Source organism: Rhinolophus sinicus, chromosome 11, assembly GCF_057876585.1.
Source record: "Rhinolophus sinicus isolate RSI-liver-muscle chromosome 11, RSI-T2T, whole genome shotgun sequence".
Classification (NCBI taxonomy): Eukaryota; Metazoa; Chordata; class Mammalia; order Chiroptera; family Rhinolophidae; genus Rhinolophus; species Rhinolophus sinicus.
The window spans coordinates 19,460,205-19,532,293 of NC_142511.1; the positions used below are offsets into that span (position 1 = coordinate 19,460,205).

General features: G+C 43.7%; 1 pseudogene across 1 annotated transcript; it reads right to left on the reverse strand.

Annotated features, from left to right (window-relative positions):
• Nucleotides 1–23,398: 23,398 nt before the first annotated feature.
• Nucleotides 23,399–40,042, reverse strand: LOC148756634 (cytochrome b5 pseudogene; annotated as a pseudogene). The gene is made up of 2 exons (XR_016022760.1): nucleotides 38,640–40,042; nucleotides 23,399–32,157 (listed from the first exon to the last, which is right to left on the reverse strand). The product of XR_016022760.1 is annotated as a cytochrome b5 pseudogene (transcript).
• Nucleotides 40,043–72,089: the final 32,047 nt, after the last annotated feature.

The window sequence follows — 72,089 nt, forward strand, 5'->3', positions numbered from 1 at the left end:
CTCAGAGGACTTCAGGCTGTCCCCAGTTATCTGGAGCAGAGGGCAGCAGACAAAGGGATGGAGCGAAGACAGGCAGGTGACCTCATGTTTCAGCCGCCTGGAGTTATTTGAACAAGTTCGGAAAGCACTTCTCCCTCCCATCGTAGAGGAATGCTGCAGAGAGATAGAAAATGGCTCAGGGCCTGAAACTGCTCAGAGCCACCCCTGAAAGCCCCTAGGGACATTTTCTTTGGGAAAATACACTGCAGCATTTTCAGGAGTAAATCGGTACAATGCAAAGTGTCCTCACTTGCTTGAAGTCCGTGGGGGAGGGGCAGAGAACAGGATGGAGGGTTCTGATTACCCCTGAAGGCAGGGAAAGGCAGGGAATCCGTTTTATTTTATTGTCACAATAAACTTCAAGGTAGGTAGGACTGTGGTAGATTTCATTTTACAAAGACACCGAGATCCCAGGAGATTATAGATACACAGTAGGGCAGCAGCAGCTGTAGCAAATTCCCTGGACACTTCAGCCCGTCCATGCTTTCACCCTTTAAAGCTTCCTTCAATCCCCTGTCCAAAGGGGGCGGGGGGGGGTACAGACAGGGGTGGAGAGAATGTGAACATGGTGATCATGCTGGGTTTTGTCCTGATGCTGCCAGCTTTCTCCAGGGCAGGGAAACAGACTGGACTCTGGGACTGGAATGACACGAGCAGCATAATCTCAGAGCACCTTCTTAGCAGGAGTTGCTGACCCATTCAGTGCCTTTACGGAATTTGGAAGAGATACCTGCTCTGGGTAAATGTAGCCCTGGGCCAAGCCTGGATTTCAGCCTCAACTTGCCCCTTTGGTTGTGTGTGTGTGTGTGTGTGTGTGTGTGTGTGTGTGTGTTTCAGGAAATAATGTGCATATCCATACATGGCTGCCCTACTGATGGGAATTCAAATATTGGCTTCAGAAGGAGACTCTTCTTCACAAAGTTTACCATTGATCTCTCTCTTCTTCCCTCCACTCTTTTAAACAGCCCCTTTAAGGAAGTACCTGCTGAAATCACCCAGACAGCGGCCTATCTGGTACTTTTGGTGGCATCCCCCCACGCCATTCTATCCAGGCCAGAAACAGAAACAAGCAGCAGAGGTTGGGGAAAACGTGCTGAGGTTGACAGTCAAGTAGGGTCCACCCCAGGCATCACCTCAGCTGGTGTCTTTAACCATCTTTGTGGTGTCTTCTGCTCTCATCCTGGTGAAACGTGGAGCATCCCCAGCCCTCCTCTGAGCCAGTAGTCATTGAGCTGTGTTGGTTAGATCTTCCACGGACATGCAACAGAATATTTATGTCCAACTTGCTTTAAAAAAAAATGTCAAAAGCTCAACTTACTTTTTGGCTTTTTCTTTGCTGCATTAGAAGAAGTCTATTTCTCTTATGGACAGGAAGGTGGCCTTCTCTTGAATAAAATACAAACATTTCCTTACTAGCAACTATGCTTCTGAATACCAAACCCTCCCTGCCCTGTGTTTATGTGTACACATGTATACACATGCCTACACATACTTATTATTTAGGACGACATTAAAATTGCACTCAGGGGTCTTATGAAAGAAAAGAATATAATAAAACTTTTGGGTGGAGGGAAACACAGGTATGTTTTGCAATAGAGACTAGGAAAGAAGGGGAACAGAAGGGGATCTAGTACCAGAAATGTGGTGGAGTGGAACAGCAAATCTGGGGTGCCAGGCAATTAGGCAAAGAGGACCCTATGGGGGTGCTGTTTGATTTTTTAGTAGGTAGGCTGGATCAGGATATTTACCAGGGTACAAAATACCTGATATTCAGTTTACATAGGGAAGCACCTCATCTGTCCCTAAAGTCCACACCAGACAACAGTCCAGTGACTTGCTCAGTCTGCAAGCCTTTCCTTTACAACCATTGAGATGCCCATGACGCTTCTCTCTGCCGAGGTCCCAGGTCGTCTGCGATAGTAGAAAGGGATCCTGAGCGGGCAGCAAAGAAGTAGGGAAGAGTTGATGTACCTGTGTGAAGGGGTTAAACTGAGCATGTGAAGGGGTTAAACTGAGCATGTGAAGGGGTTAAACTGAGCATGTGAAGGGGTTAAACCGAGCATGTGAAGGTCTTGGGAGATAACCATGTCAGCCTTGGTTGAGAGGATTATTTTTTGGTGAGATCAAATCCAATTGTAAAGGCAGGAGGGGAGGTTCCAGTTTTGAAGCACCCAACTGCAGTTTATTTTGTGAAATAAAGAATCCCTTGGTCATGAGCCAAGTTTGCTCCATGATTTAACTTAAATAAAACCCTGTAAAAATCCAAACCTCTTGGATAAGTGAATTTTCCTAAACCTAACTAGAAACCCAGCCACTCTTTCTCTCCTCCCTTAGAGGAGGAGTAATAGAAACAAGGAAGGTAGAAATGTGTCACAAAAAGCCCTCCCGTCTTCTCTCCTTTACCCACATTCAAGCTGGAATACATTTGTGCAGTTTTCAGGGACTAAACGTCTCAGAAGCAAGATTTGATGGATGCTGTTGTTAGAAAGGATCTCAAAAGTCATCTGGTCTCCCCTCCCACCTATTGTGGTGTGAGAGTCACCCCAAGATGTGCTTCTATTGTATGCAGATTATTTTGAGCTAAGGGCAATGTTAGCTGCTGGTTCAGGAGAAACTTATGCCCCACCCTTGACTACTTGGAAGAATTTGAATCAAGGGCTTTGCCTATAGTGGGAGATTATCAGAGGTAACCTCTTTGGATCTGTCTGTAGGACAGGACAGACTTCTATTTACTAAACATTTGCTTCCCCAAAGTAGCAGGATCTTGCCCGCAATGCATGGCCACCTGAGGATGAAGACCGCTGGTTCTCATCTGCTTTTGGTTCCCAAGCACCTAGAACATCATTTGACAAGTAGCAGGTACTTGCTAAGTATTGATTGTGTGTGGGAGGAACAAACTTGCCTCTACCTTCAAGGTTCTTCTGGCTGGTCCAATAATCAAATAGACACGAGACAGATTAGCAAGAGAAAAATAACCAGATGTAATACATACATAAGGGTGGGAACCCTGCATACATGCGAGTCAGAGCCTCCACATGCACGAGAAGCTCAGAGATAGAAAGGGGGACTGAGGTATATAGGACATCCTGAGCTAGGGATGAGGTAATACACCTTGGGAGCTTCTAAGGGTCACAGCAGGATGACAAGAAGAACAGACATCTAGTAAACAGAAGTTTGCCCTGCCCTATAGATAGGTCAAAAAAAGATGTCCCTGACAATGTCTTATGGGCAAGGCCCCTAATAAAAGTTCTAGGTAGTGAAAGGGAGGGGCACAAGTTTCTCTGGAACATGCAGCTACATTGCCTTTAACGCAAAGTAATCTGCGTACCTCTGATGCCCATCTTGGGGTGGCTCAGTCTGAACCCCCACAATTGAATGGCTTACTGAGTAAATACATGTATACATCCCAATGACAGTAATTAACTCCTTGACCAAAACTCTAGTTAGGTTTCCCTGAACTCTTCTCTTAATAAGGCCTTGCCTTTTGGATTTTTGTGTTTGTCTTTTCATTGTCCAGTTTTAACAAGAATTCTGCTAGAACAGTTTGACCGGAATCCTCCACCCTCAATATCTGATCGCTCTCAATATTTGATCGAGTTTCTCATAATCCACCATTCCCCAAGGTGTCTGATCACCTTGGCCTGCTTTCAGTAAGAATCCTATTAGGTAGATTTAGCCAGAGTCCCCTCTTAACCCTGACGTTTTCTCTGATGTTTTGAGTTTTGGCTTTTTGAAGCATTAAGCACATGGACCAGAGTTTGGTAACATCAGCAGCTCCTTGGACACCTCCAGGGACAGGCGGCTTACTACCTCAAAAGGTAGTATATTGTTTTTGTAGATCTCTCTGATTATTAGGAAGTTGTTTAAATTGAGTCAAAGACTGACTCCTTGCAAATATTCTCCATGTCCTGGTTCTGCTCTGTGAAGGCAGCAAAGAAGCCCATTTCTTCGTTCTCTTATTGTAGCTTTTGCTGTCATATTTTCCTGGTGCTCTTTCTTCAGCACCCAGTGGTCTTGTGCTTCTCCCGACGGAGCTGGAATATAGCCAGTTAAGTGTTCAACTCAAAGATGCTTTGCAAGGGCGATGCTCTATAGTTTAGGTCTCTCCTTTCCTCTTGGCCCTGTTCATGTTGAATAAACATGTCCTAAGCACTGTCCTTTCTCAGCTAGTTGCTATTATAGATAACTATCTAAAAGAGAAGTTATCTCTGGTGGTGATATTCTATCAGTGATGTTTATTATTTTTCTTTACATTTTCTTGTAATAATGGGAAATATTCACAACAAGAATGCCTTACTTAAATAATCAGGAAAAAAACAACTATAAAGCTATTTTCATTCTGGAAGAAAAGTATTGATAAACTAATTTATAAAAGTATTGATAAACAGTATTGACTTAGAGAAACTTTATCAAATATCTACTAAGTGCCAGGCATTGAACTAGGTAATACAGAGATGAACAACAACAACAAAAAAAACATATTCCTACAAGTAGCTCCCAGTTAATTTGCTCCAACAATTATGCCTTATGAAAGAAACTGCTCAGGTTGCTATGGGAGCACTAAGAAAGTGTACTAAAAGTAAATTGGGAAAGCATCAAAGAACTTTAAAAAACAAAAAAGGTGTTCAATAGGTAATGAGGAAGAGAGAACTAAACATGAAGAGGAACGATATGCAAGAGATTGTGGCCTTTACAAAAACCAGGGGGTGGGGAAGGCAGGGTATGAGTCAGGGAGGGCCAAGAGCGGAGACAAGAGGGAATCGAAATCATGGAGGTCTTTCTACTAGAGGGTTAGACTTTATTCTGTTTGCATGCACCCGGGGTGGGCTGGGTGAGTAAGGAGGCAGTTAGACGCTTTAAACAAAGAGAATGAATAATATTGTCCAGAGAAATAACCTGTAATGGTAGAATTTCTGACATCGTGGTTAGTAAGAAAGATTCCTCTTGGGTGAGGAAAGGGGGTGAATGGGAGGGAAACACGTGCTTTCATCTTTCAAGTAGTACCATCCCTGTAACTATTCATAGATATTCCTCCTGCTAGAGCACAGGAAACGGGTAAAGTAATTATCCAGGGCTTAACAACATGTATTCTAGAACCGGTCAACTAAATTCTAATCTCAGCTCCACTACCTATTAGCTCTGTGACTTGGCCTCTCTGTGTCTCCGTTCCCTTATTTGTAAAATGGAACAATAATAGCACCTGATGAGGCAGAAAAGGGATAATAAAAGTCGCCCTGAAGGGGGGCTGCCCAGGCCTGCATCCCCTCCCCAGAAACTGCCCAGGCTCATCCCATAGAAATAAATCTAAGATGTCTAAACCCTCATGAAAAGAAGAGATAACACCCAACTGGTTTTAACTGGTTCTTCACACATGTGCAAACTGCCAAATCCTGGCCGTTAGTTGAACTCTAGCCTAATTATAATACAATTAGAATGGAATGAACATTAAGGTTTGCCCCGGCCCCCACTCCCGTGGGTTTTTCTGTATGCATTCTGGGTAAGAGCATGTGCAGAAAGAAACTAGTTATATAACCAACATATGTCAATCAAATGACTTCAGTCAATGCGTCACATCTCCTGCCATAAGGAAATTTACCTACACTTTCCTATATGAGAAAAAGCTCACCTAAAGTTAGGTGCAGTCCTCTGCCCTGGCGCTGTCTAGGCCGGCTTCTTTCTTCTTGAATAAACTTACTTCCTAGCTCTCCTCATTTCAGGCTGAGTCTGTGAATTCTTTTCACCTTTTGCAAATGACCAGAGGTTAATTCCAATGACACAAAAGCACCTATCCTATTCGGTTTTGGGGAAGATTAAATTAATTTGCATATATATGGCTGTTTGAGCCATGCCTGGCAATTAGGAAGTAATATGTGTTTGTTATTAGGTATGTCTTATCTTCTCAGGGGTACCAGCATATACCACCTCAAAATATACCCCTTTGGCATACGAATTATTTTGAGCTAAAGGCCATTGAGAGCAAGTAGATGCAGAAAATATTATAAAATTTTCATTTTATGAAGGAAATTTCTATTTGTAGAGAAGAGGAAGAAGTGGACTCTTAAGGACTCTTCTTAATGGAGAAGGCAACAACTTCAATCTGTATCACAGACCTTATTAACCTACTCTTGTTTACCATATTTTCCTGGTCACCTTCCCATTGTTTGGCTCCCCCATCCCAGAAGCCCCTAACTGTGTTTCCTTTGTTTAGCCTAAAGTGCTATAGGTTTAACCCCAAATTCAAACCACCCCTTCGGGTTACTCACTGATGGATGTTCCCATCTGCACATGAGTAGTGCACATGTTAATAAACTTCTGCTTATTTTTTTCTTGTTAATCTGCCTTTGGCCAGTCACACTGACAAGGAAAACTTAAGATGGGTGCAAGAAAAAAATCTTTTCTCCCCTATATTTCTCATTATTTTTCTCTCTATGAGGAAGGGAAAAAGGCCTAATGGGATTTGGAGTTAGAAGCAGCATGCCTCCCTCACTAATTCATTATGTGACGTGGGCAATTTAACCTCTAACAGCACTAGTTTTCCTGTTGGAAATGCAAATGATGGTAATTCCCACCTTGTGTGGATAAAATGAGATAATGGATGCAAAAACACTTTATAAATTGTAAATTGTTGAAGACCAGCCACTAGATTAATATTATCTCATCAGTTCTCCCATAAAGAGGTTATCCCTATTTAACAGAGAAACAGAGGGCCAAAGGGGTTCAGTAATTTACCACAATTGTCCTGCAAGTTTGGGTCAGGTCCAGCCTGGGACAGGCTGCTGCACTCAGCAATTTCCCTACACTGTCAGGTCAAGTGTGCTCTGCTGGCCACATCCAGACCCAGAATCCACATAAATAAAAGCAAAATTCTAGGCCAGCTCCCTTCTGCCACTTCACTGGGTTCTAATTGCTTCTTATTTCAGAAATAGGAATAATTAAACAGAAGCTTTTTTAATAGGCTGCAGGTCAGGTTTAGGATTTTGCTGCCTTGGTCAATTTCCCCACATTTCTTAGCTAATCTGGGGGAGAGGAAACTGTCCTGAAGTCGTTCATTTGCATAAAACACACTATAATTTGTCAGTAAATGGCATTGCTTTTAAGTGCAAAGGAGCATCCTCGAGTTGACAGAGAAGACTGTCTTTGATTCTTCAAATTACTGCAACCCCTAATGTTCTGGAAATAATCTTTTCTTCTCTCCAGTTAAACCCATTTCAGAAGAAGCCCCTTTAACCTCTCTTATAAATATAGCCATTAAAATTTCTCCAATCAAGGGCAGTTATCCTTTCCCTCAAGGAGACTTATTTGAGGAACTGGTCAGATACACTGACATTCTACTATAAATGTCAAGCAGTTGAGAAACAAAGACAAATAAAACTTGCAGTATTTAGGAAGTTTACAATCTCCAAAGGAAGGTAAGGTTGCGACCTATAATAGAAAGCAGAATATGGTGTTTTAAGAGAGCTACAAAGCGCTTCATGACACAGTCTAAATGTGCTAGGGAGATTAGGAAAGAGGTGGAGAAAAGATGATTATTCAGTTGGACCTCAAAGGCGGATATGATTTCTTCACCGAGACAATTCTCCATTGTTTTCCATACCCCATATTCACCTTACAGTCTCAGTGCAGCTGCTCTACTCAATGCTTTGTCTTCCATATTTGACAGTCCCTTCTTAGTGTTAATACATTGCTTTCTCCAGGAGTTCAGTGGGAAGAATCTTTGCCATCTAAAATGAATTGTGTATCCTAATAACTATCTCCCTGTCTCCTTTGGGGCCTTTGTTCTGTTTCCTCTGTGCTTGAATTTTCCCACACTTTGGACAGATTGCTGAATGCTGAAAACAGGTGATTCCATGGGAGGTTAGAATGAGGACTGGATTGGAATCCAGGCTCTGACCCTAGCCAGCAGGGTAACCTTGGGAAGGGTATTAAACCCTGAACCTCACGCTCCTCATCTGTAAAATGACATTAATAATTATCACCTTATTATTGGGTAAGGTAGTTAGCGGATAGAAAGCAATTAGGAACTGCTCCATTAAAAATGGTTGTTTTGGGAGACAGGTCCAAGACAGTGGTATAGAAAGACCCTGAACTCACCTCCTCCCATGAACACACTGAGTATCCATATAGAGCAATTCCTCCTGAAGACTAACCACTAAGGGCAGATTGAACAGCTTCTATACAGTGAACGAGAGAGAGACCAAATAGAGAACGGCAGGAGAGACAGATGTGGTAAGCATGGGAACCCTACTACATGTGGCAACCTACCGTAGAGAGGGATATCACTTAAGGGCCCGCATCCAGACTGGCTTGTCCTGGGGCACAGCAATAAAAAGTAATTTAAAGGGCACCTAAATTATATGAAAAAAATCCATTTTCTAATCACAAGGGAACTGCTAAACAGGTGGGGAACTACAGAAAGCCTCAGGATCTGCAGGAACTCTTTGGGATCAAAGGAGTTGACCCATGCTATTGTTTACATCTCCCCCCTCCAACCCCCTTTGACAGCATGGATGGGAGCTCAGTCCAAGAGTTCTAGTGGCTGAGAAGGCTGCTGCAGTGCAGCCACTTAAAAACCTAGTATGAAAGGTCTAAAAACAAGCCTCAATAAATTCAAGAGCAAAAATAGCAAAATGAACAATAACTACCCTGTTTCCCCGAAAATAAGACCTAGTCAGACAATCAGTTCTAATGAATCTTTTGGAGGAAAAATTAATATAAGACCTGGTATATTATATTATATTATATTATATTATATTATATTATATTATATTATATTATATTATATTATATTATATTATATTATTGACCGGCTCTTATAGTAGAATAAGACTGTCTTATATTAATTTTTGCTCCAAAAGATGCATTAGAGCTGATTGTCTGGCTAGATCTTATTTTCGGGGAAACGTGGTACAATAAGTAGTTAGGTGATACACAAAACAAAAAAAACTAAAATATGACATCAAAAACATGAAACATAGGAGGGAGGGTAAACATGTGTTTTTAGAATGAGTTTTAATGCAAACACCTATCAGCTAAAAATAGACTGATTTTATATATATATATATATATATATATATATATATATATACACACACACACACACATATACACACATGCACACAGAGGGTGCCAAAAAAAAGTATACACATTTTAAGAAAGGAAAAAACTGTATGAAAATTGTAATATTCAACATATACCGATAACAAAAGATAAATACAAGTCACATTTGACTTCTGCAATTTCAAGAGGTGCTCAAAGTGGTTACCATCAGTGTAATTTTAATACAGTTTTTTCCTTTTTTAAAATGTGTATACTTTTTTTGGCTCTCTCTGTATATATGACATCTGACAATTAAGTTTGCGAACTCATCCCAGAAAAAGTGCTATGTACCTCATTGCTGAATATCACTATGGTCACCTTCAAAGTACTCCCTTTGGGAAGCTATGCACCTAGTCCACCCTTCAAAGCAATTTTAGAACTCTTTTTCTGGAATGGCCATCAGAGCTGTCACCTTTGATGTCCTGAATGTCATCCAAATGTCTTCCTTTCAATATTTCCTTTATCTTTGGGTAAAGAAAGAAATCATTGGGGGCCAGAGCAGGTGAGTAGGGAGGGTGTTCCAATACAGTTATTTACTGGCTAAAAACTCCCTCACACAGCTCAGTGCTGTGTGAGCTGGTGCAGTGTTGTGATGCAAGAGCCATGAATTGTTGGCGAAAAGTTCAGGTCGTCTAACTTTTTCACTCAGCCTTTTCAACACTTCCAAATAGTAAACTTGGTTAACTGTTTGTCCAATTGGCACAAATTCATAATGAATAATCCCTCTGATATCAAAAAATGTTAGCAACATTGTTTTGACTCTTGATTTGGATTGACAGATCTTTTTTGGTCGTGGAGAATTGGCTGACTTCCATTGTGCACTTTGATACTTGGTTTCAAGGTCGTATTGGTACACCCATGTTTCATCACCAGTGATAACACGGCCGAAAACATGATCTTGCCTCTCCAAACTTCGACTCTCCTTTGCTTTTATTCATTGGTGAGCTCCTTTGAAACCATTTTTGCACACACCTTTCTCATACCAAGATTTTCAGTTAAAATTATTCTAACTGGGGCGGATGGGTGGCTCAGTTGGTTACAGCGTGAGCTCTGGTAAACAGGGTTGCCAGTTTGATTCCCACACGGGCCAGCGAGCTGGGCCCTCCACAACTAGAATGTAGTCAATGAGCTGCCGCTCAGCTCCTGGGTGGCCAGATGGCTCAGTTGGTTGGAGCGCGAGCCCTCAGCCACATGGTTGCCAGTTCGACTCCCGCAAGGGATGGTGGGCTGCGCCCCCTGCAACTAACATCGGCAACTGGAGCTGAGCTGCGCCCCACAACTAAGATTGAAAGGACAACAACTTGACTTGGAAAAGTCCCAGAAGTACACACTGTTTCCCAATAAAGTCCTGTTCCCCTATCCCAATACAATCTTCAAAAAAAAAAAAAAAAAAAAAGATTTTTCTAGCTGTTTCTCTATCAATGTTTATTTGGTCTGCTATGCTTCTCACAGTCAGCCGACAATTGTGATGCATAATTTGATGAATTTTTGCAATGTTTTCATCAGTTCTGCTCGCTACTGGCTGCCTTGGCCTCTCTTCATCAATGACAAGTTCTCTCCCTCAGAAAAATGTTTAATCCATTTGTACACTGCCATTTTCTTCATAGTATTATCCCCATAAACTTGAATTAACATGTTCCTGATTTCACTTCCACATTTGCCAAGCTTAACAAGAAATTTAATGTTTGTTCTCTGCTCTAATTCAAACTCAAACATTCTCACGACAGCACACAACAACACAATAATGAACACCACTCAGCAAGACACCACCACACATCGACATGAACACAGCTGTGAGACACTGATACACCAAGGTTATGAAACCTCACCGAGCTGTTTGTACAGAGCTGCCCAGGTAAGCGCACGGTGGCAAGTTCGCAAACTTAATTGTCAGATCTTGTAGCACTGCCATCTGACCCAGCAATTCCACTTCTGGATATTTATCTGAAGAAAATAAAAACACTAATTTAAAAAGGTTTATGCACCCCTATGTTCGTTACAGCATTATTTATGATAGTCAAGATACAGAATCCACCTAAGGATCCGTTGATATATGAATGGATAAAGAAATGACGATTAATAGATGATTAGATAAAGAAGAGATAGTACATATACACAATGGAATATTACTCAGCAATAAAAAAGTATGAAATCTTGCCACTTGTGCAAACATGGATGGGCTTAGAGTATATCATGCTGAATAAAATAAATCAGAGAAAAAGACAAATACCACACGATCTCACTTATATGTGAAACCTAAAAAAACTAACCGAATGAACAAAACAAAACAGAAATAGACTCATAGATATAGAGAACAAACTGATGGTTGCCAGAGGGGAGGGGACTGAGAAGATGGGTGAAAAAGGTGAAGGAAAATATGAGATACAAACTTCCAGTTATAAAATAAAAATTAGGTTGGTGCAAAAGTAATTGCGGTTTTTGAAATTATTTTTAACTTTTTAAACCGCAATCACTTTTGCACCAACCTACATGGGTTGTAATTCATGGGTTGTAAGGTGCAGCATAGGGAATATAGTCAATAATTTTCTAATAACTTTGTATGGTGACAGGTGGCTACTAGACTTATGTAATCACATCACAATGTACATAAATGTTGAATCACTGTGTTGTACACCTATAATATTATATGTCAACAATATAATATTATATGTCAACTATATTTTAGTATTTACAAAGTTTGCTTTCCCTTGTGGCTATAAAGCATTATTTGTATTAGGTGTATTGGGCCACTTCCTGAGTTTGTAGAATGATCTTTTTCCAGTACTTGGTGTTTAGTACGTGATAGATGATGAAGTGCTTGCCAAGTGATTAAACCTTTCATTTCCGTACGTGTGTATACGCTTTTGCTCCATTTGGAACATCAGCACCTCACTCCCCACCAGGTAGCTTGATTCACTGCTATTAATTATTTAAACAGCAGCACTGTACCCGACTCCCAGGCTAGGCAGCTTCAGCTACGGAATAGGGAAAGGAGGTGTGACAAGGGTGTGCAGACCTGCTTTCTAGAATGGCAAGTCATCATCTATACTATTGCTCAAAAATAATCACTGCGTCTTTGTGGGAGAGGTTGTACTGCCCTACGCCATTGATGGCAGGATTGACCACGTGGCTCGCTTTGCCCTGTAAAATGTTAGCAGCAGGACCTGTGTGTGAACGAGCTCTTGTCCCTCTGCGACCCCCACTAGGCATGTTCTTCCACCTGCACGGGTCCTGGTTAGAGAACATGGCACAGAGCCGTAAATGATCCACAATACACATGTGTAAGGGAAATAAACCTTTGATGCTCTAAGTTCCTGAGCTTTTGGGGTTATTTGTTACTTCACCTTATCATAACTAATACAGTGTTTACTGGTTCTTCTTCTGAGATGCTATCTATCTATCCTTTTTCTCTCACTCTGGTGATTGCATCATCTCTATGCCTTAATATTTGCCATATCTATATATCAAAACCATAGTCCTCACCATTTGGATAGTCTGCTGATACCTCAAGTTCAGCATGCACAGAACCAAACTCATTATATTCCTGCCCCCAATTCTGCTGTTCTTCCATTGTTCTGTTCTATATCCATGGACCTACAGGTCTGACAATTATGTTCACGAACTTGCCACCATGTGCTTCCATTGGCAGCACTGTACAAACAGCTCGGTAAGGTTTCATAACCTTGGTACATCAGTGTCTCACAGCTGTGCTCATGTCGACATGTGGTGGTGTCTTGCTGAGTGATGGTCATTATTGTTGTTGCGTTTTGTGTGCCGTTGAGAGAATATCTGAGCTTGAATTAGAGCAACAAACAAACATTAAATTTCTTGTTAAACTTGGCGAGAGTGGAAGTGAAATCAGGGAAATATTAGTCCAAGTTTATGGGGATAATGCCATGAAGAAAATGGCCGTGTACATATGGATTAAGCGGTTTTCTGAGGGGAGAGAACGTGACACTCACTGATGAAGAGATGTCAGGGCGGCCAGGAAGGAGCAGAACTCATGAAAACATTGCAAAAATTCGTCAAATTGTGCATCACAATCGTCAGCTGACTGGGAGAAGGAGGCAGACCAAGTAAACATTGACAGAGAAACAGAAAAATCTTACTAAAAATCTTGGCACAAGAAAGGTGTGTAAACAATGGTCCCAAAGGAGCTCACTGATGAACAAAAGCAAAGTATTGTTGAAGTTTGCCAAGACCTTTTGGAGAGGCAAGAGGATGTTTTTGGCTATGTTATCACTGGTGATGAAACATGGGTGTACCATTACGACCCTGCAACAAAGCGTCAAATTGCAAATGGAAGTCAGCCAATTGTCCACGACCAAAAAAGTTCCATCAGTCCAAATCAAGAGTAAAAATGATGTTGTTAACTTTTTTGATATCAGAGGGATTATTCATTATGAATTTGTGCCATCTGGACAAACATTAAACCAAGTTTACTGTTTGGAAGTGCTGAAAAGGCTGTGTGAAAAAGTTAGACGACCTGAACTTTTCGCCAACAGTTCATGGCTCTTGCATCACGACAATGCACCAGCTCACAGGCACTGTCTGTGGGGGAGTTTTTAGCCAGTAAACAAATCACTGTATTGGAACACCCTCCCTACTCACCTGATCTGGCCCCCAATGACTTCTTTCTTTACCCAAAGATAAAGGAAATATTGAAAGGAAGACATTTGGATGACATTCAGGACATCAAAGGTGACAGCTCTGATGGCCATTCCAGAAAGAGTTCCAAAATTGCTTTGAAGGGTGGACTAGGCACTGGCGTCAGTGCATAGCTTCCCAAGGGGAGTACTTCGAAGGTGACGGTAGTGATATTCAGCAATGAGGTAGGTAGCATTTTTTCTAGGATGAGTTTGTGAACTTAATTGTCTGACCTCATACAATCCATAATCATGATCAACATTTACTGAGCATGTCTGATGTACCACACATTGTTCTACATTCTTTACTGATGATAAAAGTTGGGCACATCTCTATTCTCCCAGGTCGTACAGCTCATAGGAGGCACAGCCGGGAACCCAAGCAATTTGATCCCAGAACCACAGAGCATAACATGTGACACCGCCTCTAGAATCACCTCTAAATCCCAGATCTAACTGAGCCCATCTCCTGTTCACCAGAATGCATTATGACCCAGTGAAGGCAGTATAGAAGAAAGTCAACCAAGATTTTGGTTTCAATGCCAGCTCTATCTCTTCATCAAGGAACTTTGCCTTTGTATAAAATGAGGAGGGTAATGAGATGTCCCTCATTGGGGATTACATGAGTAGTGAATAGAAAAAGCTAGAAAACCCTGCTATTATTAAGCCTGTTATTATTAAGATAATATTCCAGTTACTATGGATACATAACAAATTACTCTAAAACTTAGTGGCATAAAAGAACCATTTTGTTATACTCCTGGATTCCATGGGTCAGGAATTTCAACAGGGCCTTTCTTTACTCCACAATGTCTGGGGTCTCAGCTAGAAAAGTTAAAGGTTCGGGAGCTGGAATCATCTGAATACTCATCCCCCTCCCATGTGTAGTGGTTGATAACGGCTGTCGGCTGAGATCTTTACTGGGGCTGAGGGCTGAAGCCTCTGCATGTTCTGGGCTTCCTCAAATCATGGTCACTGATTCCACAGGTGAGGGGATGGAGGGAGGGAGAGAGGGAGAGACAGAGGGAAAGAGAGAGAGAGAGAGCAATGTTGAACAACTCTGTGCCCCTCTTGGATTGCGTCTTTCTGGAGTGACATTATCTTTCCATACTCTGCACACTGGCTGGGGAACAGATTGTAAGGCCTACTTGCCACGCCATAAACATCACAAATTGGGATGGATCCGTTTCTTGCCTGAAATGATCCCTCATTTTTCTGGCTCATACTGGATACAAATTTTGTTAAAAGCAGGTAATTTGCTGTGAAGCTTTGCTTTTATATAAGGGAATTTATGGTGTATCGAGCAGCAAACAGGCCCTCCAACATCATATTATGTTAATTTTTCTCCATCATATGAAGGTGATTTGACACGGCTTAATGTAATGTGACTATAGAACATCAAAGGAAAATAGGTGGGGGAAAGGGTTAGTTACTGCCCAGGCTCCTCTTCGTGAAAAGGAAGGTGTTTGCAAATGGATTGTCCTAAACCTGAGAGCTCAAGGCATCATTATGGTTCACTGGTGCCTTTTGTGCATAGCATCTCATTTATTTCGCACGCCACCATTTTGTGGGATAAGCATGCATGTCTGTCAGCCACATTTTACTAATGGGACAATGAGGACTCAAAGATCCTAAATTATTTCCCTGAAATCATGTAACTGTTAGGCTATAAAACTGGAAATCTGAAAAAACAAAGAGGGCTGTCCAGTGAATGAGCCTGGAAGCTTGGTTTGCCTGGTCCTGAGGTAGCTGGGGTCAAAAGCTCCTCTTTCCACAGAGGGAGGGGCTGTGCCAAAACTTAGCTTCCTACAGGTCCTGGGGCCCCAGGTCCCCCAGGCATTAGGCATGTGTTTCTCGGTATTCCTCTAAGAGCCGGCACCTAGGCTGAGGCTACTGGACTTTTGAACCCCAGATGTGTGTCCTCCCTTGTAAAGCTGCTCCCATGTTCACCCCACAGGACAATGAGCAAATGGAGGTGGTGGGTGCCTCTGCTGGGGGCCACCCCATGGTACATGCAGGTACACTATTGTTACTTCTCCACAGATGTAGAGAGAAGGCCAGATGTGTGCACGACCTGAAGTCCTGCCCCAGAGTTCTTTCAACCTGGCGAGGCTGGCTGGTGTTGCTAGAGCCTTGTGTTTAACAAAGACAAATCCAAATCTTCTACTTGAAATCCTCTGCTTCTTGAATTATTTGAGGCCCTCGCATTTCGTGTGGACACGTTCACTTTTATTCAACTTTAATATTTGTTAGCTAATGACCTACGCAATCTCATAGAATCCAAATGAGTCTTGGAATGTGACATAAAATACTTTCTATGTCACATGGAAATTTGTTCTTTCAGATCTGCATTTTAAGGAAGCGCCTGGAGAGAAATAGAAGTGAAATCAACTTTTTTTTTTTTTTTTTTTAACAGAACTATTCCCTATTGGCTATTGTTTTTATAAATCTAGGTAGAATTATGTTCGTGAGATCAGAATAGATAATGCTTTGGATTTGAAGAATCTGCTTGGAGCTGCGTTTGAATCATTATCCCCAAAGTGAGCCTCTGTAGACAAGCCCCAGTGGAAGCATTTCTAAGCTCGAGTCGTAACAGGAAGCTCGCTCAGCTCCCTGGGAATGATGCTGCTGGATCAATTTGGGCAAAATGAATCATTTTGAAATGACATAGACAAACTGATGTAGTACCTTCGGAAGGTTGAAACCAGGAGATTCAGGGCTGCTTGAAAATTAAATGGGCTGTTTCAGAAGGAAGTCAATTCCCATTCTCCAAGGAATTCAGATGGACAACCACTTGGCGAGGTTACATTAGAATGACCAGAAGAATTAGGTGGGGTTAGTAATAATAACAATAATGATAATATTAATAACAGCAGTAATTTTTATTTTATGAGGCTTAGTCTAGGCATAGAAAGGGGCTAACTACTCTATACACACTGTGTTACTTAATCCTTATAACAACCTCATGAGGCAGGTATTAATATCCCCATTGTGAGGATGAGAACACTGAGGTTCAGAGGTTAAATGGCGTATTCAAGCTTCAACAACACAGAAGTAGATTTAAATGCAGGTTTTTAAGATTCTAAACACACTGGTTTTTGACAGTTACACTCTTCCAGTCCTGGAGTCAATGACATGCTCTGACCCCTGCTAAAGTCTTTGCCTCTTGATTTAATATGCATGGAGTAAGTCTCCCTTCCAAGGGAAGTTCAGAGCCCTTACACTGTGTGTGGTTACTTTGGAGGTTATTGTCCTTGGAGTGGTCCCTACCTCTCTCCTAGCAGAGAGAGAGGAGCAAATGTTGGCTTAGTCGCCGGAGAGCTCAGGGCTGCCTGTACTGTGAACGGGCGGGCTGCAGGACTGGGCTGCTCCAGGCCAGTGAGAGTACAGGAAGCTCCTTTGAAGTACAGAGTGTAGTTTCTTTGGGAGAAAGTTCCCCAATGGGTGTCCATAGTACCAATGGGTTATAGGGGTGCCAAGTAATTCACCCTCTCAGTTAACAAGACAGTAGGTACTGGGATGGCCAGAGCCTAGATCCAGAAACCTGAAATGCCTTGAACCACAAACAGCCTCTTCTAATTACCCCAGTGTCATATAAACATCATTTTCTACATGTGCCTTGATGTGAAGAAGTAGGGAAACCCTTTTTAGAGCATCTTGCGTGGTGGTACCTTAGTAAGGAAAAAAAAAAACACTAGATTTTATGAATGGGGAAACTGAGCCTCAAAGGAATTACTCTGGAAGCTGTTCCCAAGTTTTATCAGGTTCTCAATCACAGTGAGAAGAAAACAAACAAACAAAAAGCAAAAACAACAGAAAGAAATGAAGAGACTCTCCACTGTCGAAGGGGAGGGAACTGCAAGTGAATGCTGTGGGGCTTTCAGACCCATGAGAGCCAAGCAGGACCTTAGCCTGTAACTTCATAATGAGGAGAGATGAATTATTGAAACATCAGCATTTAACATGTTATTCTTACTAATAAGGTCTTTTAGCTACAATCCCAAAATACTACTGGATGTCAAGAGAAGATTCATAATGACACTTAAGTTTGCAAAGGCTCCCATTTTGAAACTGTAGCCATAACACATTACCCATGTTGTGCTGAGCTCATATTGAATTCTGACACAGGACAAATACGAGATGGTGAGAACTGGATGTCTTTTGCCCCACCTACGGAGAGGAGAAGTGTTGGGCCATATTGTTTTTGACACCGCACCTCAATTAGGCCTTAACGAATAGGTAGTACATGCCCGATGGAATCGGAGATGCTACACTGATCTGGGGAGAATTCAGCAGCGTGGTTTGAGGTTTAAGTTTGATGTTCTCCCACCAGGGACCCACCAGTCACAATAATTACATTGCTGTCTTCTCATAATATGATTTATTTATATGTTGCTTTATGAATTAATTCCCTCTAATTGCTGCTCTCTCACTGTAAATCAAGGCTCCTTGCTTTCTGTAGTACGTTGAGCTTGATCCTACAGTGCAGTAATTAGTCCAATTAGGAAGCAAGGCAGATGTGGAAAACCAATTAGTTTCAGGAATATGTCTGTGCCTATGTATCCCAAGCACTGTTCAATTGAAATTGAATAGCAACCTAATAAAACATTGTTTTATTCATAAACCATCCCCTCCTTTCAAGCTCCCATTTGTTTGTTTATCGGTTCATTGTAAGGCAGCTAGCGCCAACTTGCTTCGTGCTTGGCGAGTCTCCTTCCAGGCAGAGAGTATGTTCTCCCTGTGGTTGAAGTGAAGAGATCCTTGTTTGAGAAGGAGGCAGGGCCAGTGGTTTGGGGAAGGGGTAAGATTTTGGCATCTTCACCCTTTTTGTCGTAAATGTAACCATCATTTCATCCAGGGACTCAACACACACACACACACACACACACACACACACACACACACGTGTACATACATATACATACAAAGAAGCACACACACATGGATACATACACACATACACATACACACATATGCAGACACACATGACACACATATACATATATGGATACATGCACCCCTAGTTACAACCCCTCAGAGGAGCCCCACGCTCAGGTTCCTGTCTGAATCTAACAATCTTGATGGGATTTTTCTGCCTCTTGAGTCTGGACCTGACTCAGGGGATATCCCACTTCCTAAAGGAAGTTTATTCCATTAGGAAATCGGAATAAAATGAATAATTAATTCCATAGATCCAAAAGATAATCTATTCCCTAAAGTTCCTGAGTATTAACCCACAAGTCACCAACAAAACAAAATGGTTTAACATTGCAAACAGTTTGTGGTCTAGGTCAAGGGAAATGACGCTGATGACACCACCCAGTTACATGCAGGGACAAACCATTTCACCCACTGTAAAAAGAGGAAGAGGATTATACCATCCCTTGATTTAGAATCGGGTCACAGAGTGCGGAAAAACTCCCGTTTCTCTGGTGGGGAAGGGCTGGCCTGACTGTCACTGAAATTGCTGCTCGGTTCTCTCTGCAAAGTGGAACTTTGGAGGAGCCCTGCTGCATTTTGTCTGAGGAGTATAGATGACATAGAATCTCAGAAAGAAAGGGACATTGAAGGAGTGCAAAGGCCCCTCTATTTGACAGAAGAATCTGCAGGCCCGAGAAGGGAGCGGGTTTCTCCCCCAACATGGCAGAGCTAAAATGAACTCAAGGGTCTTTTGACACATCACGCTGTCTTCTTTGCACAGCGTTCTGTTGCCGCCCCTTTAGGAAACAAATCTCTAGTTTCTGGAACATCTATGTACAAAGAGTTATTAAAAAAATCTATCACAAAACAATCACAGTAGCTGAAAATCCCTATTCACTGCTCAATCTGATAGGTAAATTACCGAACTTTTGATTTATGTAACTCATTATTATTGCGCAGTCGCTGCAGTGATACGCTCCATTTGTCTCCTTGGTCATTATGTGGTTGGTTCTCTCTGTCCTGAAAGCAAGACCTTAATAATAACCAGCGAGGGTAACACAATTAGCAAGATGTGGCACAGTGTGTGCAGTTAGCCTTGCGTGTCTGTGTGTGTGTGTGTGTGTGTGTGTGTGTGTGTGTGTGTGTGTGTGTTGGGGGTGTGTGAGTGTTGAGAATATTCGGTGCAAGAAGAAACTAAGTCCACCTTTTGGAACCAGTGACCCCCTTCCCTCCTGACCCAGGAGAGAACAGTCCAGTCAGGGCCCCTTGGCTACACGCGGCTGTGTGGGGGGCAAGGGAGGAGGAAATAGTGTCAGTGTGCAAGAGAGACAAAGGATTGTGATAAATCATGGTGGATCTCGGAGGATGGTTGCCCTGGTGACCCAAGAGACGAGGCTGTTCATCCCAGCTCACAGAAAGTCATTATTGCTCTTCTGATTGCATCTCTCCCTTGGGAGACATTGTGACAGGGCTCGGGTTACAAATCCCCAGCTTCTCTGGAGTGTGCGATACACCAACTTAAGTTGACTGAGGGGCATTAAAATCACAACTGGAGGAGCAGAAATGCTTTCTTTGCCCTTCCCGGCCTTTCATCTATACAGATACTATTTTGGGGCATAGGGTGGGGTAAAAAAGGCAACTGTCAATCAAACCAATGTATTTTTTAAAATTCAGACTCAAATGTCTGAAAATTCAATACAATTTGATTTGACAAACACTTAGTGAAGGACCCCTGACAGTTGTAATTATTATTGATAATATAAATAAGCATATGCTGTATTAGAATTCATGAATTATTTAAAGAAGAATAATATATGATTCTTGGACTCAGAGGAGTTTCCAGTCTTCTCAGGCACGATCAGGTGACCCAGCTGCCCACAAGACAAAGCCATAGATGATGAACGGTACAAGATGTATCCAAGTGTGGTGAGGGGTACGAGAGAATGGGTGAGGGATACACAGGAAGCTTCACGAAGACAATATACGTGAGCTGTACCTCGAGGAATGGCAGGCTTTGGACAGCAGAGCAGGATGGCATTGCGGGCAGCAGGAAGAACATACGACCAAGCGGTGGGAAAGTAGCAGTCACTTTCAGGGGTAGCACGTATCTAGTTCGTCCAGAACCAGGATGGCTGTGGGCTATGAAGATGGAATCTGCCGAGTGTGGTGGGCACTGGGGACGGCGGAAGCCTCAACGATGGTGTCGGTCATATTCTTGTGACTTTTTCTAATGCAGACACCACTTCAGTAATGTAGGCCACGTGCTCTGCCAAATGATTGTTTTGGGAAATGAAAGGCATCGGTCCTTTGCAAGTGACATATTTAATTCTGTGGCCCTCACAGCTCTGCAGACGAGTCTTCAGGCACACACACCTTGGAGTCTTGTCTACAGGGGCGATACTGTATCATTTGTGAGTCCAAAGGTTTGTAAACTATTGCTGTAAGGTAGGTTTTGTAATAACAGAACAGTATAATTTTCTTTTATAAACATGTGTGGGGGGTGGATAATAGACAAAGCAGTCACCTAACATTTTTCAGGGACCCCTAGGGGCCACATTTCCCCACTGGCCTATTATTAGGAGGGAACAGAAAACCAGGACAAAGCCTCAAGGACTGTTCTCAGCATTTCCTGGAGCCCTTCCTGACTGTGCGACGAACTGCCTTTGGGGCATCTGCTTTCCCAAGCAATCAATGCAACAACACGAGTGAGAAATGAGTAACAGCAACTGCTTAGCATCCATTCTTCCCTGTAATTAATACCACGTGGCAGCGTGAACAGCCTGGAGCTGTCTGGTGGAGAAATGCTCATTCAGGGAAACCAAGCAGCAAACAAACAAACACGAAAAGGTGTGCTGGCACATAATTCTTGCAAAATGCGAAAGGGAAAGGGCTTACCTCAAAGCTGTCTATAACTGAATTACCACTGGGGCTTTATGTTTTGTCTTTTCCTCTGAAAAATCAGCTCATATATTTTCTTGCAATGGAGACAAGCACTCTCTTAATTGTTCCATTAAAAGAGGTGTTGAAATGTTACTAATTGTCAAATGCAATTAAGTGTAGCAACATGTCACAGGTAAATTAATGAGGAGCCAGGTGCTGGGGGGAGGGGGGCGCACAGCTTCAGGCTGATGGCGGTGATTGTGATACTTTTTGGAGGTGACTACTGCTTGCCTAGCCACGGAACTGAATGCATCGCATCGCGCTGGCCCCTGATTATAGCTTTTAAGAGTTTCTGACTCATTATCAGTGGCCATTTGCTGTGAGTAGTTTTTAGCTGCTCTGCCTCTCAAAACTTGACAGTGAGGCTATGAGCAGACAGTGGTGGTAACTTAAAAAGGAAAAGGTGGTGGTTGTCCTTGAGTAACCCAGTACCCAGCCCCCTCATCTGTGGAGGGTCCATCCCACGACCCCCACTGGATGCTGAAACCATAGACAGCACCAAATCCCACATACACTATGTTTTTTCTTACACCTCCATACACACCTATGATCAAGTTTAATTTATAAATTATGCACAATAAGAGATTAATAACAATAACTAACAATACAATAAAACAATTATAAAAATACACTGTAATAAAAGTTATGTGACTGTGGTCCCTCTCCCTCTTCCCCTCTCAAGACATTTATTATATTTACAGTGCTGGGTTCAAGGGACTGTGAGAGGAGGCAGAGGATGCAGACCCTTGAGAAGGCAGTGAAGGCAGTAGAAGTCACGTCTCCCAGACTGGCTGGGCCTTTCTGACATGGGGACACAGCCATAGGAGGACAATCGTGTGAGGGCCTGTGTGATTTTTCCTATAAAACAAAAGTACTTAACTTCCGTGGCTGAAAACCTTTTTAAAAGAAAGGGTTTACTGGGTCGTTGCTAACAAGGAAAAGACCAGGGCCTGGGCTGTGACGCCGAAAGCACTAGCGGCACGGTTAGTGGAGAAGGCACCATGCCCACAGTCCTGGAGTTGATGGGCTTTTTTCATACATCAAGTAGGGCTAAGAAAAATGGAAGCTGTTTTGAAAGAATTTACATTGGCTGCAGATAAGGGGGGCGGGATAAGCTTTAGTGAAGCGATTCTGGGGCAGGTGCAGAGTCTGTAAGGAAGAAGTATTTGCTCCTTTGGGTGGGTGGTGGGCCACAGTCTGGAAAGGTCCTGTGTAAGCAAGAAGCAGAGGCTCGTGGGGTGGGGTGGCACCTGGCTATTCTCTTTTAGATAATCACTGAAATAGCCACCTGGAAATTAATTCAAAGTTCCAACATACGCGGTCAGACAATTAAGTTCTTGAACTCATCCTAGAAAAAGTGCTGCATACCTCACTGCTGAATATCACTATGGTCACCTTTGAAGTACTCCCCTTGGGCAGCTATGCACCAATGCCAGTGCCTAGTCCACCCTTCAAAGCAATTTTGGAACTCTTTTTCTGGAATGGCCATCAGAGCTGTCATCATATTACCCTTGATGTCCTGAATGTCATCAAAATGTCTTCCTTTCAATATTTCCATTATCTTCGGGTAAAGAAAGAAGTCATTGGGGGCCAGGTCAGGTGAGTAGGGAGGGTGTTCCAATACAGTTATTTGTTTACTGGCTAAAAACTCCCTCACAGACAGTGCCGTGTGAGCTGGTGCACTGTCGTGATGCAAGAGCCACGAATTGTTAGTGAAAAGTTCAGGTCATCTAACTTTTTCACGCAGCCTTCTCAGCACCTCCACATAGTAGACTTGGTTAACTGTTTGTCCAGTTGGCACAAATTCCTAATGAATAATCCCTCTGATGTCAATAAAAGCTTAGCAACACCTTGCAACAAGTTCGAGGGGCAAGTTGGTTTTGCCCTTCAGTGGTTAACTGATTGACCCCTTCTCATCTCTTCCTTCCACCCTCTGGCCCACTGCTATTTAACTTAGGACACCTCAGAATTTTCTCCTGTCCTTTCCAGTACCAACAACCGATTCCCCATCCCAACGCTGTGTCCAACTATCCAATTCACTTTGGACTACATCCCTCAAGGAGATGGCCATTTGGTGGCAAGTTGACGGTATTTGGGCAGCAATAGATTCATTCCAGTGACATGTGCGTAGGGAGCATGTGCTTTTCACCCCCACACCTTTGGGCTCTGCCTGTGTAGGAACAATGGTTTTTAAAGGGGAAATCCTGCTGAAATCTTACTTTGTTGGCTTCAGGCTCCTATGCCCGGGGACCAGAAGGCAAAAAGAGAAGTCACTGCTTTACCCTGGTCAGCAGGAGAGGTAGGGCTGCTGTTGCTCATTGGAGGCAAGGAGAAGCATGCTTGGCATTTGGGGGATTCTCCTGGGCGTCTCTTGGTACTGTCTTAACCATTTTCAGTAGGTATTATGAATTTATTAAATTCACATTTGTTAAGTGGAGCACAGGATGCCAGGTGGTGAATCAGAATTCAACAACAGACTACAAGAGAAATTAAAATAGAGAAGTTTACCAGTCACAGGTCCCCAACAAAGTACACGGCATGTCTCGGGGGGCGCCACATGGAGAGGTCAAGGCAGGTTGCAGAGAGAGAAGCAGGACCTAAGCACATGCTTTTATTAAGGTTCGTGGGTGGAGTGCTTCGGGGTTCCCAGGCTAGGGCTGGATTAGTCAATTCAAAACAAAAGAGTGGGGTTTTTTGTAAGCCCCATGGGAGTCTTATCTAAAGGGGTGCATAAGGCATTAGGTGCTGGGAGGCAGGGAAGCCTGTTTATTACAAGGGCTGTTGGGGAAGTCACATCAATATCACAATATCAGGAACTTACATTTGTTTGTGACTCTGCAGGCTGCTATCCAGGGTATGTGCTTACATGGAGGGCTAGTGTCTGTTTAAGGTCCCTGCAGGCCTCTTGACCAAAAAGAAAAAAAAAAAGGATGCTAAGTCAGCAACCCTATGGAGTAGCTTGGTTAAACTCGTAACAGTGGGAGGAAATGGGCAGGTGTAGAAACCCTGGCATGAGGAGGGAACAGGGACCAAAAGCTCGAACTCCAAGGAGTCATGCCACCAAGAGCAGCAGAGGTAGTAGCTGAAAGTGAGGGAATCTCTAGGAGATAGCAGAGGAGAGAGAGAACGCTGTCAGTTGTAGTTCCCAAGCCAGCTGCAGTGGTGGAGACTGCGTAGTTCATTCCACTAGTCTTCTTCCAAGATTTCCTGCAAAGAGAGAATCATGCAGGAACTTCTCCTAGAACTTATGTGAAGAAGTGGATCCAAGCAGTGCAACAGGTGGAGTCTGGAGTCTGCTATGACGTGCTGCCCAGTCCCCCTTTCAGGAAAAGGGAACGTATTTCCCCAGCCGCTTAAGACGGCCATCAGCTCTAGCTCTTCCAGGGGATTGTCTCAGCTTGGGAAACCTGCCTCTTCCGAGCTCATGCCTCCTTCTAGCGGGGTCCCACATGCAATGACTTATCACAGGAGTATAAAGGCTCAGCCCATTCCCCTCGAGTCAGTATAACTCTGAAAGGCCCTCCAGCTCCGGAACTTCCTGTGAGGTCCCTGAGGTTTTCGTTGGGCCTGCATCACATCTTAACATCTCCTTCTGCCCAACCTTGTTTTTGTCCTCTCTTCTGCAGATATTAATTCCACGAGCAATTCTTAAACGACATCTATGTCTCAGTCTGCTTGTTGGGAACCCGTCCTGCAACACCTCTCTTGCAAATTCCACTGTTGTTACCGTAATTTGAACGCTCCTCTCTCCTCTCCACCCCTCCACGTTCTGTGCTGCCTAGAGAATTGATAGGCAAATGTTTTTCTTCACTGTTATAATTTATTGTGTGGCTACCCCTGTGTTTTCAGGCCTCGCTTATAATGCTATCACCCTAGATGCTTCCCTGATTAACCTTTCTCCATTCTGATCCATCTTCATCCTGTGGGCTCCAAGCCCCCTCCGTCTGCCATTCTGTACCCTCTATTTTTGCCTTTGTCAGCCAGTGATCTGATTGTGAGTCTGAATTTCTCCCTCCGTGGTGAACTCCTGGATGATGAGGACAGGACCATGTAATTTTCTTCTTTCCAGCCCTAGTGCCTCACATCAAGTGTGGCTCATCATAGGCTCTCCATCCGTGTTTGATGCAGAATGAAATGCATTTGGTTTTTACTGCTGTCAAAACACAGACAGGTACTCTGAGTAGAGTTATCATCGTTGTCTAATTATTCCTGGGTGTGAACCTGTATATTCAATTTAAGACAAAGTTCCCTGACATCTCAGAGGAGGGACCTTTTCATTTAAGTTACTTTTTCTCTTTCTATAGAGCTGGTGGTCTAAGGTTCTCTTCTTTCCTCTGTATGGACTTGGTAAATGCCAGTGGACCTCCTGAAACAGCCGGGCTCAGCCCCAAGTGAAACTGCAAAGCAGCAAATATTTGTTTTCAGTTACCTAGCATCTCTTTCCTGTGTTCTTTCCCTACTCCCAGCACCCCATTACCTCTGCTATTTAATTATCTTCATAAAACTGAGTTCTAGGCAAAGGACTCATTTAATCATCTATAGTTCACTGTGACTGTAAGTCAGTATGCTGTCTTTGCCTGGAGTATTTGCCTTTTTAGGCTCATTTTTTATTCTGGGGTGTGGGGGAAAGGCTCTCTAGAAAGTCTAATGAACTCTGTTTTTTTCCTTCAGAGAATCAATTTTTGTTTTAAAGTTGATGAAGTTAATTCGTAATCGGGACCCACAAAATAGAGGCTGACCCAGTGGCTGGACCACATCGGAAAGTCTGCACTTTGGGGAAATGCCTCACTGTAAAGAGATCCTAACACCAAAGGCAGTTCTTCATCTCAGCTTTGACTCACCTTCCCATAGAAAACAGGCCCTCCTGGCTTTGTAAGGAAACCCCAACCTTCTAGTCAGCCATGCCTTGCTCCCAGGTGCCTCTTGTAAAGGTTTACACAACTCACTCTTGCCCAAAGTCTCTGGGGAGCAGGGCTTCACCAATCCATGGATTGTTTCCTCTCTTTCTCTCTCTTTTTTTATTTTAAAACCCAGTTATATTTTTAAAAGCTCATGCCTACAATAAGTAAAGTACATAGTCATGGAACATTGAAATAAAGTTGATGAACCAAAAGGCACACGGCAGAAGTTCCAGAGTAGAGAGAATAGAACGGTTCTTTTTTGGTTTGTTTTGTTTCCAACATAGGAGAAAAGGGAAAGAGGTATGTCAAAATTATTTTTCAGGTGAAGGTTTCTGTCAGTTATAGCCATTAACATTGGCTTCTCTCCTGCTGGTCCAAAGCAGTCTTTTCTTTCATTGGCCTCTGAGGATGTACCTTCTGCTGTATAGAGGTGATACTTCAGGGCTATGACCTGTGCTGAGATGGCAGGGATCCCCCAGTTGGTCCACCAGATGGAATTAGAATCAACGGTAGTAATACGAATTTCCACAGGCTTGGTTATCTTTGGTCTGTCGTGTGGATGAAGCTCCCCAGTGAAGTGTGTTTTGGGCAATTCTCTAGCACCTGGACAGTGCCCGACGTCCTCAAACTTTTCTATAGCATCACCTCCAGCTTGTTCACTTAAGACTTTTTCCCCACCAGGATGCTCCTCCAAAGATGTGGTCAAATCATAACACCTTGTGGTGCAGGGTCAGTCAGGTGCTCTGGCTGTGGTTGTGCTTCTGCATCTCTTCCAGGGTGTAGTATTGGGTGGTCTTGTCCAACTGCTTGGCCATTTTGGAACACGGCAAACCTCAGGCCCTGCAGACACCAGCCAAGCAAGAGGAGCAGAGCGCACCTGTTTTCTCTTGAATAAATGTCATCAGACTTGTTCCTAAATTGTTTTAGTTGTGTCCTTTGACAGATTATATATTCAATAAATAGTATGATTATTTAATATCCATTTCCCCTTTATACTGTATATTCAATGAGCATAGGAACGCTGTTTTTGTTTTAAGTATTATATTTCTGCACACTGCATAAAGGCTACAACACTGTGAGTAATTTATCCATAATGTTTAATATACATTTATAAATAATTATATACAAATGTATGAATTTATAAATAAAAGTTGGGTAGTTGAGAAAGCATGTTAGGGGGAAGAGGAGAAGATCTCAGTTTCTCACTGAGCTTCCATCGCTGGCTCACCCCTCATATCCCTTGCAGGGCTGAGCCCCACTATTTCTGATGTGGGCCTTGGCCAGTAGCTCAGGGAAGGACGAAAGAAAGGGAGGGAAGAGTCAGCGAGACTGAAGAGTGAGGAGCACTGTTAGCCTGTGTGGCCATGGGAAGAAAGCACCTGCTAAAATTGTCCAGCAGGGAAAAGAATGTTAAAAAGAGATAGCACGCACGGGGCGCTACACTTAGGAAGGGCCTTAGACATCTAGCTCAAGAAACTGAGACATTGTGAAGTTAGGAATTTAAGTGAGGACACTGTAGTAGTCTGCTAGGGCTGCCATAACAAAGTACTACAGACCGAGGGGTTTAAACAACTGAAATTTATTGTCTCATAGTATTGGAGGCTATAAGTTTAAGACCTAGGTGTTGGCAGAGTAGGTTTCTTCAAGGCCTCTCTCCTTGGCTTGAAGATGGCCCCTCCCTGTGTCTTCACATGATTTTTCCTGGGTGCCTATTTTTGCCTAATCTCCTCTTGCTGTCATATTGGATTAGAACCCATCCATTTGACCACATTTAACCTCAACTATCACTTTAAAGGTCCTGTCTCCAAATATAGTCACATTCTGAGGTACTGGGCATTAGGACTTCAACATATGAATTTTGGGGAACACAATTCAGCCCACAATAGTCAACCAGCCAAATGGAGGTCGTACAGCCCAGGAATTAAATATACTATTTTTAGAGTCAGAAAGACTAGGATTGGAATTCTGAATTTGCATTTATAATCACTTGGGCATATTATTTAATCTCTTGGAAACTTAGTTTCCCCATCTGTCAAATGGACATAAAAATAATTATGACCCTAGCCCGATTAAATGAGATGATGTCGGCAATGTAGAATGTGAGGACATAGTAAGAAAGTAGTAACTGCCATTAGTATTAGCTGTTGTTTTTTGTTGCTCTCATTATTGTTATTATTACTAGTTTCCTTTCTGTCACATGGGCCTAATAAAATGTCCACCTACCTAGAGTTGCTGTGAGGATTGTATAAGATGATGTACGGCAAAAAGCTTGTCTGTTGTCCACCACAAAGCAACATCTCAAAAACTGTTAGTTGTGTTATCATACTCATGGGATAAGAACCCAATTTTCGCAAGCAGTATAGTTTCCTTTTATCCTACCGAATAGGATCTGATGTAACAAAACTGTGTCTGTATTTAATAAAATGCAACATTTTTTGTCAGGGCAATTTCAACCAGAAAAACCACCTATTTTATGCAGAAGCTCATATTTTAGTTATTAAAACCTGAAATGAAGCAACATAGGAGAATACACAATTTACAAAATTATTCAGCTTAAGGGAGGTTGGACCTATGTTCTCAATTACATGGTAAAGAAATGTTCAGGTTAAATGTGGGTGGTTAACCATTTGATACCTTGTCAGGCTTGGACAAGTTCTCTCTCTCTATCGTTTTTTTTTTTACACCTCTAGTTATGTCTCGTGTAATTAAGAAATGGTGCTGAGTTCTTGTCATTTACTATTAAGGACTAGTCACAGATAGTTTCATAGCATCTGCTTCTTGCAGCCTTCTAATTATCCATAAAAATCTGGCGGAGGGACCTGACAGTTTATCCCGAACACAGTATATGAATACAAACTAGGGTGCTTTGCTTCTAGATACAGAGCGCTGCTATAAAGCAGGTACTCTCTAACTTATTTTACATGCAGCTATCTTGCCTGTTCAAATCAGAGTTAGGTGCATGTCTTCTCAATAATGACTCAATTTTAAAAAGCATCTTTTGACAAAACGAATGTGGGTCAGGAATATGTTAATGGTGCTGTGTCAGAATCTGCTGTCAGTTGCTGCTCTGTTCTTCTCTTTACAATCCAGCCAGATACTGTGGCTTCACTGCCCAAATCTGCAGGCTTTGAGCTCTTCATGCACTTACAGGAAGAACTGAGGGACTCTTGACTGGGCCAGACACTTGCCTCTAAAAATGTCAACTTCTAGCCTTTCTTGGGTGCCTTTCTTGCCCACCAACCTGCGTGGCTTTTTGACTCATTGCCTCACCTTGACTCTGGGAAATGCATCTTTCTGAACTCCTACACCGCGTGTATTTGGTTTGCTGAATGACTATTTTATTCTGGTTGTTGACCGCAGTGTGTCTTCCCTCAGACTGTGTATACCTCATCAATCATTTGGACCCATGGATGATTTGCTTATCCTGACTTTTTGTTTTGTCTGCCCATTTGGTTTCATACCCCTACTTGGTTGAGGCCTTTGGTCCTTTTGTGTTCCCACAGGGCTATGGTCTCACTGTCTTGCCTCAGCTCTTCTGGTCCTGCTGTCTTTCATTGTCTGTGTGTCCTACTATCATTGAGATGCATAAAAACACTCAGGTTCCTATTTATTGTTCACTGAACACATTTTGTACCTACAATGATCTTGAGAGCAGGGGCTATGATTTGCTTTGAAACTTTTTGCAAAGTGAAGCACAAATAGGTCTGCTGTTTCACTAAAGTGCACAGACTGGCTTTGAACCCAAATTTGTCCTCCTTAGCTGCAGTTCTTTCCGCCTAGTCACTGACTTCATGATACAACATGTTACTGCTTGGAACGGTCATTTATCTATGATACTCATTTCTCCAGTAAACGCTGAAAAATAGCTAAACATTATGAGTATACTTTTATAAATATATATTATATTGAGTATTTCATTAAAACATTTATCAGCACTACAGTTCCCATTTTATTAAAAAAAAAAAAGAGTTGAGGCATTGACTTCTAGGGTGTTAACATGTCTACATGGAAAGTTAGCAAGAGAGCAGAAGGTTCTGAGCACAGCTATAGAGGGGCTTGCTCAAAATAACACTGGGCTAAGAGGCTGAAGAGCTAGGTCAATTCAAGGTCCGGCCCAGAATCTTGGTCTTTGGTAAATCACTTGACTTCTCTCTTCCTTCATGTTGAAAACTGCTCACTAAGTTTAGCTCTGAGTTTCTGACAGCCAAAGTATACTCATGGCTACTTGTGCCAGGTGGTTGGGGGTCACTAGCAGAGGTACTTGAAGTTGCTTTGTCTTAGTTCCTGAGTCACAAAGATTTCATTTCTAAATAATCGACCTCCTATGTTAAGGAGTACTATTTCTATCCTAAACTGCTGTGGGTTCTCTGAGTAGGGATTGTCTGGGCCATTTTTAAGTTCAGGAAAGACCCCAACCCCTTTATCACATGTCAGAGCCTGGGTTGCCATGACAACCCTGAATCACCCTCCTGCCATCTGTGCCTCTCACGTCTACCCAGAGTGGCTAAGACACCAATGACTTGAAAGAAAAACCAGAGGAAAAGTATCAAAGCCATGCTGAGACGTGGGTCCTGGCGCTCTATTGAACTGAGCAGAGTGGTGTTGGGGGGACCACGCTTTGAATCGTGAGAACTCTAATTCTTTACTATTCAAAGTGTGGTCCTTGTACCACATCATTTGGGAGTCTGTTAAAAATGCAGAATCTCGGGCCCCAGCCCATATCCACTGAACCATTTTTATAAATTCCCAGGTGACTTGTACGCACACTGACATTAAAGAAGCACTGCTGCTTTATTTATCTGTAGAAACATCTAAGATTATCCTCCAAGTGGCAAGAGATCTTTGATAGAGCGCCCTTATTGGGGTGTCGGGAAGTTGCTGCCATTACTGGTGCGGGCTTGGTAGGGACAGGCAGGAGTGTGGACCTAACTGCAGTAAAGTAACTTGGCTAAAAGCCAGGCCTTCTGGGGGGCAAAGGGGAGTGGTGTGGGCTTTTGAGGTGCGGCCATTAACAGCTGGATTATAACGCACTCTGCCATAATGGTGTAGTAATGAAATGTAATTGATATGGTTATGTTATTAAAGTGGACAGTCTCTTTGTTCCGGCCTCCCTTTCTTCATAAAAGGCAGATGGTCACAAGGTAAGGTAATGAGACAAAAGGCCCTTGCTCTGTAAACAGTTTTAGTTTCTCCTTTGGCCATACTTTTTGTCCAGCTTCAGGGGAGAAGCTGCAGGCACAGCCCTCGTCCTCTGAAATCAGCTGGACACTCTAGGAGGGAGTGGTGACCTAACAGCCAGGGGCCTAAGGGTCCAAGTGGCATCACTGCCCCCACTCCCATCTCTGAAAGCTCTTGGTGACTGAACTCCAGCCTGGGGATGGCATACCTGGTATCAGGGCTGCTCCAGCGTTGGCTTCAGCACAAAGCTGCCCCTCAAACCTCAAACGCTGGCTTCAGGCTGCTGCGTGGAGTGCCATCGCTGTCTCTTCGCTGGGTGTCTGTTTGCCATTTCTTGATTTATTTCTCTTGATTGTTCTACTTTCTTGGGAGCTTGGAAGTTTTTTGTTTTTTTCTTTATTAGCTCTTCACCAATTTTTTTCATGAGTACTTTCCACCTGCCCTCGGAAAAACAGAGTAAAATTTGAAATGGCACTTCTCTTGGAAAAATGATTATTTCTGATTTATGCTATGCCTATCTAAAAAAAATCCTCAAGGTTCCCACAGTATGACGCATGTACTGAATATGAAGCTGAAAAATGAAAACTCACCTAAAATGAAAGTGATGGGAGGAGGAGATAATTATTCTAACGTTAAGGTGGATCGCAGTTGTGTCTAATCTGCACAATAAATTTGCCAGTGGGTTGCTGGCAGCCAAAGATGTGCATACAGTTAGTAATTTCTGGTTGGTGGACACTGGACAAGCTTCTCAAAGATACTTTTTGTGATACTGAGGTTACAATAATAAATATTTATTTTTATTCCTTGGAGTCTCCGAAGCCCCTCCGAAGCCCTTTGCATGCATTAATCTTACCTAATCCTCGTGCCAACATTAAAAGATGGGATCCAGTAACAGTTCCTTCATCCATGTGGGAACTCCAGCGCCGGACAGCCCAGCTGTGGCTCCCATTTCTGGTACTCACAAACTTTGTGACCTTGGACAAGTCTCTTACCCTCACTCCGTTTCTATTTTATCACCCATGAAACTGGAATAGCCATCATCCCAATAAGGTGATTGAGAGCATTAAATGATTTAATGTACACTAAGCATTGCAGTCTCTGGCCCTTAGTACTTGCTATTATTAGTATTTCCACGTGACAGATAAGGAAATCCGTCGGGTCTTGGAGAGGTTAAGTGACTGGCCCAAAGTCCCCTAGCCAGATCAAATTGGCTCCAGCTCTAATTTGACCCTTGTTAACACTTCATACATTGACTCAAAACCTGTAGCTTGCTGCTGGACAGGCACTTGGTACAAATAAGGAATCAGTCTTAGCCACGAGCGGTCAGTGTTCGATTACCTTTGGTAAGAGTTTCTCATCTGTAGGTTGTCTGCAGGGGGAAATCTCCCAGCTGTTAAACTTGGTGAGTCCTCTGCAACAGTATCTACTTTCAATATGACTTTAAGTTTAAATAATGAGGGAGTTGTGTTGCCAATCTTAGTGTATATTTGTTGATCTATAGAGTCTGTTGTTTATATTTATTCTTCGCCACCAATTCGTCCCATATACAGTTGAACGTAGCAGAAATGTAGGTCAGTTTCTACCGAATTGCTACTACATTTAGAGTTCACTTCACTCCCACATACCCTAGGGAGCTGCCTGCCTTGTTATTTCCCACGATGCCAGGATGCCCGTCTCCTCAAACCGGGACAGTGGCGCTTGGGACGGAAAGCAAGTGTAATTCCTCTACTTCCCACCAGGTGTCGCACCCAGCCCTGCAATCTGACATGGAGCCAGGAAAATGGCCTTCTTCACCCCAGGAAAGGGGAAAAAGGAATGGAAGGGGTGTGAAGGGGTTGTAGGGAGGAGAGAGGGAGACTGTGACAAGACTTCCAGATACTGATTCTTGCCTCCAGACAAAGGAACTTTGTTTTTCTTTGATGCACAGATGTCTTTCTCTCGAAAGCCTGGTCAGTTCCCTACAATTTAGGAAAGTTTTATTTTCTCTAATGAACTAGTATCTGGCTGGGCCTTTTCATCACTGAGCTTGAGGTTGGGGCTGCCAACTGCATCCCTTTCCTTTTGCCTGAAACCCCTGACAGGCTTCCAATCCTTTGTGGGCTCTCCTTACAGGGTCTGATTAAAACAGCGAAGGTACTGACCCTGCTGGCCCTTCTGATTCAATACTTCCTTAATCAGGGGAGGTCGAAGACGGGAACCAGTGTGTGTTCTTGCACACACGCATCTAATTCACCCATGATAGTAATATTACCGTGACAGAAATCCTTCCTCCCCTCTCTCAGAGAAGACTGTCATTTGCTCTCCTGCGACGAGGGGTAAGGAAATTTGAATCCACTGACTTTTAAGAAGTGGGGACATTTTAAATTCCAGAATAAATCTCTTATTCTTTGCAGGTGGTTGGCTCCTTGCCTGTTATCAGCCTTCCCTCCCTTCTTCCTTTCTGTTGGAGGAGCACCCACAATTGGGGAAGCTGGGGTCACGATGAGGATGAGACGGAGCCCTGAAGCCACGTGGTTTTGCTCTCAGACATTGGTGTCTGCACTGGGGCTCTCTGCAGTCCGTTGTCCATTGTTGTAGGTACCCCAACACACCTTAGACGTTTACCATAGACCTGACGCATCCCATGGATGCAGTGCTCTGAGCAGTCTGGCAGATGAGTGCCTTGATTGTAGGTTATTCTGTGGTTGTAACTTCACCTGGCGATCTGCTAAGAATGTGGACGGGATGTCTTCATTTAGCACCGGCTGTCAGAGCTTCAGCGTGGGCTGTTTCCCCCATGAGGGACCTTGATCACAAAGACCAGAGCACAGCCCTCTGAGAGAGCCTAGTTTCTGTGCCCACAGCCTCATTATATGCATGGCTTTTAATATTCGGAGAGCCGTTTGCCAATACACATTTTCTCATGAAGTGGGAAACCAGAGCCCAGATGTGATGTATTATTGATAGGATTGTAATTTACTCCTCTCGTGTTGTATCTACAGTGTATACCATTAGCACAAAATATTAAATTACCAGTGGTTGTATATATTTGTCTGTTCAGGTTTGGCTCAATGATATTTGCCTTTCGCTTCAATAAAAGATCATGAATAAGGAAAGCAGAGCGATATTATTTTTTGTTGTTGTTGTTGCAAGGGAATTTTGATTAAATCATTTTCTCAGGGTTGTGTTCTGCCATGACGATGTGAGATACAAAGTAGTGGGGGTTGGACGGGGAGGAGAGATGGGGCAGTTCTTCCAGCTCTGAGCACAACCCAGCCTCCCTGGCAAGCTGCTCCAGCCAAGCTCAGGGTTGTCTCCCTCTGCAGCGGGGTGGGAGGAACTGGACAGTTCAGACCTCAGTGCCAGAAATACAAGCTCTGTGTCTGTGCTTCAAAGATGGTGTTGGAGTGGGATTTGGGATGTGGGGACCCAACAAGTAGCCCATCAGGTAGTGCCCCTTTGTAGTCACAGCATAATGCCTGGTTGGCTCTTGACAGTCAGCCCTCTGGTCACAATTTTTGGTTCCAACTCCCACCTAAGTTAGGTTCTTCTCTCTCTCTCTCTCTCTCTCTCTCACACACACACACACACACACACACATGTGCACATGAGGGAGCTCTGAAGCCACATGGTTTTGCTCTCAGACATTGCATGCAAGCAACGCAAGTGCCCACACACACTTCTTCCTTTAAAAAGATTCCAGGTCATAGGGCTCAAACCAAGCTGCAGATGGAAATGCCACATCATTTCTGCTTTGTGCCCTTTGTTCTTGTGGAAACTTGAATGGAAGGTATTTGCTGGTTAATTAGCCTGAGTACTCCAACACCCCTCCCCAACCTGGTTCACTGCCTAAGTTTTTTATGGGTAAACATGGTTTTTAAAAATACCAGTGGCTTGGCGTCCTCACCATTTTTGTTATCCGTGGACCTCAGAATGAAGGGGCAAGGGTGACAGGGACAGGTTTTGAATCCATATTAACTTGAAGTAGGAAGATACTTTGGAGAAATGCTTACTCTTCTAGGTTCCTGCTGTTAGTCTAGGAGCCCTTTATCCTTCAGGGGCAGAGTCCCTGGGAAGAGGGAAGCAGGGAGGGTGAAGACCGCTCTCCTCAGAGGTCATGGGCTGGGAGAGGGCCTGGATACCTAAATGACAGGTATCCCTTTGGCAAAGCTGGAATCCTTTATAGGGAGCTGCTAAGAAAAACACCCTCGTTAGGCCACCGGGCTCTATTGAGTTTTGCTGCCTGGGGCACATTCTGGAGGTAAAAACCGGTTTGTCTGAGAGCCAAGCTTTGTTCAGAGTTTGCCACTTTAGCCAGGCTGGCTCCCTGAAGGAGACCCTGTTTACCTGGTGGGGGCGGGAGGGGGGGGCGGATTTAACACAAAGGCTCTGGCATCCCTTCCATAACCTGGTGGATTCCTTAGGACTTAGGGGTCCTCCCTCCTCCCCACAACCTTCTACTTCCCTAAAGGAGAGATGTGGAGAAAAAAAAAAAATCACACAGGATTGTGAAGCCAGTGAAATCAATGTTAAATCTATCAAAGCAAATCATAGACCCTGACAGATGAGATGTATTATTTGTGTTTTTCCTCCCAGATTTCTACCGAGCCTGGTATTTTAAGCATACGTCTTGGGGAGAAAAGACCCACATAAAGGCAATTACCATGGGTAAATGATTAATGTTGGGTCTGGCATTTTTATGTGTCAAATATGTTTAAGTTCATTAACCTTCGCAGAATTTACACCCTTACTTGTGTAGTGTCTGAAATATCTGCACCCTGCCTTCACTTAAATCTTATTTACACTTATTTTATTACAGTATAAATGGGCTTAAAAACATGGCCATAGAGTTTTTTCATCCCTCTCTGCAGGTCCTGCTGGAACTGTGGGGAGGCGGACAAAAGGCAGTGGGGTTCCATGCTGATTGCAAATAGAGTTTCACCACCTCCTGGAGAACCCAAGGAGAGAGGGGCCCTGAGTACATTGCTCCAGGTCATGTCCCCATTTTACCCAAAGGGGAGGTGACTTAGGTCAGGGAGTCATCATCCAACAGCACGAAGCACAGACACAGCCTTCCAGCAGACAGACGACTTTTAATTTTTGCAAGTTACAGAAAGCACATATTTCCATAGCATCAGTTTTAGGAACGAGTCGGCGGTTGCCATCTGTGGTGCTTTATGCAATCTGCCCAGGGCCCGTCCCCTCTTTAGAAGACCATGCCCTCCAGATGTCTCCTCATCTATCACATCTCTCATTGGCTGTTCCTTTTTCTAAGTCAGAGCTACTGTGACTGCTGCTGCTGCTGCTGCGGTGTCAGCTCCACGCCTCCTGAACTTCACTCCACTGAAATCTGGTTGGGTACGAGACAGACTCCGGTGGAATGAAGGACAAGAGAAAGACATGGATTGTCTGGGGGTCTTTTTCTCAGAGGGTGGGCTTCATGTCAACCCCAGCCTCTGCACGCAGGGCTATTGTCTGGTCAAAGGCCTCCAGGATCTTTGACTCAGGGATGTGGAGCCGCTGAACGCTCTCCCCAGGATCTCTTCCTTCCGGGGGGCTGCAGAGAACCAGCTCACCTAGACACGCCTATGTCTGCAGCACAGAGGGCAGTGCTGAGTGGTGGGGCTGCGCTGTGGGGCTGGGGACTCCTGCTGTTTCTCACCCTCAGGCAGCCACCCCAGACAAGTCCATGTGGAACCTTCTCTGTGTTTCCTTAGTTGGGATGCTGGTCACCCTCTCCCTTTGCCTGTGTCCCCCTGTGTGTGACATCACTGAGCTCCGTGTGGTTGGTCTGGCTGGAGAAGTCAGGTGTTCCAAAATTGCTTTAGAAAAATCCATCAACTATGAACTCGCTTACCAAGGTGATGGAATGCAGGGGCGGGGGTGCGTCTCAGCAGAACGTACTGTCCATCGAGTATGAACAGCACTTTGCAGGCCCCTTTGCTAGTGTGAAGTCAGGAGGAGGTGGTGAGGAGCTCTGGAGGGACCAGAACAACCGGCTGGAGCCAGGCCCACTCCTGGGGGTGGGGTGGGCAGAGGAGGGGAGACTCTAGAATCTAGCTCCCATAGGGTTATCTAGGATGTCCGCGTTCAGGTGGCTGCACCTCCTTTCCCAAATCTGCTTGGGAAATGGCACAACCACACATCTTTGGGAATGAGGTTGGGGGGTGTGGGGAAGGAGGAGGGAATCTGGTGTTTAGAGACTGAACTAAACAGGGAAGACAGAAACCCTCTGCGAGCTTCCCGCCCTGCTAAAAGAAATGCCCATGTACCAGTTGCTGTGTAGTTGCTACTCTGGCCTCTTCCTTGCTGTGTTCAGACATGCCCGTGGCTCAGTGTAAGCCCCATAAAAGGCTGTTCTCAGCACCAACACGCAGACTGGGTGAGTTAGGGCAGATCCACCCTGTTGTTTGGAATACTTTCTTCCTAGGGCTTGTTCTAACCCGATACAGGGAGGCACTAGCTTATAATGTGGCCCCTCCCGCTGCGGCCAGACCCTTGGGCACTGGGCCTCTGAAAAAGACTCTTCAACAAGGGCTTGGGGTTCCACCTATTGCTGAGGAAGAGCCCCACTGTCCTTGGTCAGGGGGACACAGGGTGTCCTGGTGACTGAGATAGACGTACTGAGAGGAAGGAGTCCGGCCAATTCTCTTCCATTCAGCTTTCTTTATAAATACACACATTCCCAATCATGACAGAGAATGTGCCCTGCTTGTGAATGATGTAGGCTAGCTGGTCCTCCTGCACTGTCTTTGGCCTATTTCACGTTCAAAGGGAAGAAGAGACCAGCCTCTTGGGCTCTGATAAATATGGCAGGAGACAGTGAAAGCAAGTAATTTTAGGACGGAAGGATTTTTTGCATTCTCTTTAGATGTTACCCCAATTTGAAAGCAAAGGGGTCAGTTTGTCTCCCTCCAGACCCTCCTTCCCCCACTCTTACCCTCCCAACATGCACGGTCCACCAGATTCTTCAAGTCCTCAATCGGAGTGTGCAGAGAGCCTCGCCCTCATATGGGGTCCTTAGCCTGCAGGGTGGATACTCCAGAGATGACAGTGTCTGTAAAAGCACTTTAACTGTGAAAGGCCATGCAAATGAGAGGTAGCTTTGATACTAGAGAGCCCAGCAAAGGCAGGCCCTTCCCTTATGGTGCTCCCCTTGCCCTACAGACCTGCAGCTGCTACAAGGCAGCGTTGAGACAAGGTAGAACCTATATCAGAAGTCTTGACCCACTCTGGACCACACACCCGGAGTTCAAGTGTCCGCTGCCCACCATGCCTTTGCTAACTTGATTCCCCAATGACGTTAGCCTTGGCCACTAACAGAGTGGGGTTTTGGGCACTGAAGCAAACCATGCATGTGTTTGGCTATAGAGTAAGTTCATCCAGTGACTGCTCCCCTGCCCCCAACTGCCCTCAAGATTTGCCCCAAATGGCTTCCTAATAAAACCAACTTGGGCATGAGAAGCAAAGAATGGAACCAGGTCCTAAGTTTCCTGGTAGAGCTGCACCCTCCAGCCTAGGACAGAAAAGGCAGCCAAGCCCCTGTCCTAGTTGTGTGACTCTCCACAAAGCAGCTAGAACAGCAGACTTGGTACTTAACTGCTCGGCTCCCACCTTACCACACTGATCCCCATTTTCAGTGAGATTTATTGCCTGGGTCACTGGAAATCCCCAGGAAAACATAGAACGGGCTGGGGATTTGGTTAAATGCAGCAGGTTCAGCTATTTTAGCCTTGGAGGAAGTTGATGAACAACTTCCAGTGACTGTGGCTTTTCCCACAGTTCATCCTCTTCCTGCCCAGCGAGCCTCTTGATACAGCCTCTCAGTGTGAGTCTCCCAAAGCCCCCAAATCCAGAGATTTCAGACTTACCTGTAAGTATGAGTGTCTGTCCCTTCAAAATAGCAGGGCCTACTTTGAGCTTGATGCAAAACAATAAATCGATTTTTCATAAGATAATTCAGAACAAAGAGGTGGCCAGAGGCTCATGCATATGAGAGGAAGAAAAGGAATTCCAAGTGTTGGAATGTTCTTTCACTCCTAAGGCTCGAGGACAGGAAATGAGAAATGAGAAACACTTACTGTACAAAAAGTGTCCAGTTCGGCAGGCCTGTGCAGAACAGAAATGGCTCCTGAGGGAAGGTTGGGACTGGTCCTGAATAGTCATTCTCCTTTTAATAAAAAGCAATATGAAAGCAGAGGAAAGTGGAATTGCAGCAGGGAGAGTAAGGTAGCTGGAAAAAAAGAGGGGAGTATGGTTGGGGTTCCATTGAACTCTTAGAACAGAAGTTGGTAACAGACAATAAAAGAGAGAGAAACTGGTTTTTCCAAGGCAAGGGTGAAGAAGGACTGGCCCCTTTCAAGGAGGTGGTACTAGTTTCACTCTTTATTTATGCACCTCTCATTGAAGCTTCAGGTTACCTGCTGAGCCCAACCAATGGAGAGAGGGCCTGGGCTGCTGGCTCCGCCTCTCAGAACCCACACCCCAGGGGACCGTGACTGTTGAGGCCTTTCTACAAACTGTTCTTACTTTCTTATTGTTCTGTAAACATCAGAAAAGGGAGAAAAGGGAGGTGAGGTTGGTGTCACTGGAGCGACTGCAGGTTATCTGAGCGCTGGCCCTGAAAGCTCTGGCCTCCGGAAGACCTGGGGAACAGAGAAGGGAATGCTCTGATCTTATCTGGGCTAGAAAAGCCCTCCTGTGTGTGTGTGTGTGTGTGTGTGTGTGTGTGTGTGTGTGTGTGTGTGTGTCCATGTGTGTAGACAGTGGAAATCGATGGCCTTTTGAGCTTTTAGCCCTGACCCCGGTTCTGAGCTGTGTACAGTGCTCTTGAGGAATCCAGCAGAGATGCGTCAGACCATCAAGGGACAGCTATAGAAAGAGGCCCAAGGGTCAGAGCAGAGACCCTTACTGGGTTAGTTACTCTGGCATCCAGTACAGAGTGAGTTTGCTGCTCTCCTGTGAGAAGCAAGTGGCTTTTACAGTCCAAGAGGCTTTGCAATCTGCTTGCCTTCCATTCCTGGACGTGGGGAAAAGACTACTCTTTGTGAGGGGAAGTTGGGAAGATAAAAGGAACTAGAGAACGAGCCAGCAAACTCATTAGGAAGAGTTAAAGAGGTTGGTTTATCAACTATTGATTAATTCCCGCTTGCCCTGCTCATTTTTGGCCCCACCCTACTTTCCCCCTTCCCTGTTCCTGCTCCCCTTTCCCCACGTCTCCCTCTTGGCACATTGGGAAGATAAGGGAAATTGAAGTCTCTTCAAATGTAGTGTATTTTGCCTAGGACCCTGGCCTGATTTCTATTTGTTCTCAAAGCAAATCTCCTTGCATGCAGCAAAGCGAGATTTCTCCCTTTTCCAGGGAGAGGAGGGGAATTAACCCAATCTAAAGGGTACCTTGGTGCAGTCCTGTCCCCCAGCCCTTCATCGAACCAGGTCCTATCTACTCAAAATCTCTTTAGGAATCAGCTAATCCAAACCTCTTACTAAACAGATGAAGAAACTAAGGCTTTCAGAGGAGAATCTCTGCCTCAAGTTCACACCGCCAGGGTAGGGTCAAGATTCTAATCTATTTGGAGCTACTGACCTCCACATAAAGGCTCATTATAACAAACACTCCGTGCTTCCTCCCTTGGTTTTGGAGGGCCTTGCATTTGTTTGGAGCATCTGGCACTCTTTCTGGAAGAAAGAAAGAGTCTGTTGGGGATCAGGGGAGGGAGATTTTCCGGGGGATAACTTTCTTAAGTACAGGACTCCTCCCCAAACTCTCAGGGCACATGGTTTCCCTGCCAGCTGGACCCAATTGGCCTTAGCGTAGCCTCAGCTCTTCTACTTCCAATTAGTAAAGAGAGAAGCAAAGTGTACCTGGGAAAGTGGACACACATACATATGCGTTAGAGACCCTGTGCCCTTGTGCATCCCTCTCTCCCTTCCTGTATTTCATTCATTCATTCACTCACTCATTCCGTCATTCACGCTCTCCCTCACGGCCTCACTCCACGAGAGAATCAACTCTGTCCCACGTTCGTGAGAGACTGTGGTTACTCTTTTAGGAGATCCCAACTTAGATATACCATGTTTCCCTGAAAATAAGACCTAACTGGAAAATAAGCCCTAGCATGATTTTTCAGGGTGACATCCCCTGAACATAAGCCCTGACGCGTCTTTTGGAGCAAAAATTAATATAAGACCTGGTCTTATTTTCTGGGAAACACGGTACTTGTACACATGAACAGACATAAGAAACAGGCCAATGAGAAAAACACTATGAATACTCCAAAAAGGGATACTGTGTTTCCCTGAAAATAAGACCTAGCTGGACCATCAGCTCTAATGCATTTTTGGAGCAAAAATTAATATAATACCCGGTATATATTATATTATATTATATTTTATATTATATTATATTATATTATATTATATTATAGACCCCGTCTTATAGTAAAATAAGACTGGATCTTATATTAATATTTGCTCCAAAAGACGCATTAGAGCTGATGATCCAGCTAGGTCTTATTTTCGGAGAAACACAGTGTGTCAACTTTTGTCTATGAGATTCAGGGAAGGTCCCACAGAGAAGGTGACATTTGAATCGACTCTGGAAAGATGCGGGGAGGGCAGGAAGTTGGTTAGGACCAGTTTGAATGAAAACCCTGAGGAAGACGCCCTCATACTGTGGTTCAGAAGCTCACTGTGGTCCAGGGTAGGACTAGAGGCAGGAGACAGACTGCCCCAAAACGTAGGGTAAAGGGAGGGAAGGAGGGGTGTCCAGGGTAGAAATAAGCACAGGTCCTGCTGGTCATATTCTTTCCCCTCCAGGGGTCATCTTTGACATCTAAATTTGTTCAGAAAACTTGAAATAAAGAATAACTCAGACAACACAGCCAGGACAGATTCACCCACCCTAAATTATCATTATTGTTGCCTATCTTCCCCTCAACTTGATTCACCATCATCCAAGTGGACTGGTTGGACTCGGGTCTGTATGGCGGGTCTAGAGGAGGCTGGGAAGCGCATCAGGGCGCCTTTGCTGGAAGCCTCCTGTCCCCCCGGCCCTCGGTCTGCTCTTTGTTCTAAAGTCACTTTAGAGGCCAAAGCACTAGAATGTCCTCCCTTCCCCTACGTTTTTAGTTCTGCATCTTTAAGAGGCATTCCCCAGACTCTTACAAGGGATGCACAAGAGTGTGTAGGCAGAGAGGCATGGAGGCGTGAGGGCAGGGTGCTTGGGCTGGGAGCGCATAGCTCCCACCTCCACTCAGGAGCTCACCATTATAGTGGTGTTTACTCACTTACTCTAATCCAGGGCCACATATTTTGGTTTGATGCACTGTATATCCCTTGGTCCTCATTCCTTCTCCTCCTCAACATGCTCTTGCCAGGGCTTCTCTGTTGTGATAAGATCCTTGGTCCTCACAAGCATCTCTGGTCCTGAAAACCCTCTGCCATTCCCTCTGCTCTGACTCCCGGCCCCATAGCTTACTGTCAAATCTTTAGCTTTTGAGGAAACAAGTAAAAGATTGCAAACTCTCCCAAGCATTCTAACACCGGATTAGCGTTACGTTACCTACCAGTCTCTCCTGAATAAATGCTGGTTATAAGCTCATCTAACTTTGCAGCTCCGCCTCCATGCCCAGCACTGTGCCTGGGATGCTCCATAAAGGTCCGCAGAGTCAACTGCAATCCTTTCTAGGGAGGACGGACACCGAAAGAGACACTACAGAGGTTTGTAAGAGCCCCCACTGCACTATATTTGGAGTGTGCTGGCCTCTTGGGGTGAAACAGGAAGGACAGTGTGACACAAGGCGACAGCTTGTTCCCAGAACCTGCTGGGGACATCAGAGTCCATGGCCTGGAGGTGGGGGAGGGCTCCTCTTGGGCTGCCTGCAAACTGGAGACGTCATCATCGTCTTCTCACTCGTCCTAGGCCTCCAGCTCTGCTCCATATGGTGAGGACCCAGGAGGACCTCTCCCTGAGAGGTTTCTCAGTTAGGGTCCAAAGTCAGGAGGCATTAAGGCTAATTCTTCTGCCACTGCTTACATTCTGCACTTTGGCCCAGAAAGTAACTGCACAAATGTGGGGTGGGGAAGGTGTGGTTTAGCAGCAGCAGAAATAGAAAACAAAACAAAACACAACCCCAAAACTTAGAGTTTGAGTTTATGGTGAGCTGCATGGGCCTCAGTGGTGTGATGTGGCTGCAAAAGAGCAAATTCTGTCTTCGGTTGTGTTGTTAGAAATGTGATATAGAAAACAAGGGACGTGATATTCCTACTCTAGTCTGTACTGCTCTGGTTATACCTGCTTTATTCTGTTCCGTTATGGGCTTCACATTTTCAGAGGGATCAATACAAATCTGAAAGTGAGAATAAAGTGTTCATTGGACTTGGAAATAGGTCACTCTGAGGAAGGATTATGAAACGGGATGGTTAGTTTGGAGAAGTAATGACTGGGGAGCAGAGGGGGGAATAAGAGGGCTGTTTTCAAGTACATGAAGAGGTGCCATTTTGAAGAGGTATATATTTTTCTTAGTGGTCTCATGGGTAGAATTGGGGCAATTTCTTTTCCTATCACTAGATCCCTGTAGAACCACCTTCTTAGAAACATACCATAGAGGACACAGGCAGACAGCAAAAGAAACCCGGTGATTCTGGAGTCAATGCAGTTCCCTGAGAGAAGGCCGTGTCTTCCCAAGGGGTAAATGGAAGGACCAGGCATGCTCCCTGCATACACCCACCAGGTTGTACAGAACACCTGTCGGAACAGGTGGGGCCAAATCCCTGAACCCAAATGAATAAATCAAATCAAGGCCCCTTCCTGCCATCTTGAATTCACCTTTCCTCCCACTTTATTGGATCTCTTTAGTTGACTGGCTTGGTGCAAGTGGTGTGCCGCCAGAAGTTTACTGTTGGGTTGGTCTTCACTAGCCAGGCCTCTGTAAGTTGACTATATCCTGAAACCAGTCCACATATAACATCCTGTGGTCTGTGCATACGCCAATAAACATCATCTTATAGTGATTGATTTCTTGTCTTTCTTTCTCACTAAACCGTGACTCTCTTAAAAGAAAAGAAAGCCCTATGTTCCCTGTCCCCAGTTCCTGGCACATGGTAGGTGCTCAATAAACATCTGCTGAATGGGTGAAGGTGAAGACAGGCCCTCTGTTCCTGAGGGTCAATGCCTCCTTGGGGTCTGGGTCTAATACCTCTTTTCCTTCACTCTCCTGGCCCCTCCCCACTCCGACTTTAATCAGAACCTATCCCAGAGTTTCAGGAGCTGGGACCAGATGTTTTCCTGCTCCAGGGGATCTGACTGCTCATTGTGGAAGCCCCTCATTCCTAAGGTGGGCGCATTCTCCGGGACTGTAGAGGAAGTGAGAGGGGCGGGGACCTGCCTGTTGATGGTCTCCTCTCCTTGGCCTCTCCCTCCCCAGACCTACCCTAATTCTTCAGGTGAGAGACAAAGCCCAGGTCCTGCCCTGTCCCCTTCCTGCTAAAGACAGAAGAGGGAGCCCAGGGGACATTATAGCAAGCAAAAGTGAAATCAGTTTGTCTTTAGCTCGGCCACTGTGGACATTTCCATTTCCTACAGTTATCTACTCCAAACAATCTCTCCAACTTGCCTGGAGGAGTTTAGGGGTTTGGGGAACTTCCATTTCTATGAAGAATGGTTATTTGAGATTTCATTTTTCTATGTCCATATCTGAATCCTACCTTAGGAAAGCAGAGGAATGGGAGAACATTTTTAATGGAAGAGGCTTTGATAAGCCGAAGAAGTTCATGCTATTAAACACCAAGAGGGAGATCCAAAAAACACTGATAGCTTTGCACCTGCAGTGCTTGACTCGCGGATCTCACCTTTTGGAGGATTAGAAGGTATGGACAACGCAGGGGACAGACTGGTGTCATTTGTTAATTCATACCATCACTCAACCTTTATTGTGCACCTACTATGTGCCAGATACTTGACCAGGTGCTGGAGATAAATGGGTTACTAAGGCCCAGCTCCTGAACACAAAGACTTTGCAGTGTAGTGAGGTGACATGAGCTGCAAGAGGGAGGGACAAGTACTGTAGTTCTTGAACCAGCAATGCAGGGGCCAAGAGAGGGAGGCCTCTGGTCCTGCCTTGCACATCAGAAAGGCTTCATGGGACAGGGGCCACCCCCACTGAGCTCGGAAATGCAAGAGGAAATGTGCTAACTGGAGAAAAGAGAGAATTCGGAGTGGGGATTCCTTGGGGTGGTAGTTCTGGGCAGGGCTGGGCAGGTTGTCTTCTACCTTAGTAAAAGATAAAAAAAAATACAAGTTCCATCCTGGGTCACTGGGCAGATGCAGATTTACCTCGTGGGGGGTCTGGAGTGAAGGATGGGAGGGGATTGAAGGAGCCCACCCTGCCTAGGAGGAAAAAAAATCTAAGACACACTCTTCCTTATCAGCACCTCTGATGGATCTCCGCAGGTAATCGAGTTTGGCAATCTCTGTTGGCTGCCTTGCCGCATTTGTGTGTGCGTGTGTGTGTTTCATCAGATGCCAGTTAGAGTTTGCTAAATAAAGAGGGAAGATCGGCAGGAGAGGAGCAAGTTTTAATGTGGAGAAACTGACCCGCGGACCTGGTGAAGGAGGGACAGGCCCTTGAGGCCACCAGGCGGCTCAGCGCAGCCCAGGGAGGGCTGGCGCGCACGCGTGCACAGGAGCGCGCGTTCACCCGCCGCTAATCATAACGTCAGAGTATTTTAGCCTGGTTTGCCCGCCTAACAGTTCCAGAAAGGAGATTAGCTGGGCAAAATAGTTGAGGTAGAAAAAGAGGGGGAGAGGTGGATAGTTGCCAAACATTTCTGTGAAAGGTTCCTCACAAACGCTTGCTGATCTGTTAGAGGGAGAAATAAGCCAAGTTTGGGCCTTGCTTTTCATACTTGCAGCCCTCAGACAAAAAATGAGAAAGCAAACCTTCAGCTGGAGACTGATTTTGGGGCTCCGGGCACAGGTCTCTGCTTTCAGCATGCGCTAGCGGGTGCCAGCTCATCCATCTCGCCGGAGTCGTGGAGAAGCCAGCTGTGCTGCTGAGCTCAGCAGTTTTGAGCACCAGCAATAAAACAGTCCCGGAGCCCTGTCGCGGCGGTGGAGGGGAGTCATCCTACAATTTAATAAGCAGGAAGATGCGGCAGCACTGAAGCAAATTGTTTGTAGGTGATGAGATTGCTGTACTTTCTTGGGCTGGAAAGCAGCATGTGGGAAGGAGTTTGGGGTTTCAAATACCGGGGTGGGAGAAGCCTGGGGGAGAAGAAGAACCTAGCTTCAGGCTTAACCCTGGGATTCCCTTTCCAAAGGCTGGGGAGACGGAGACGGGTGGCCTAAATCTGTTCAGCATCTTTTGAAACTCAGGATGGGGAAGAGCTAGGGAAGCGACTCCCATTCTTTCTGAACTGGAATGAACTAGGTGTCAGGTGGTAAGGCTCCTCTGGGGTACGAGAGGCAGGAAGAGAGCAGATTAGATGTGAACCCAGACTCTAAATTTCTAATTGTGCCATTTAGTCAAGTCAGATGGACTCTGACACTGTTTTGTCCCCTGTAATGTGGGCATAATAGTAAAATCTGGATAATGCATGGGGTATTCCCCCCAAACTATGCAGAGCTTCACAATCATTGTGAATGCTTATCACAACCAAGAGTCCAAAATGTTAAAATGCTGATGACCTGGATGGCATTTCCCAGTTTTCCTCAACCCAATCCAGACAGGTACTGCCACGGGCTAACACTTGCTTGTGAGAGCCTATTGTTGAAATTTTAGGAAATATTTTGCCATCTGGTTGGTAAACATGTTGGTAGTTTGAAATCAGCCATGGTGAGAGTACTTACACCACGCTACAAATTAGGGTCCTCCTGAGAGCTAGTTGTTAAGCATTTACCAGCTTTAAAACTCTGACCCCACCTTTCCCCATCACCGGTTCTCCATGCTGCTTCCTGAGGGCAGCTACTCCACCCTCTTTGTTCCTCAGTAACACTCAGCATGTTGGGACAGGGACCCTGGGGTCCCTGGAGAGGGCCTGGCTCTGGTGCTGAAACCCAAATTCCAGTCCCACAGGATGCTTTCTATTTCCAAGAGATGCAGTTCCCATGATTGTTTTTTTTTTTTTTTTTTTAAATTTTATTAAATTTATTGGGGTGACAATTGTTAGTAAAATTACATAGATTTCAGGTGTACAATTCTGTATTACATCATCTATAAATCCGATTGTGTGTTCATCACCCAGAGTCAGTTCTCCTTCCATCACCATATATTTGATCCCCCTTACCCGCATCTCCCACCCCCCACCCCCCACCCCCCTTGTTGTTTTGCTCTGTGCTCTTGCTTACACTAGTTCATCTGGAATATTCCTCTGAATATTCTGAATATACCCAATCTTGAAGCACTACCTCTTCCCTGAAGTGTTCTGCCACCCCTTCTCCCTTTCCCCATTCTCAGCCCCACACTCCTCCACGTGGGCCTCCCCATGGTGCCTCTGTCCCATGCGGTGGGCAGGTGGCTCCTGGCTGCCTCCTGGCCACTTGGCTGTCACTTCTTTCAGAAACAGGGCCGGATTCCACTAACGTGCCCTGAATGCCTCTCTTATGGTTGTTAGACAAGAGTTTTCCTCATATTTTGCTCCTGTAATCCTCATGGCAGGGAAACTGCGGTTAAGTAACTTGCAGGAGGTAACATAACTGGTGTTAGAATTTAGATTTTGAGAAAAGGTGTTTCTGACTCTTTGGGCCTAGGATTTTGCCATTACTCTTCTCATTACATTTTCAGATTCTCAGTCATTTTTCTTTTCCTCATAAAACCCACAATGTCCTGCACAATGTCAGGGCTTAATGCCTGCTTGATGCATTGACTACAACTTCCCTTCCTTACAGTCACGTATTTTGTAATGAAAATGAGATGGGGATTAGGGAGGAATTATAGCATGATATTACTTCTACAAAATGAGCCCTGTCCTCAGTAAAGCCCTGAGAATTTTCCCCCCAATAGTCGCTATGCTAGATATTCCCTTCCTAGCGAAGCCTTGAGTTTTTGTAAAGATAGCTGAAAGGGTTTCAACAGAGGAACAGACATGTCCACGACTTTCAGCAGAAGAATATTATTTGACAAAATTTGCCATTATAATATTGCACATATTGAACCTTCCAAGCTTTAGTAAAACTCTTCTGCCTCTTGTTCGTGGTGTAGCAAACAGCAGAGATTTAACATTTCCCTCAAATTTGAGGACCCTGGATCCCTATGAGAATGACGAATGGATAAGTTAAATAGGCTCTTTTGCAATGAGTGAGAGATGTTTCTAAAGATTTTTCTTGTAGCTTCTGATTTAGTTGGCTTTTTAAAAATCTAGGCATCTCCTTTTTTCCCCACCTCAGGAAAAAGAATAATAAAAGTAGGGAAAGGGAAAGATTTAAAAATGACTAAGAATTTCCTTTTTCTCCATAGCTCTAGTATCTAATTCTATTTGGGCTTGGAAATAGGAGGCAACCCTTATTTTCCTGCCAGTTTGAAAGGAAATAAGAGACATCTCCCTCCTCCTGTCTTTTCTAAACCATAAGAGAGCCAACACCACACGGTGGCAAAGAGGCATTCACTGGGGTGTCCTCGGATCGAAAATCAAGGGCTAAACATGTCTTCTTTCCCAGGAAGGTTCTGGCAGGATGACAGTAGATGAAATTATAGGTTTACCTCGGGCCAACATTTTGAACTACAGTTTTCCTATTCTTTTCCAACTAAGCTCTGATGTGTGCAGACTCCCTATAATTATGGTATAATTGGATTTAACTATAGGGGTAGAACTAGTTTTCAACCAAGTCCTCTCAAATAATTTGTCGCTTATTAGAAAAAAAGGGTACTCTGACCGGCTTTAGTGGCATGCATGCATGGCTCCACCAAGCTCCCCAAGAGAGAATAGGATTGCTAGTGTGAGCCCCAGTAATTTGAGTGGAGTTGATAAAATCACACTACACTAGTATCCTAGCTCTGAAATTCCAGAAATTTCACTTTCTCTAAAAAGGAATTCAAGAGAGGAGGCATTCCCAGGGTCCCAGAGTGAAATGTTTCCGTCTCATTCACTCCTGTGGTCAGCAGAGTATTCTAAATGTCCAAAGTTTGCACACCGGGGGTTATGGGTTGAATCTCGGCATGGGCTGATGTATTCAGCTTGCATGATGTTTCGAGTTTTTTGTGTTAGTTGCCACAGATATAAATTAGACGGTTTCACATAAAATTCTGGATTTCAGCTCCCCCTCAACAAAGAAAAAAAAATCTGTCAACCCAGGACCTGAGGTCCTTCATTGCTGCATCTCCGGTCCTTTAAAGAAGGCAGTGAATTTATCATTTACCTTTCAGCCCTCATCACTCATTTACTTAACCTTCTTGATGGTTGGCATTTGATTTATTTGTATCTTTGGGTCTCTCTCTCTCTCTCTCTCTCTCTCTCTCTCTCTCTTTCTTTTCCACCCCCCCACCAATCTTAAGTAATATGACCTTATCTTTTATTAAAGGCAGTGTGATGTAGGGCAAAAAGTAAGGTCTTTTGAATTACAGAACCATATTTAAATCATGGCTCCTTTGTTCACTGTGTTACTTTATATGAGCAACTTGACACTTCTGATTGCTGTTTCCACATCTCGGATTTACATGAAACCACATCATAGGCCGGAATGAGCCCCAGCACAATCCTTGGCACATAGTGAATGTTCAATGACCATCAATTTCCCATGCTCTTATTCTGCCCTAAATGGAAGCAGAGAAAGGATATTTGTATAAGTCAATGTCCCAGGTACCTGGGAGAGTTTGTTTTGTTCACTTCTCTGCCTCCAACTGAATTCTCACACAGGTGAAATACAGAGAGGTGAACCCACTTGCTCAAGGTTACTCATGAACAACAAATAAACCCAGGTGTCCTGGGCTCTTAGCCCAGTGCTCATTTCACTCAGAACAGCCTGCCAGACACAGAGATTTTTTTCCATCAGAATTGAAGATGGTGTGAGTGTGGGATTTCTGTGGCTTGGGGCTTGACAAAACAGTAGCAGACAATGAGTGGTTTGAATGTCTGAAAAAAAGTATCAGGGAGTGACCTAAATTAATCACGCAATTGTTGCAAGATATAACTGGGGTGTTAATAAGGTCTGCTTTGCCATTTCACTCCTTAATGAGGCAGTTTGCACAGACTTCCTTTCAATATAACTTGCCTTCCTTTTTCAGGTGACTATGCAATAAAGGCGTGCCAGGTCGGTCAGCACCTTAATCATCTCTGGCTAACACTTGAAAGTGAAGTAAAATAAAATGAAATCACTGACCCAAGCTCAGCTCCTTCCCACCACCAGGATCCCTTATGTGGTCATCAGATATCAGTCTTCACTTGCAAATGGCTCAAGGCAAACCGTTAAGTGGAGGCCAGGTAGAGTCTTGGGCAATGATATTGTCTTCTCATAGGGTGGTTCCCTGAGGTCTGGGAATTAGAAGACCAGGATTCCAGCTCACACCTACTACCAAGGATCTGTGTGACCCTGGAGAAGTCACTTCGCATTGATAGCTCTTAGTTTTCTCATTTATCAAGTGATGGGTTCGGGGAAGACTGACTCTGTAGCTCCTTTCAGCTATTACAGTCTTACAAGACTATTAATGTAGAACTTAACTCCTCAGAAGGTTGTGGATTGACTTTGAGAAGGACCCAAATTAGGTTGCTGAAGGACAGTAGGAAAATTATGATGCTGGAATGGGTCAGAAAATCCTAGAGTCATGGAACAAGATGGCGTGATTCGTTGTTTACCACCGTTTGTAATCCCAGTGAGCTTGAAGAACTCCAGGCTGCCGAGTTGCTCTGGCTGAACACAGAGCAGGAGTCAGAAGATGGTGCCGTGGAAGTGGGTGATGAAGTGATGAGGCAGGAAGAGGAAGTAGGATTTGCAATTTCATTCTTAGGTTCATAGGCTGAGGAGAGCATCCTCGGGAAGTGGGTTTCACTCCAACTTAACCTACCTCAGAAATGTAGATGTGGGAAGATTTTTTGTGAGTCAGGGATGAGATTCTAACAAGACTCATTCTTGCTCTTTAGTTCGGGTCAGACCAGAGATAACAGTGTAGAAAAGAAGTGGTGATGGATTTCTCTTTCCTAATGGACTGAGTTGTTTCCAACAAAGCATTTAGTCTCTCTGACTCTCTGGGGTTGATGTCCTTCCTGGGGCTGACCTGATTCTATTCTCTGGGTGTATCCAAGTCTTTGGATAGAGAGGCATTAGCTGGAGCCAGAAACAATGCACGGATATTGATTTTTGACATATGACCTTGACCTTGGCTTGGGATCACCCCAAAGAGGAGCTCGGCATTTCTCCTGTTGCCTAGAATCTTAGCAGAGTCCTTGGAGTTGCCCAGTAGCTTGGGAAATTATAAAAGCCTTGTGGAAATGCTGAGGCAGATTGAAATTGGGCTCGACTGGATTGGGTCAGTTGTGGTTCTGCTAGAAGGAGCCTAATTCTAAGCCACACCTGCCTTCCCTTGCTTTCTTGAAGATTTAATTCATGTTGTACCCCTCCAGATGCTGTTGATAGCAACCTCTGGTTCCTCTGATCCTGTGGATCACCATTCATGACTTATTTTTTTCTTCCTGTCTTGGTCTACCCATCCTCTATGCTGCTGTGTGGCCTTCAACACATCTCCTACCCCAAGCCCCCAGATGCTCCAGCCCATGGCGATCTCTTTTGCACTGACCTGCTATGGCTGTTACGTTCTGAACCCTTCAGTCTAGCTTTTAATCACATGCTGTTTTTGTATTGTTGGCTAAGTGTTTCACATGTATTGTTTACCTCTTTACAACCTCTCCAGATTATAGGGCTTTGGGGGCCAGAGACCATGCCGTCTGCCTTTCTCAAACCCCCCTCTAGCCCAAGCTTGCTGGCCTCAGAGTGTCTGATCTTCCATCGTCACATACTCTTCACCAGAGATGCTCCCCCAGCCTCCAAGCACCTTCCCAAGCTCCTGCTTTGCTCCTGCCAGCGACAAACCATCCTTTTCAGCAGGGGCCCTGCAGCTGCCCTAACATGCCTGCTTCAAATCAGCTTGAAGTAAGCTGTCTGTAAGTGCCCTGGTGAGTCATTTGGGCCCCTCCTTGGAGACAAGGAATTCTGAGGTCTTGCAAGCACCTGCCTGTCCCTCTGTGGACCAATTCCAAACCCCATCTTGCCTCAGGGCATGCTCCGTACTTTTACCTCCAGTAAGCTTCTTCCCTCCTCTACTGGCTGCCCTGACTTGTCAGATGTAGATGGCAGGGCAACTCTGAGGAGCCCGTGCGTGGTACGGAGAGGCAGGTCGTCTGCCCTCCAAGCGTTGAGCATTGTGGGATTCTGGGAGGTTTGCTTCAAGCCCAAGAGAAAGAGGAGAAATCACTGAATCATGGCATTTTTAAAGCCTTACCCCAAAGGGAACAAGAATAGGGTGGGGAAGAAGAGGCCAGGGCTCTGAATGGACTTCACCGCCAATTAGTTGTGTCATCTTGTGTGACTCACTTGTCCTCTCTTAACGCTCAAACTCCTCTTCCGGAAAGTGAGGTCGTTGGATTAAAGCAGTAGCTTTCAAACTTGTAAAACAAAGGAACCCTTTTATCAAATGGAATCTTATGAAGAATTTCAATTTTTAGAGTTTGTAAATGCAGAGTCATTCTGATTGAAGCAGGGGTGCAGAGGGTCTTTTGGTTTCCCCCTGAAATATGTTCTGTTCAAATTATGTCCTGAAATACCTTAGAACTTCCCAGGAACACAATTTGAAGAGCGCTGAGAAAGATGATCGCTACGGCCCATTCTAGCTCTGACAGTTTCCACCCTTGCTACTCGAAGTGTGGACCTCGGCACAGCGCCAGGCACCAGAGAGCGTGTTAGGAATACAGTGTCTCAGGCCCCCTTTGAGAACCACTGAATCAGAATCTGCATTTTAACCAGATCCCCAGGTGATTCATTCAAGTTTGAGAAGCAGGGCTGCACCATTCTGTGACCCAGAGAGCCAGGTGACACGAAGACTAACAGGACATCATTACATCTTTCATGGGAATATGTAACTGGGACTGGAAGTGTGGGCCACATCTTCTTGAAAATTCTAATGTCTCAGTGCATTAGTTATCCCCTGGATGGAGAACCAGCCATGGGAAACAGCAAGGCTTATTCTTGGGGTTAGCTGAGGAGGGAGGAGAGGGGGTACCACTTGGCCCTGCAGATTGTATGTTCAGAAATGCTGGAGACACCCCATTTCAAAGGAGAAATCACATTTCCAGGATGGAAGTGCTCACTGCAGATGCCTTAGTAGCATGACCCTATAGGCAATTGTGCTTCTCACTTCTGTCTCTTCCACCTTCGTGCAAGACCCTCAATCTCTTTTCAGCACCTGGGGTAAGACACCTTGGAGTTAGAAGACCTCTATTTTAATCCTAGTTCCAGCCTTTGCTAGTGTGGTTCTCTTGGGTTTCTCTACCTCTCTGGGCCTCAGTTTCCCCATATGTAACACAGCATGGTAAATCTCATGGAGTTGTGAGCATGAACTGAAATCTGTGGAAGCTTTTTTTGTCACTTGTAAAGTGTTAAAAACGAAGGGATATGTTTATATCAATTCTGATCTGATCTGTTAAAACACCCAGAGTTTGGCTTCAGCTGGGCTACCAACAATGCTGACCCAGAGGCTGTCAACACCTCTGTGAAGCTAACAGCTGGTTTCTTGTGTCAGCCTAAGCTTTTCCCTGGAGTCCAGCTTTCTTCAAAGTTGGACAGCCCTGTTGGTGGTTCTTAAGATACCTTATCAGGAGTTGATTCATTGCTTAGTTTAAAAAAAAAAAAATAGTATTATGGGAAATTGAAAAGAAAGAAAAAGGAAATCTAAAGCTATTCTAAAATAAAAATCCAAAATCAAAAGAAAAGGGAAGAGAATAAAAATGGTTTTACTCTTATTATGCCCCTGTCCTTAGAAAAACCTGGGAGCCTCTTCCTGTTGTGACTTTTTTATTTGACCAGAAGTCAAATAAATGAGATGAGTCTTGAGTCAACCCTGAAAATAAAGTTGCTTTTTTTTTTTTTTCATTAGTTAGTGTTCTAATGGCCACTTCTGCGAGAAACTTCCTGGTAACGTAAAAGTGTGTTTATGCTGTGGATGGAGATGTTTGGGGAAAATATGTAGTACGTTTCTGGTGCTTTTATATTGACAGAAGAATTTAAGTGTTATTTACATAGTAATACGGCATTTAGGATTTTCTCCTGATTTCTCATTTCCTCTCTCTTTTTTTAAAACCTGAAATCATCCTCAGCCAAGAATAAACAAAGTTTAGCCCCAAAGGGATGAGCTTGCTTTGACATCTAAGCATCTGGAATAGAGGTCGTTTCTTTACATGGCAGCCTCTGCCCTGCCCTGCTCTGGTCTTGCACTGGGCACCCCACCTTTCTCCCTTCTCTTTACTCAGCTCAGCCCCCGCCATTCCACTCCACCTCACCTACTAGTGGCCTTCTTTCAAATGCCATCCACAGAGGGTCTATCCCTTTGGAGAAAGGCATAGATCCCTTGGGGAACTCTGTACTAGACTTGGAGAGAGACTCTTTGCTTATTGTGGAGTTGCCGTATGAATGGAGGTGCTTCCAAGAGAGATTGGGAGATGTTAACACTCTTGGGATGGAACCAGGTCCACTTCCCTTAAAAACATAATTTTCAAAGTATTGAATCTGCTGCTAAAGCCACACCCTGGGAAGACATTCTAAGGAAGCCGGTTTTGGCGGTGCTGTTCAGCTCAGCCCAGGGGGTTTTGCTTACAAAGCCTTTTTCACCATGCCCTTGTGACATTTGAAAAGATCACACCATCATTGGCCAGGTCTGGAGGTACAGAAAGGGTGGATTTGTGAAGCTGGATTTGCCCAGGGCTGTGTGCCTGTTACTAAAAGATACCGGCTCCCTCGGCCGACCAAGGTTGCCTTTTGTGACTTTATGGGATTTTCCTGACTGATGCATCATCTCTTTGAAATGTAGGCTAGTGATCAATCCCCAAAGCACCGTGTGATTTTCATTTGGATCTTCTCTTCTCTTTAGGGGCTGGAAAGAGTCTCATAATTTTTCCAACCCTTCCTTTCTTCCCACTTCACAAAATGCCTGAATGCAGTGCCTCCCAAATTCATGTCATTAACCCAGATCCTTGTCCTAAGACCCATTTGTCCAACTTTCTCTTGATCATCTCCACTTTGATATCCGTCAACCTGTCTGATATTCAGATCAACCTGTCTGCAATTGCGTTAATCAGAATTTCCCCCAAACTGGCTTCTTCAAACACTCCTGTCTTCCTTTTCAACTTTACCCCGTTACTCATGCCAGAAATTTAAGAGTCACCTATGATTCCTTTCTTCCTTCACTCTCCACATCCTATTTGTCATCAAAACCTGTCAATTCCCCCACCTTAACAGGCCTTGAGTCCAACCGATTTCGTCCATCCCCATTGCTGCTACACGGGTACACACCACAGGTAGAAATCACCTGGGTTAGCATCTGCAGGAGAGGGTTTACCTTCTACCCCTCCCGCTTCTAAGCACAGAGATGGACATAATAGATGCTGAAGAAAAGTTTGCTAAATTAAGAAATGAAGAAAGGAAGGAAAGACACATGAGGCTATTACCAATTGCCACCTGCTGAGAAGACCAGACTAGACACAGGAAAGGACGAGAAACTCTTCAGATATGAAAAGCTCTGGATGAGATATTTCATAACATTGCTTTGTTGTAGGATTCATGGCCAGTAACTGCATTATCTCACTTAGATCCCAACAGCTTCAGTATAAACTCATTTTCACTGGCTCTGTCCTTAAGGGCTAATTCCATTTCTTCTGTATGGAGGAAGAAGCTATGGCGATTAGGAAACCTTTGTGCAAAGCCTGCTTCCAATGCAAACAGCAGACCTGAATCCATTTGCTGGGAGAAGAGCTGCCCCAGGGTTGGCTTTCTATGCCAGATAATTAGCAGAAAAACAAAAATGCATTTGAGGTTTGAGCTCAACTTCCAATGTCTTCAAGATAGCTATGTATGGCTCAGCTTCTTATATACTCTGTCCCTTCGCTCTTTTCTGTGCAGCCCCCAAATCCTTTGAAGTTCCCCTCTTTCCCCAGGAAGAAATGAGTAAGAGAAGCCACACGTCTTAAGCTCCACTCACTGCACAGTGTTTGAATGCTCTTCTCTCTTTGTCTCCACACCAGAACATGACATAACATGTTTTGCTGGTGCTAGATTCTAAAACTGTTGGGAAGGGAAAGGAAGCCTGACAGAATTCATTGTTTTAAACGTACTCCTTCCCCATTTTTACTCCCCTTCCAGGAAAAATAAAAGTGTCTTCAGTTTTACAACCCCCTTTCTCTGTCTTCACTAGCTTAGCAGCCTTGGAAAGGCCCAGAAATTTTTGTAGAAAGGTGGCCTTCTGCTTTGAGAAGAAAATGTTTTCTGTGTGTGGTGGCTGCAGAGACCCCTGCATTGTGCTAGAATGATTGTGCCAATTTTTGCTGAGAGGAAGCCAGCCGGCCATGGCTCTGGCTCTCCTTGGTTGTTGGTGGTGGCAGTGCTAGTGGTGGTAGTGATGGGGGTAAGGAAAGGGGCTGGTGAGTGTGTGTGTGTGTGTGTGTGTGTGTGTATGGGGGGTGGACAGGAAGGTATTGTAAAGGGAAAGGATAAAAAATAAGCCTTTGTGGAAGGCACAATGTTGATGGACTAAAATTATTTGCTCTGAAGCAAGGCAGATACACAGTTCTGAGCAGGAAGATAATTCTTCTGAATTTGTGGAAATTCTTTTGATCTGCAGGAGAAGTTCAAGGCACAGTAGAGAATAAGAAACTTGTTGGGCTTTCATTCGTTTAAGACAAAGTAAAAAGACATGAGATTTAGCAGCTTGTTTTTCTTTTTTGTGATACTGTGATAAGAATTTGTCAACATTTTTTTATTTGTCTAGGTTCTTCATCCAATTGACTTATGTGATTAATTTTGTTCTAGTTTTTCTGAATGTCTGGATTTGTAATTAGTTACTTCTGCTAATTTTAAAAAGTTGCGTAAAAATGTTGCATGTTTGTTGAAATAGAACAGGCCACCACTATTTCATCCAGAAAAATGATTTTCGATAATGCAGCTATTGACTAAAACTTAACATAAAGTTATCAATAATTTATTTTCCTGGGGTTTATTGGGATGACAACTGTTAGTAAAGTTACATAGATTTCAGGTGTATAATTCTTTTTTTTAATTAAAGTTTATTGGGTGACAATTGTTAGTACAGTTACATAGATTTCAGGTGTACAATTCTGTATTACATCATCTATAAATCACATTGTGTGTTCACCACCCAGAGTCAGTTCTCCTTTCATCACTATATATTTGATCCCTTTACCCTCATCTACCACCCCCCTTCCCCCTTCCCCTCTGGTAACCACTAAACTATTGTCTGTGTCCATGAGTTTTTGTTTCTCATTTGTTTGTCTTGTTATTTTGTTGGTTTTGGTTTATATACCACATATCAGTGAAATCATATGGTTCTCTGCTTTTCCTGTCTGAGTTATTTCACTTAGCATTATAATCTCAAGATCTATCCATGTTGTCACAAATGGTCCTATATCATCTTTTCTTACCACTGAATAGTATTCCATTGCGTATATATATCACAACTTCTTTATCCATTCATCTATCAAAGGATATTTCGGTTGTTACCATGTCTTGGCCATTGTAAATAAAGCTGCAATGAACATTGAAGCACACATGTCTTTATGTACAAATGTTTTCAGATTTTTGGGGTAGATACCCAGGAGAGGGATTGCTGGGTCGTATGATAATTCTATTTGTAATTTTTTGAGGAACCTCCACACTGCCTTCCATAATGGCTGCACCAGTCTGCATTCCCACCAAGTGTATGAGGGTTCCTTTTTCTCCACAGCCTCTCCAACACTTGTTACTATTTGTCTTGTAGATGATAGCCATTCTGACTGACTGGGCTGAGGTGATATCTCCTTGTGGTTTTTATTTGCATTTCTCTGATGATTAGTGATGTTGAGCATTTTTTTATATGTCTATTTGCCATTTGTATGTCCTCTGCCCATTTTTCAATTGGGTTGTTTGTTTTTTTGTTGTTGAGTTGCATGAGTTCCTTGTATATTTTGGATATTAACCCCTTATCGGAGGCACTGTTTGCAAAAATCTTCTCCCATTCAGTTGGTTGCCTGCTGGTGTACAATTCTGTAATACATTACCTATACCTCACATTGTGTATTCACCACCCAGAGTCAGTTCTCTTTCCATCACCATATATTAGAAGTTATTAATAATTTAAAACTCCAAAGTTTCTCTCTGCAAAGAATTATAGACACAGAAATTCAGAACTGAAAGATCATCTGTCAGTGGATCTCAACCAGGGGCACTTGGACATGTATGTGGTTGTTTGGGGTTGTCACAACGGCAGTGAGGAAGGGACACCATTGAATTTAGTGTCCTAAATGCTAAGCATTCTACATGCTTACATGCTATATGGTGTGATACAGTTCCATACAGCAGAGAACTTCCCTCTTAAAAGTGGCAGCAGTGTCCCAGTTTAGAAGATTCAGCACAGCTCATTATTTGAATTATGACGATACTGAGGCCCGATATTCCCCAGGTCAATAAGATGGCAATGAATGACACTGATTTACATGTCTGTCTTCGATGGGATCCAGTTTCTTTTGTTTCCTTATGTGAATTTTAATAGTTGCACAGCTGGTATGAAGGGAGCTTCTCCATCATGTTTCCCCGAAAATAAGACTTAGCCGGACCATCAGCTCTAATGTGTCTTTTGGAGAAAAAAATTAATATAAGGCCCGGTCTTATTTTAATATAATTAAGACAAGGTAATATAATATAATATAATATAATATAATATAATATAATATAATATAATATTAGCAGGCCTTATATTAATTTTTGCTCCAAAAGATGCATTAGAGCGGATGGTGCACCTAGGTTTCATTTTTGGGGAAACACGGTAGTAGAAGAACCTGGTAAGTTCTCAAAGCCTGGTAAGTTTTGGTACCTAGATATCTACCTTTTCCTTCTTATCCACTGGGGACCACAAATCTTATTTTCCCACTTGACAACGGGCTTAAAAGTGCAAGAAGAACAATGGAATTTAAAATTGACAAGAATGGATGGGCCAATTGCTTGAGGACATTGTAATGTTAATGGATAAATAAGAGAAAATGGAAGCCCAGTCTCAGTTTAAGTTCAGTCTTCATCAAGAATAGGGACGTCAAACAAGAAAGACTAGAATATATGAGATAAAGGTGGGTGGGAGACATTAATATATCGTCATTTTGAGCCAGATTACAGTCTCCAAGTCCAGATGGTTACATATTCGTATATTAAAGACATTTACAGATGAAATCTCAATATTCTTGTTCTCAGCAATCACGAAGAATGGAAAAAGTTCTCAGAATACTAGAAATAGAAAACAATATTTTTTCCTATTTTGAAAAGAGAACAAAGGTAGTTTTGGAAGCCACCTCCTAGGGAACTTGATATTGGATTTGATAAAACTCTTCACCAGTACATTAAACTCATGCTTTATGCATTCTTAGAAAATAAACTGACCCAGCAGCCAGAATGGATACTGCTACCATAAACTGACCCATTATAGACCAACTACGTTGGCAAATCTGTGAAGGTCCATAAACCTAGCGTATCTTGATTCCCACATTTTGACAAGGTCTTCTTTGCTATCTTAATGGATAAGACTTTGACAGGTGTATCAAGCAATATTGTAGTTAAATGGATTTCCAGTTGATTGAATTTATGTATTTAGAGAGTGTTATAAATGATATTCTGGAAGGAGAGGTCAGTGAAATTTACCTTTGCTTTAACCATGTCCTGTTCAATATATACATCAATACTTTGAAGGAAATAGTAACAAATATTATTTCTAATTTCTTTGTGTGGCATAAAGTCATGTGGGGTAACACTAAAAGTGACCTCACTAGACTGGAAATCTGGACCAGACTCAAGAGTATGAGATTTAACACATATAAATGTTAATCTGCTGCATTGAAATTCAAAATATCAATTGCACAGCCACAGAATTAGGAAACCTGATTTTGCACATGTTAATATTGCAAAAGAGAGGGTTTCTAGATGAAGAGCTTTTTATTGGACCATGAGCAGAATATGAAACAATAGTGGTATGCAGTTTCCATAAAAGTTAATAGAATCTGAGATATAGCCAGAGAAGCATGTTAGTGAGATGAGGGGCTTGGAGAACACATCACATGAGGAATGATTGAAATCACAAAAGTCGTTGTAACATCTGGGCTAATGATGAGGTAACTAAAATGTCAGGGTTGTCTTCCAATATTTGAGGTTATCTTGTGAGGAAATGGGAGAGGATTTGCCTTGCAAGAACTTGAGGTAATACGAGGAAGATCAACAGGCAGAAGTTACAAGGAGACTAATTTTAATTGAGTATAAGGAAAAACTTACACCCACGTTCATAGCAGCATCATTCACAATAGCCAAAAGGTAGAGGCAAACCAAGTGTCTATCAATGGATGAGGGGAGAAACAAAGTGGGAAGTGTACACACAATGGGATATTATTCAGCCTTTAAAAGGAAGGAAATCCTGACATATGCTACAACGTGGATGAACCTTGAGAACATAATGCTAAGTGAAACTCGTAAGCCAGTCACAAAAAGACAGATATTGCACGATTCTATTTATGTGAGGTACCTAGAAGAGTCAAATTCATTGAAACAGGAAGTAGAATGGTGATTTCCAGGGGCTGGGAGAAGGGGACATGGAGAGTTGTTTAATGGGTACAAAGTTTCAGTTTGGGCAGATGAAAAAGTTCTGGAGAGGGTTCATGGTGATGGTTGTGAACAATGTGAATGTACCTAGGACTCCATGACTATACATTTAAAAATGGCTAAGATAGTAAATTTTAAAAAAATATATTTATTTTTTTCAGTTACAGTTGACATTCAATATTGTTTTATATTAGTTTCAGCATAGTGGTTAGACATTTATATAATTTGTGCAGTTATCCCCCCCGATTAGTCTAGTAGCCACCTGACACTATACAAAGTTGTTGCAACATTATTGACTGGATTCTCTGTGCTGTACTCTACATCCCCGTGACTCTTTTGTAACCACCAAATCATTGTTTACAATAGCCAAGATATGTAAACAACTCAAATGCCCATCAATAGATGATTAGATAAAGAAGAGGTGGTACATATATATAATGGAGTATTACTTGGCCATAAAAAAAGAATGAAATCTTACCACTTGCAATAACATGGATGATGGACCTAGAGGGTATTATGCTAAGTGAAATAAGTCAGACTGAGAAAGACAAATACCATGTAATCTCACTTTTATGTGGAATCTAAAGGACAAAATAAGATGGTTAAATTTTATATTATGTATATCTTACCACAATTAAAAATAAAACAAATGAGTGGCTCCATTGCCTTTCGAATCAACCTTTAAAAACCAAGAAAAAAATGGGCTGTTATGAGAGGTACAGAGTTTCCCAAAACTGTAGGTATCCAAACAAGGGCTGGACAGTCTCATGGTGGCATGCATGCTCTAGAGGGAATTTCATAATTAGAACAGATCAATGCCAATGATTTCAGAACTTCTGTAACACTGCATGAAAGCAGAGGCTTACTCCATGCTACAGACTGAGCCAGACTGCATACTTTCTTGATATTGTATTACATACACAAGAGTATATTCATATATATATCATACAAACATAAGATTGTGTTTTATAGCAAATATATATTTCAGTCTATACTGTTTAATGAACCTTTAAAAATGAATGCCCATTTAGCCCCCATTCAAGTTCAATGTTGGAACATTGCCAGTATCTTCAAAGACCCCATCCCTGCCATGTGCCATTTCCTGGTCACCTCCTTCCCTTCCTTCCTGAGATGACTCTTCAGATTTTGTGTCGACCTGTTCTTTGCCTTATTTTAATCTTAAATAGCCTTAGCATCCTTAAATTACACCTTAAACAACATAGCTTAAATTATGCATCCTTAAACAACATAGCTTGGTGTGGGGACAGAGCCCCAGAAAGCAGTTTCCAGGCTCTCGGCCTCACATAGAAAGGTGCTGGCTCAGGTAGTAAATGGCCATCAACTGTGATTAGATGGCCATCAGCTGTGGCTAGTTGGCCATCAGCTGTGACCAGTGAGCCATTGGCCATTAATATAACTGCTGTGGCTACGCTAGCAGGAAAAATGGGGGCTAGCAAGAAGATGGTGGCTGAGCTAACAAGAGCGGATTGCAGAAAGGTGGATGCCGCCAGCGAGAATATAGTGGTATGACTCCCCTACTTATGGCTCTGTGGGTGTTCCTTTTTGGCCTCACCATGTCCTGCATTCTTGTGCAGGGAGCGGGAGCTGAGATCCTGCATTACAAATGGCGCAGGAGCAAAGTCTCCCGCACGACACTTGGTTATGCCTGTTTGGAATGGTATGTGTATCATAGGTGTGTTCTCTTTCGTTACTTCCTTCTTCAACTCATTACACTTATAAGATTCATGGATACATGCATCCACCTGTAATTAATTTATTTTCAATAGATCAGAGTGTTCCCTTGTGTGTATATACCACAGTTTTCTACTGTTGGTGGGCACTGGGCTGTTTCCAGGTTTTCGTTTCTGTAGACACTGATGCTAGGAACATTCATGTGCATGGCTGCTGGTACCCACGTGCGAGGATTTCTCCAGGGAATGTACATGGGAGTGGAGATTCCGGGTTGGAGGTACATACATCTCCAAACGTTTAAGAAAACGCCAAACTGGTTTCCTAATGATTGTATTAATTACACTATCACCATCAGTGGACAAGAGTTCTTATTGCTCTGCATACTTGTCGGATGCGGCCTACACTATTTACTTAAGAATTACAGAAGGTGATGAGGTTGGCAGCCTGACTCTAACATCGAGCCATAAAGTGGGAAAATGTACTTGAATCGCACCAAGGAAAATGTAGGTGCTAAATCAATGTAGGTTCTTCTTTTGAATTAAATGGCTTAATAGAGATGGGGTTCCATTTGCATCCTAAGCATACGAAGGGCAGGAAGCGCCATATATCCTTTGATTACCTGGCCATGCCCTTTTTGCCCCTCAGCCTTAGCTTTGTAATACCTGCTCATCAAATACTGAGAACATGGTATTTCAAAATGCAGTCTTCAAAGAAAGGAATTTCAAAGCAAGACATCCTGAATTACATCAGTGTTATAGTTTAGTAAAACTGGCTGAATTGAATTGAAGTGAACTGGCCTTGAGAGGATGTTGTGGGCCATATAACGCTGTGTAGCTTTGGGCTTTGGGGCTGACAGCCTGAACTTGGACTGTTGCTCATGCCACTTTCCAGCTATGTAACCTTGAGAAAGTTAGTTGATCTCCCTAAGCTCAGTTGCCTCACCTGTAAAGTAGGTGGAGTCATAGGACCTACCATGTGTGTTGGTGTGGGGAGAAGCGGTTATGTAAAGTGCTGAGCTCAGTCCCTGGAATTTAGTATTCAATAAATGTTGCACATATTATTAGACTCTGCATCCCTGAAGAAATACTTTACAACAGCTTCCTGGATAGTATAAGCATGAATTTTCCTGGGGAGATGGGGCAGGATGTGACCTCTTTAGGGTTTTTTTTCCGCAGCCCCGCACACGGGTAATTTTCAGCAGCGAACATTTAGAATAAGCTCTGGTTTTACTCTCCATCAAACCAGAAGTGACAGCAAAAACAGACATTTTTTCAGAACAGAAATTAATCTCCTAAACAGGGTGATTTTACCCTTTCCTTTAAATACTCCTAAACTCACGAGGGAGGAGCACAGCGCACATTATCCATCAGGATGAAGCATCATTCAGCTCTGCCAAGTTTCACTGACTTTAAGATTGCCCTCTGAGCTATAGGCTTTTTTTTTTCCCTCCCAGAACACAGTTAGCAGGAATATTTTTCTTTAAATGGCCCCATTTCATTTGCATTTTTAAGCTTTCACTGCAGAGAGTAGAAGCAGTTGTAAACGGTTCCAAGAAGGTGGCTGTGATTTCTCCAAACTTGGAGCTGCCTGCCTGAAGCTTCTGAAATTGAGTGTCTGCTTCCTTAAGAGTAGAAAGATATTACTTCATATTTGTGCAGGCAGTTCGCCACTCTGCTCTGGGTTTGATGGTCTCATTTAGCCACAGGCATTCTCCAGCAATGATTCGTTCTCCCCAATAAAATTAAATATCACCTTCCTCTTTCCCAGCCCACCCCCCTTTTTAATAAGACATTTTCTTGTTTAGACTGAAGCGAGACAAAGTGAGAAACTGAGTTCTTTTATTCCTTTTATTGCTCTTTTTGGACAAGGAGAGAACAGCCAAGGTGAAAGAGGAGGAAAATCTACTATGGGAAACCTAAATGGAAAGCCATACCAAGATCACAGATCAATTTAAGTTTAAGACTCAGTAGCAAGGTATTGAGAGAGGAAGGCCATAGAAATATTATGGAATACTTTGCAATGTTGCAGAATGAGGGACCAACTGACCAGCATTATCTATCTCCGTGTTGGTTCTTGAGTTCACACCATTATCCCAATAACCCTACAGTTAGGGGCCAAAGTCTGCAGTGAAACCCATAGAGCCACTATGTCTGTGGGGTCATGACCCCTCCCAAGCCACTTCAGGAAGAGGCTCGGCTGAATCCAGAAAGGGGTGGGCAAGCAGCTCTTTGTTAGATGAACAAACATCCAGGGAAGGGGTTTTATAGCTTAAAAAGAAGAGCGGGCTTTTGATGAATCTGTAGTTGTTGTGAGAAGGTGTAAGCCATCCCATTAAAGGACCGTTTTCAAGTAAATTGTGTTTCAGGTTCTAAACACCCAACTTGTAAACTTCAGGCACACAGCTCATCAGTACAGTAAAGGCTGCCTGTATACTGTGTTTCCCCGAAAATAAGACCTAGCCAGACAATCAGCTCTAATGCGTCTTTTGGAGCAAAAATTAATATAAGATCATCTTATTTTACTATAAGACTGGGTCGATATGATATGATATGATATGATATGATATGATATGATATGATATGATATGATACCGGGTCTTATATTAATATTTGCTCCAAAAGATGCATTAGAGCTGATTGTCCGGCTAGGTCTTATTTTGGGGGAAACAGGGTATTAAACCAGATTTGAGAAAATGAGTTAAGTTTCAACCTGTTTTGTTAAGGAGCCACTGAGTCAAGGCATCCGAGGGTCACGGTTCTTGGCTTGCTCACAAAGGTCCATTTAAGACCTACAAGTTTGGCTACAATGTATTGCGAAGAGTTTGACTGGGATGGGGGCAGGAACCCATGTGATGAGGGAAGTGGAGGTACAAGAGTTCCCATTCCTTTTTCCTGGATGTTGAATCAAGCTCTAGAGAAATTTTGAAGTAAACCTAGCAAGTGTTTGCCATCTGCCCTTTCTGCTTCTTTCTCCCCTAGTAGTCAGGGCCCTGTGTTGCCGCCGAGGTGACTAAATGCAGTGTTACTGGGGATGACACGAAGAGGATTCTTGCTTTGGGTAACGGGGGTGTGCGCCCGGCGAGGCTCCTCCTCCTGAGGTTTCGAGGTCCACGGACAGAGTGGCGGAAAAGGAGGATTAGAAGTGCCATCTGATTTGCTCCTGGTGATTCAGACCAGCCTTATTCTTAGAGGTCTTTGAGCTGTCCTGGTGGGATCTTTGCCAAGGTGACTGAGTGCCCAGGTTCCAGGTCAGTGACTCGACTACCAGGTTGCTCCCAAGAGCAATTAGTTAGAAATTTTTGAGGTTTCACAGTAGAAGCTTCACATCTCAAATATCTGTTTTCCCAGGTGACCTGCCTTTTCCTGTCCTTGACTATATTGCTCTGTATTTCCTCTCACCTGGCTCCGCTCCTACCAAAACTTTTATGTCTGTCCTCTGGAATTTCCACAATCAAGAGATTCATTCATAACCTCAGACTTCTCACTGACCACTCCCTCACCTTCTTATCGGAACCTGCTCTCCCTTCTGAAGGGGCGCTGCTCATTCTGTCACACCTCAGAGCAACATCGTCTTTGCTCCCCACTGTGACTCCCTGAAATGACTGGTGTGACAATGTCTGCCCTTTTAAGGCTCACGCTCTTTGGCATTGCCTGCACTCAGCTAGAGGTAGCCAATGAAATGCACACAAGGGCAGGCCTGTATCTTCAATGAGAGAAGCAAGCCTGTGGGGGCTGTGGTGACCTGGAAGCTGCAAGATACTCTAAAAGGGCACCATTGCTCCTCAGCTCCAGAGGTTGCAATGGAGGAAGGAGCCCCATGTTGCTCAGTCTTCATAGTTTTTAAGAGCAGCCTTCCAAAGAATCCAGATTTTTATATGAACTCTTCTAATTTTAAAATGATGGGAAGTAGTTTCTCATAAAAAAAAGTAACAAACCCTGTGCCAGGCAAATGAAATCTGGTTATTGGTCCGTTTTGGCCCCTAAGCCTATGGTTTGTGATTTCTGCTCTGTATTTCTTGGTCATCCTCCCCCGTTCACTACAGGTATCAACATGCGGTTCACAGTCTTTCTCTGCCTCTGAGCCCCTTGCCTCATCCTGGGTTAGCTCCGTGCTCATGGCGGTGCCCCAACAACACTCTGACTTCCCCTTTTCCAGATCTTCTCATGTTCAACGACCTTCACTTTCACTGTACTTGAGCCACCACATACATGGCTCCACCCTGGACCTTGTCATCTCCTAGGTCACGTCTGAATTTCTAACCATAACTTCCTATCTGTCCACTTCTTTTACTTAACAGTTTACACTATTTCTACCTTTTAAATTAGCAACTCCCAGGCCATTGATCTTTCTATATTTTCTTCATATCTATAAGCCCCCTCCTCGTTCCCTGTCCAGCTTCATGTTATTTCAACCTCTGTCTAGTCAATATCATCGCTCTGTTGGCTTTCTTTCCTACGTGGCGGGCAAAACTTTGACCCTGGATCTAATTACCTATTGTTTTTCTCCGCCAGTGTCGCTAATGGTTGTAGAGAAAGCCACACAGATCTGCAGATTTATTTCATGGCAGCTTCATGGTTCTCAGACTCCACTGGCTTTCCACCACTGCCCCGTAATTGTCGCGTGGTTCCTTAGCCAGTTCTCTCTCTAGTTGCCTGGACTAGATTTTTCATGCTTTCTTCACTCTCCTCAAACGTCTGATTTTCACCAATTAAACATGTGGCGTTGCTTTCTATTTCACGGAGAAAGTAGAAGCCAAAGATGGGAACACTTACCTGACTCAACTTACTGCCACCAAACCTACCAATTAGCTTTATCTACCTCCACGCCTCGCTTTCACTTCCGTTATCCTGGAAGAGGAGCAGTCCCGTCTGCACCGATCCCCCACTTGTCCTCTGGAGCGCTTTTCTCCCAGTTCTTAGCAGCCTGGCTTGATCTGCGTCCCCTCTCTCTTCCCTGTACTGTCAGTCGCCCTGTTCCTTCCCCCTTTGCTCTCTTCCTATCAGTACTTGAACATATTTGAGTCTTTCATCCCGAATAACCAATTCCTTTTAGGCCCCATGGCACCTTTCAGCCACTGCTTTCTCTTTAAAGAGACGTATGTTCTGCTTCTCTGCTTCTTTACTTCCCACTCTCTATTCTACCCACTGCAGTCTGGCTTCTGCCCTTGTCACTCTGTGGAAACTCTTCTCAGCAAGGTCATCAGTGACTATTCGTCCACTGGAAACTTTTAAGCCATTATCTTCCTTGACCTCCCTGTAGTGGCTGACACTGTTGGTCCTTCCTTACATGTTGAAAGCTCAGTTCCTGGGCCTCCATGACCACACACAGCAACTGAATTCTCCTACTCATCAGGCTGATTTATAGGCTGCTCTTCTTCTGATCACTGTTAAATATTAGAGTGAGTTCTGTCCTAGGTCCTCTTCCGGTCTTATTTGTCCATGCTTCTGAGGTTCTTTGAGCATTCTATGACTCATCTGGGGAAACTAGGTGGAACAGGAGGGGTGGGGTGCAGATTTTGTGATGGGGAATTGTGCAAATGAAGTTGGTCAGGCATGATGGTGCCAGAAGATGAAACAGAGTTGTCAGAAAGGAACTACTTGACTTGCTAAAGTTGGCAGCAAGTGAACAACCATTGGGGCTAGAGTGTCAATATCAAGTGTTTTAAGTGTTGGAATCTTCTCTCCTATTGTATAATAAATTATTTGTCTGGCCTTTGTCCTGGCTTCCTGGGATGGAGCTTCTAAACCCTTGAGATTTCTAAAGTGATGGAAATGCTTTGTTATTCATCGTAGGCCCTTAGGACCACACTTTAATTTATGCTAATGAAGCGAACTTTTGGCTAGTTTTAGCATGGGAGATGGCCATGCTGGAAAGACCAATCATGTGATTAGAGTATTGGGGCTTTGATCCACATATTAGCCCAAGCTTCAGAAGTGGAGGGCAAGTGGAGATTGAGTTTAACCACATGGCCATTGATTCAATTCATGATGTCACATAATGAAACCCCAATGAAAACTCTGGATACCAAGGCTTGGTTGAGCTTCCAGGTTGCTGAATACATTGATGTACCAGGAGGGTGGTGCGTCCTGATTCCTCAGGAGGGGACACAAAAGCTCTCCTGGACCCTCCCAGGCCTTGCCCTGCATATCTTTTCATTTAGCTGGCCCGGGGATTTGTATCCTTTATGATAAAACTTTAGTCATAAGCATAGCACTTTCTTCAGTTCTGTTAATCATTCTGAATTATTGAACCTGAGTGAACTATGGGAACCCCTGAATTTGTAGCCCAGTAGTCAGAAGTGCCGGTGGCCTGGGGACCCCTGAACTTGTGGCTATTGTCTGATGTGACAGTAGTCTTGGAGACTTGAATTATGCTCTGAACTAACTCAGGGGTAGTCAGTGTCAGACCTGCACTGCAGTATTGCACCTCCCCAGGAGAAAGCGTGTGGATTCAGTGAGGAAGTGAGTGCCTCATCACTAGAAGAGATCTGCTATAGACTCGAGAGGAATAGAGAGGAATATACAGTCACAGGAGATTGGAGGCAGAACCGACTTAATTTAGAAACAGCATCTCTAGGTTTTTGGGAAGGATAGCAATAAGGAGATTTTTTAAAAAGCAGAAAGGTTGTTTACTTTAACTCTGGTCATACTTTCCTTTAACAGCCTTTGTGCTTAGATCTGTCTCTCAAAAATTCTAGAATACTATATTTCCAGGTTAAAAAATATGACTTTTTGTCCCTTAGAAAAGGCAGAGAGCAACCCTTGGGGATAATCATGATGCCATTTATGCTGTGTTCTCTTGTAGTTAAAATTTTGTCAGCCATTTTGACCCCGATGGGATTTATGGTGGCTTAGATCTCTGTTGGATATTATTTTAGTGAAATGGAGAGAAAATTCACCTGAGCCTTTTTTTTTTTTTAAGCTGTAAAACCTGAGTGTCCGTATTCTAGAACCCCTGTCTGCACGCTGACCTCACTGGGTCCCTTACATGGGATGCTGGGTGGTTCTATTCTTAACGAGGATGTGAGCTCCCGTGATGTGTTTGTCTCCTGCTATGTGATTGGTCACCAGGCCAGCTCTTTACAGAGCCTCACTGAGTTCCTCCCTCAAACATTTGCAAATTAGAAGTGCTTCCATTTTACAGATGAGGACACTTCAGCTTAAACATGTTACTCACTTTGTAAATGGCACCTGCTTCCAATGCCACAGTGACTGGAGTCCAGGTCTATCCAACTCCACTACAGAGTGACTGGGAAGGGTGGGACAGGCGCTGAACCCGGAGCTGGAGAAAAATAACGATTAAGACTGTTCATTTCCCTCTAAGGAGCTTACAGTCAAGTCAGAGAGACTGACTGTTACCTTCTGATCAAGGTGCTGGTTTGGGGCAAGAGTTGGTGGAATAAAGACTTTAGTTAAACACACAGCCTGTGGTTAAGGTGAAAAGATCAAAAAGGAGGGTCCCCAGCAGCAGATTAGTTTAGAAACAGCCTCTACTTGAGCCTTCTAATGATCATTGCATATATAGTTGGTCCTTGAATAACATGGGTTTGAACCCTATGGGTCTATTTATATGTGGAACTTTTTCAATAAATACCTCTATGTTTCCACTCATCATGATTGAGAGTTTAGGATGCGGAGGGCTAACTATACACATTGATTTATACCATTTTTCTAAAGGTCTTGAACACTCATGGATTTTAGTATTTACAACGGTCCTGGAACAAATCCCCAAAGGATACTGAGGGGAAACTTAAGTTTTGGAGGAGTCAATAGTTATACAGTTGACCATTGAACAATGTGAGTTTGACCTTCACTGGTCCAGTTATTTTTAAAATTGACCTGTGCAATTCAAACCCACATCGTACAAGTGTCAATTGGCAGTCGGGAATTCGTGTATGCAGAGGGCTAGCTTAAGTTATATGTGGATTTTCAATTGGCACCTCTACCCCCACATTGTTCAATGGTCAGTTGTACTTGAATTTGAAACGTCTTGTCTTTCCTTTGTAACCACACCAAATCCCACTCATATATACTCCATGTAGATGGAAGACAATACTGTTTTTAAAATTTCTAGACCAGGAGACAAGCAAGTAACATTTATTGACATTTACTACATTTATAGAATGTCCTACACTTAAAAAAAAAAATTAATCCTTTTAGAGATCAAAATGAAGAAACTCTGTGTTCCGCTTCCCTAAGATCTTACAGCTTTTAAGAATGAATCCATGATTCAACCTGACACTAAGGAAATATTAATTACCCATCTCAAGGTTCTCCTTTTTGTGTTACCTTGATAGTAATCATACAATGTCAATGGCACTTTCAACTTTTGCAAGTGTTTTCTACTGTTCTGTTCTCAGTAAATCCAAAAGCCCCAGCTTTACAAGGCAGCAGGAACCATGTCTCCATTTGACCGAGGAAACTGAGGTGGATGTGTAGTGTTTAGTGACTTGTGACAGGACCACTAAACTCCTAAAGGAGAGATGGAAGAAGAATACAAGTCTTTCTACCCCACCGACTTTTAAGTGGACCTCCTCTTTCAAGTAAGGATGAAAGAGAGAGAGAGAGAGAGAGAGAGAGAGAGAGAGAGAGAGAGAGAGAGAGAGATACAGAGAGAAAGACAGAGAGAGAGACACACACAGAGAGAGAGACAGAGAGAGAGAAAGACAGAGACAGAGAGACAGAGAGACAGAGAGAGACAGAGAGAGCGAAAGACAGAGACAGAGAGAGAGAGACAGAGAGAGAGAACCTGAAAACCTACAGGAGCCAATCACTGCACTAGGTGGTTTTTTAATTTTTATTTTTTTATTACAATAATCATTCAAGTTGAGGGTGATTGTCCTTGTTTTGCAGATGAAAGCTGAGGCTCAGAGAGGTC